Here is a 71,448-nt window from a genome sequence, read left to right as displayed (position 1 = left end):
GGCACCAGTCCATCCAATGTACAAAATACCAAGTAACTGCAATTGAAGGAAAAGGCTCCTTGTGGCAATTGTACAAGTTGCCATTTACTTTAAGGTGCTATGTTTCAGCATTGTAGGCATGTTCAAATGCCCAGTGTCTGTGCTGAGAATTTCTGTTCTCTCTGAAGTCAGGAACTTTGGTGTAGCACCATGGTGAAGTGCCATACTGCAATCACTCCTTTAGTGAACCTTTGGCCCAACATGTACTGTATAGGTACCCACTTGTTGGTCTTGAAATTTGGACACTGGGTCTAAGTGGTATCATCTTGATGACTTCGTTGGAAGACTCTAATCCCACTTCGGGAAGTTCAGAGAGCATACCTAGATTTCCACAGATCACCTCAAAGAAGGTAAGGAAACCTCAATGACCCTCAAATTGACCTTCTCCTTCTCAGGACAGTCTGAGTAATACCTGGACTTACAAGCAATGCAGAAGGCAGTCTAGATCATACCCTCATGTGACTGGGTATTAAGCTGGAGACCTGGAGACTGGTCTAAAGCCAAAGTTCTACTCAGGGGCTACCTCAACTTCCATCCTTTCTTTCAGGGGACATGCTTTGTGGTCTCTGAAGACACTCTTTCACACAATTTTACCAGAGAGTACTCATATTCAGAAGGGCTCATGCATCCGTTGTGTAAGGGAAAGCATTCGATGGTGACTCCTTCCTGATCTCAGGGATCCGAGAACATTTCTTCAGAAGTGATCAGGGAACCACAGAGGAAGAAAGGGCTCACCAGCAAGCTTTAGGAACCTCCTCTCTTCTGCTCAGGCAGACCCTGTAGCACTAATTCATTTCTCAAGAGCCATTAACTGAGCATAGTCCATTTCATAGATTATGAAAAGAGGATGGCCCTCCCTTCCTGATGCCCCACGAGTTAATTGTCACCTTCCTCTCCCCAGAGATTCTTGGGATATGAAGAATTGAATTTAGATGTGTTTTCATATGGGGTCCTTCCAATGCCCCCATACCCTACACATTCATAAAATTATCTTAAACATTCATAAAAAGATTGTAGTCCTGGACAGGAAGATGAGAATAAGTAAGATTGTCTTCATTCCACAAGCATGCCCACCAACACACTCTCCTATCTTAAGACCCTCTCATAGCAGAGGACAGCTTTGACACTGGCCGGGCAACAAGAGAAGTTCAGGTTCACAGCAGTTGGCATCTGAAACAGCAAATGGCTTTCATATCCCAGGAGGACCCCACTTCCATAAGAAATACCCACACACCAGAGGAGCACTTCCAGGAGCCTCAGACGATCTTCCACCTTTAGTGGTTGGAGGGCTCACAGACAGAATCTCACCAGAACTCTTCCTGGCTGTGCACCATACAACTATGGCTGAGTTGTAGAGACTTTCCTTTTAAAAAAAAAAACCTATACCCTCAGATCTAAGCCTCTTCAGTAGCCAGGATTAGAGTCCTGGGCCTGCAACACCAAGCTTATGAGGGCTTCTACGAGGATACACCCTCCTGGAAGCATAAGTAGAATTTGGGGCACTCTGCAAACCTTATGGGCCAAGTGGGAGGCTCTCCCCTCACCTGCAAACCTAAAACCAGTCCAGCACCAGTGCCCCAGGTCTGTAATCCTATCTACTCAGGAGGCTGAGATCTGCAGATTGAGATTCCAAGCCACCCAGGCAGGAAAGCCTGTGAAGATCTGACATCCAATAAATCACTCAGAAAACCGGAAGTGGCACTGTGACTCCAGTGGTAGAGCACTAGACTTCAGCTAAAGAGCTGAGGGACAAGGTCCAGGCCTAGACTTCAGGACCCATGACTGATTAAAAAAAATACAAAACACCAATAATAATTTCATTTTATCCCTTTCCAGAGAAGTCCATTCATCTTGAGAAAATTACCAAGACTAGAAAGGCTAGAATGGTGACAAACCAAGATGTGTCTACATTGATGAAGCTGAGAACTTGAAGAAAGCACAAAAATTCATGAAGATTTTTGTGCAAGTGCTAGGGCTTCAACTCTGGTCCTGGGTACTAAGCTTTTATGCTCAAGGCTTCTTCTCTACTACTTGAGTCTCAGCTCCACTTCTAGTTTTTAGCTGTTTGATTTTGGTATTAAATTGAAGAAAAAGTTTTCTCAGACTTTACTTCTCTAGCTGGCTTGGAACCTACATACTCAGATTTCAGCCTCTGGAGTAGCCAGGATTAAAGGCAGGGGCCAGACAAGACACACCCTGATGCTGAAGTCTGCTGCCAGGGCAAACCCTCCCAGAAAGGGAAGGGTGGGCTCATCATGTCCTGCATATAAAGGAGAGCAGCATGGCCTGAACTTCATTTGCTTGGTCCAGGCTGCTGGAGGAAGGAGGTGAAGAGTGAGCAGAAACAGGACGACAAACAGAGGCTCCAGAAGAGGCTGAGGTGATCAAGACTCCTAGGGCAAACCTCACAGCCAGCAAGAGAGGAAAAACCTCCCAGGAACACGGGCAGTGATAAAGGCTCAGGCTGGTGGATTCAGCCTCTTCTCAGTGGCGGTTGTAAGCAACACTGCAAGTCTCCATCTAACCCAGGTTACTTTCTTACTTCCTTCGGGAGACATTACCTCTACCTTTAATCATGGCAACTTCATTCGCAGGTTTCTTCACGGAAAACAAAAGTGCATCAAGGGGGCCGGTCCAGGACAAGTCAGCCGGACTGATTGGTAAAGTCGTGAGAGTGCCCTTTTGCGGAGACTGGGACTTAGTGAAAACCTTGGGAAAAGGTGCCTATGGAGAAGTTCAGCTTGTTGTGAATAGAGCAACTGAACAGGCAGTTGCAGTGAAGATGTTAGACATGAAGCGGGCTAGGAATTCTCCAGAAAAAATTAAGAAAGAAATCTGCATTAATCAAATGTTAAACCATGAGAATGTTTTGAAATTCTATGGTCACAGAAGAGAAGGCAATATGCGATATCTATTCTTGGAATACTGTAGTGGTGGAGATCTTTTTGATAGAATACAGCCAGATATAGGCATGCCTGAAGAAGATGCTCAGAGGTTCTTCCATCAACTCATGGCAGGGGTGTTTTATCTGCATGGTATTGGGATAGCTCATAGAGATATTAAGCCAGAAAATCTCCTCTTGGACAAAAGGGATAACCTCAAAATCTGTGACTTTGGCTTGGCCACAGTATTTCGGCACAATAATTGTGAGCGTTTATTGAAAAACATGTGTGGTACTTTACCTTATGTGGCTCCAGAACTTCTGAAGCGAGAAGAATGTCATGCAGAACCAGCTGATGTTTGGTCCTGTGGCATAGTTCTTACTGCAATGTTGGCTGGAGATTTACCATGGGAAGAGCCCAGTGACACTTGTCAGGAATATTGTGATTGGAAAGAAAAGAAAACGTACCTCATGCCCTGGAAAAAAATTGATTCAGCTCCTCTGGCTCTGATTCAGAAAATCCTAGTGGAGAATCCAACAGCAAGAATTACCATCCAGGACATCCAAAAGGATAGATGGTACAACAAGTCATTTATGAAAGGGGCAGTAGGGTTGTCAGGGTAGGGAAAATAGGAGAAAGCTGAAGGAAGGTGTAATGAGTTTGACAAAATATATTTAATAAATTACTTGAGTAAAATAACCCCTCTCTACATGACCCGGACAAGTAAAAAGAAAGAGAGAGAGAAACAAGAAGAAAAGGGGCAAAGAGGCCCTGAGTCAATTCAGGTGGTGTCCCAGAAACACCTGGTGTATTTTCTAAGCATATTCATTTGAATGTGGACTTTCTCCAGCATCCTTGGATGAACTAATGACGGTGTAACCAACCCTGCAGCAGAGATCACACACGGATCTTCATCACTCTTCTCCAATCATCCCCTCTTCCATGTTCAATGGGAAGCATTTCTTTGATGGTAATGTCCACGAAAGTATGTGGTTAAAAATCTCAAATAAATCAGGCATCGATTGTTGATACCTGCAATTCTGCTACTCAGGAGGCTGAACTGACCAAGCCAGAAGCCAGGAGTACTGCCTGAAGAGTGGAGGTCACTGGCAGTGCAAAACAGGCAAAAGAGAGGTTTTTTTGACAAATGGCACATTAATCATACTACTGGAATTCTCTATAATCCCATGGACAAGCAATTATACAAAGAAATCACCAATGTCTTAAGGAGCAATTATTACAATAAAAGGGGGAGGTAACCCCCATATACAGTTACAGATAGCTTTGTTTACTGTTAACATTTTAAATTATTCAAAATGGGCACCTGAATCCAGAATTCAGAAGCACTGGGGACAACTAAACCATAAGCTCCAAGTGAAAGTCAGGAGGAAGGACCCACTGACACAACAATGGAGAGGACCTGACGCCCTAGTTACATGGGCAGAGGATTTGGATGCATTTTTCCCATATGGGAGACAGCCCGCATTTGAATCCCTGCCAGGAACCTTAAGTTTTTACCCATTTCCTCTATAGAGGAGGATGCCCAAGGATAAACTAACCATCCCCAAGGGCAACCAGCCCTTGAGAAGCTCTTGTGTACTCTAACAATTGCAGATGGTAATACTCCAGCTGATGGCTGTCCTGATCCTCCCAGTCCTGGCAATGGCTATAGAATTCACATCAACCTAAATGGGTGACCTGGGCAGTGATCGACACTGGCAAGGCAGAAATCATCAATAGCACCACAAGAGAAGCTGTCCCTTCGACGTGGTGTCTTGGCCTTCATTTTGATCACCCCCTATATCATTCTGTATGGACTGTTTAATATAACTGTAGGAGCTAATTATTTTAATGTTATCTGCTCTAATTGTTCTTTTACTACTTGCTTGTACAACTAGCTTTTGTTAAGCTTCCTGTAGACATGTCTAAAACCTGGTCTAGAGGCGCTGGGAAGGTGGCTCAGTCTTAGAGCGCTTGCCTTACATGCATGAGGCCGTGGGTTCGATTCCTCAGCACCACATAGCCAAAAAAAAAGCCGGAAGAGGTGGTGTGGCTCAAGTGGTAGAGCAATAGCCTTGAGCTGAAGAGCTGAGGGATTGTGCCCATGCCCAGAGCTCACGCCCCACAACCGGACCCCATAATAATAATAAGAAAACTAATAATTACCCTGCTCTAGAACAATCCCCACCTCTGGACTGTGAAGTGGCAAAGACTGCTATCCCATCCCTGACTCTTGGCCTGAAAATGCTTTTGATGATGCTTTCTCCATGCCTTCCTTGTATTATACGTGCCCTGCAAAACTCTTATGAGTTTAGCCAGCCAGTTACAGAAGATCAAGCTCCAAGTGAGTAAATTTACCCCGAGTGGAACCGCAGCCAGAGACGGGTAAGAGGGGGTGCCAGTCTGACCAACCTAAGACAGGGCCTTCAGCTTGGCTCTGAAGAAGTTCCCGATGACGGGTAAGGCAGACAAGGCCATCCACCCAACCTAAGACAGGCGGCTTTGCTTCTTTAAACAGAGACGGAGTATTGGGAGCTTACAGTAAAGTTTAAAGGTCATCTTGACCCCTGGGCTTACTTGAAGGCACATACAAGGAACTGGCTTACTGGAAAGACACCAGGTGTCAGGGATGGCTTTGCTATGTCTGCAGTTTGTTTTAAATTTTCCTTGTATTTCTGGCCTATAGTAGAATGGCTGAGTGTTTGGGTGCATGATGATACACCATGCCACATGTATGGAACTCCCAGTAGACAGGCTGCTCCCATATTCTGAAGAGGACAACATACTGACTATTATATATGCCCCAGAATCAATAGATCTGCTTAGGAGATTTCTAACTATGGTGGGGTTAATGTTTATTACTGTGCTAGGTGGGGATGTGAGGTAACTGGGACGGGCTCTTATGCACAAGGGCCCTCCCTATTCTTGTCTGAAGAATCTCGCCTCAAAACCCCTGCATGGCCAATGTTATTCCTACCAATGTAATCCTGTTAAAATAACCTTTACACAGGAGGGGAAAAGGATAACTAACTGGGAGGTGGATCTGCCATTAAAACAAAAAGGGGGAATCTGTGGGGAACACATAGGACATTGCCTCCAGAACAGCTTTTAGTTGTCACTTGTTCTTTACCTACCTCTCACATGTTTGATTACTGTAACTGCTGCACATTTGTTGATTAGGATTCGCTATTCCTCCATACTGACTTAAAGTTAAATTCTCATTGTGTGTGCTTCCATAAAACTGCTTAAGATTACCAGACTGCCCGCTGACTGATGATTTACTTGATATCTCTGTATGTTGTATATAAGCATGTGATTTTCCAATAAACTTTGTCTATCCTGGCATGTTGTAGTCCACTTTTTGCTTCCCTGACGCAGTCTGAATGTGTGAACATCAACAATGGAGTGTGGTCATAATCTGGTGGTCTGCTCTGTAGTTTCACACTATTCAAACATTAGCTCCTTTTTGCTTTGGGCTAGGCCTTATCTAGCCGATGGGTGGAGAAAGGTGTGGCCAAATCAAATTCAGATGAGACCTCCATGGATGCGGATGTGCCCTCTTCCAGATGTCCCAGTTGCCTAGGTAACTAAGGTACTGGGTGGAGACTTTGCTGTGAGGAGGGTGGAGTCTGCTAGCCATCCAGGAGTGGACCTTACATTCCATCCTTTTGATAATCATGAAATAGGGCCTGGATTCTCTCTGACTACTTCCTGCTGACAAGGGGCATCGACAATAGGGGTAAAAGGCTGGAATTTGTCCCCTCCCAGAGAAGGCAGTGAGCAGCAGCTGTCCCTTGGTCGATTGAGTCCTTAGATGAAGTCTCAAGAAGTCTCATGAGCATTGAGGGGCTGGAAAAAAAAATACTAGAGAGCCAATAAATGGCAAGACGAAGGACTTGGGGCTGAAAATGTTGGTAGAAATGTCCCTAGCTACTTCTGACATCTGGCGACTAGGTAGACAAGTCAGGTGACAAAGGCAAGAATATAAATTCCTGTTCAGTTAATAGGTAGACAGGTATAGACATTGGATGGGCAGGCTTCTTACTTCTACTGACTTCCCGGCTCTGGTTAATTTTGAAAGGGCAGGCAAAGTGGCTGATGTGACATCATCCCCTCTTACTCCTCTACATGGTCTCTTGTTCCCTAGACTGGCTGAGTCTAGCTGCTGGTTGCTGGGATGGCTTGTCCCAGTTGGTATTCAAGGAGGTTTGAACTCAAGGTCTGGGCACTGTCCCTGAGCCCTTCTGCTGAAGGCCAGCCGTGAACCACTTTGAGTTATAGTACCATTTGCAGAGTTTGGCTGGTTACAGATAAGAGTTTTGAGCCATACTTCCAACCTGGCTCTTTGCAGGTTAGCGGCGAGATGGAGTCTTAGGGATTTTTCAGCCCAGGCTGGCTTTGAACTGAAATCTTTGCCAAAAAAGCTTTCATTATTTCCAATTAAAGCAACAAGGAGAACAAATAGAATAAGTAGAGCTTACCTGGTCCTTATCAAGAATTGAACGACAAATATTCTGGAATGACAAAACTTCTTAGATGTGAGAATCTTAGCACAGATATGCCCAATATTTTAGAGTCACATAGTCAGTATCAGAATACATAACACAAAACAAAAAAGGCAAAACTCAAAACCTAAAATTTTGACAACAATGTGTAGACGTCTTTGCTAACAAAGCACATCAGAGAGTTGGGCCTCAGTTATCAGGGCCTGTGACAAGAGCAACTTGGTAGCAAAGCACCTTAGAATAGCTGCATGGAGTAGTAATCTTGGTGGAAGGTTAAGGGCCAGATGGAACCAAACCCTTAACCCACCATGTGACCAAGATGGCAAATTCAAGATGGCGAATTTCTGAAAAAAATGCAAAGAAACCCTGAACAAATAGATGAAGCCTATACTGACTAGCATTTGAGAGGGAACCTAGCGGGGGGTTCCCGGGACCCAGCCTGCGTCGCACTCTCCAGGGCACAAGCCAAAATGTAGAAAAGAGAAAGGGAGAGATAGGGAAAGTTGGAACTAAATGGCAGAAAAAAAGCAAGGAGAGCCTGAAAGTAAACAGACTTCTGACCTCATGCATGCAAGACAAGCGCTCTACCACTGAGCCAACTTCCCAGCCCCACCACAAGACTCATCTCTAATAAACTACTGGAAAACCCAATGTGGTGCTGTGGCTCAAGTAATAGAGAGCTCACCTTGAGCTGAACAGCACAGGGACAGAGCCCAGGACCACAGTTCAAGCCCCATGACTTACAAAAAAACAGTACTACCATAATGTGTGTATATTATATACACCTGAATTATATGTTCAAAACTGGTCTGCTTTTCATATGTCTTATGATAGAAACAGTTTTCTCTGCATTTAGAGGTTTTCATCGTATGTGTTTTTGTAATAAAATTTGCAAATATAGCCACCAAAATTAGTTGTAGTCTTTCAAGTATTAGTAGATCAAGAACCACCATCATTAACACTTCTAGCTAAATTCATCCGGCTCCATCCTCCACTTTGGAAACCCCTTTCAAGCCACTATTCTGAAAACAAAACTAAGAACATGATTTATTTTGTCCATGGACAGAAGCCTTTAAGCACAAGCAGCCTGAACTAGGATCTTCATCCAGAAATAGGCTCCATGCTAAGTTTGAGGTATATTAAATAGGTAGGTTTCATTAGGTAGCCAATGAAGAGATCACCACACGGTATTACGGCAAGAAAAGTAGTTGATTTACCAAAATGCTGCCCTGCTGAGCATGGTGGAAAGGCATGGCCAAAAGGGGTGACCCACCCCTGGGCCAGGACTTATTGAGGCCAGGGACAGGAAGGCGTGTGGCCACACTGGATCTGGATGTGGCTTCAGGGCCTGGGACCTTCCCTGGTCTGACAAGAGACAAGAAAGGGCCTGGCCAGGTTGTGACCTCAGAGGGGGAGGTGACTGCTTACAGGTGTGCCAGTTACCTAGGTAACAGATACTGGGCAGAAACTTAGCTAAGAGGTAGGGTGGTGTCTGCACAGGGCCTGCATGACTCTGGGCACAACTTACACTAAGGTGCATGGAGACAAAGTCGCATCCCATACAGTCAGTTTCAACATCCTCTGGCCACACAGTAAGGCACCAGTCCCTCCAAGGTACAAAATACCAAGTAACTGCAATTGAAGGAAAAGGCTCCTTGTGGCAATTGTACAAGTTGCCATTTACTTTTAGTTGCTATGTTTGAGCATTGTAGGTTAAAGATTAAAAATTAGAGTTACATTTTACAATTGCTAACTGCTGGTTTTGCTTCTGTAAACTTGCTTATGCTAACACTGACCCTTCCCCTCCCTAAAAATAAGTAAAAACTTTCAGAGTCCAGATGCCACCCCGAGACAAGGTCTGTGGTTAAAGATAAAGAACAAAAGAGTCAGGTTTTTTAAGTTCTTGTTTAAAAATTCCCCAAATGGGACCCAAGATAAGGACCATCTTGCGAGTCCAGCAAACTAGGTCAAACGTCAACCAATTACAAGCCTGTAACTATGTGAACTCCCCTCCAGGGTGACCGCTCCCCCTAGATTTGCCCTGAGCCAACCATTTTACAAAGAGTGTTACAAAGTTTCCTGCGTAGCAAAATGATTGCTGGAGTACACAGTGACTTGTAAATGGACCAATCCCAGGCTACCTGGTGTCATATGCTAATCCTGTGAGTTTTGTCTTTAAAAATGCCTGTAACCGCTGCTCCGGGCTCTCTCCTGAACCGAGACAGAGAGTCTGTTTGGGCAAATGCTGAATAAACTCCTCTTGCTTGTTGCATCAACTGGTTTGGAGTCTTGCTTTCTGGGGCACCCTCCCGTAGATGAAAGTATCCCAGTAAGTCTGGGGTCTTTCATTTGGGGGCTCGTCCGGGATACAGCGCCCCCAGACCCAAATTCCAAGGCCTGTTGTAGGTAAGACAGAGCTCTAACGTTTTGTGTCCTTTTTGTTTGTCGTTTTTGTTTCACGTTTTGGGATCCAAAAGTGCCTCTACAGGACTTGTATCTGAATTTGTATTTGGATCAGAGGGAAAAGCAGACGTGCCCAGTACCCTGGTCCTGCCCTGGAGTCCTGCTCCTGGGTCGTTTGGAAGAAGGAAGAGATCCGAGTGTCTCTGTGTTCTAGGGAGTTAAGGCGCGGCCCGCCACTCCCATTTGTAATTTCCTTCCTCATTTGTACTCACTCCGTTGCCGCGCAGTGTTTGTCTGGTTTTATCTGTTTTTGTTCAGTGTTAATTGTCTTTGTTGTCTGTTTCGTTGTCCTTAAAGGGATGGGGCAACAACTAACAACCCCCTTAAGTCTGACTTTACATCACTGGAAGGAAGTTGCGGCCCGAACCCACAGCTTGTCCTTGGAGGTCCGGAAAAAGAAATGGATTGCTTTCGGTTCTTCAGAATGGCCCACCCTTAACATAGGGAGGCCTTTTCTCTCCTGCGTTGTTCCTCTCCCTTCAGTCGTCCCCCCCCCAACGTCCCCATCCTCCGTCTACCCCTTAAAAAAAATTGTCAGGTTTAAGGAACTTGCTTGTTTGTCAATTGTAAAATTGCCACTGACCACCTGCGAGTGGCCCCAGTTAGATCTCAGCCTCAGGCCTTGGCTCAGGGGGTCTGAGCATGGGGGAGAACCTGTCAGTCTGAGGGAACGGCCGCTAGGGACTTTTGTCCCTTGCCCCAAGATGACTGGGAATTCTCCTCCACTTTGGAAGGCCCCTGGGTCAACGTCTGCAGGAATCTAAAAACAAAAAAAATCCTCCAGAGGTGAGTAGGGGGTGTTGAGTCCCCTGGTAAGTGAATGGTGGTAAAATGTCGCCCCATTCACTGAGACCTGATTTTGTCTTTGTGGCCACTTGTCTGTCTTGTTTACTTCGGTGTGTTTTCTATTCTGTTCCCAGAGGTAGGGAAGCTTTGGGTGAGCATGGCAGGCTCATTCAGCAGACTCTGGATTCAGCTTGCTGAGTGGGAGCCACACAGAATTCCGGTAGGGATAAAACTGGGGCCCATTAGTCCCCAACTCAGCCTTCAGTCCTTGTCTAGTTCTGTTTTAGAATTGGTACCAGTTTTAAATGTGGATCCTTGGTTTTTATGTTTATCTGTGTTTTTGTTATTTATTTATTTGAACATCTCTGGAGGAATAAAAGTTCCAGCTGGGCTTGGTCACAGACCTGCTATGCCCACCCTCTCTGTGAGGCATGAAAGGTTATTGGGCTAGTTTGGTTCCCTTCAAACCTCAGGCTACATTTTCTCCGAATGGAGGCTGCCAGCAGGGAGGGTGTAGAAGGATGTGTGCCTAGTTTGGACTTTTTCAGCTAGTCCTGACAGTGTAACAATTTGTAAAGTGCTCTTGTCTAAAATCGGATTTAAAAAATCTGGCCAGTTTAGTTTTAGGTGACCCCCTACCCCAGCCCTCCTCCAACAGAAGGGATTCAAAAGACTAATTAGTGAATTGCCTTGCTAGACAAACAAGCACTGGGAAAATAAAGCCCAACAAAGGTACCTAGTTTAAAAAAAAGGTACCTAGTTTAAAACTTTAGTTTAAAAACTTTAAAAGGTGTACGTATGATTGATTTTAATTTTTGCGTGCTTTAAGATCTGTGTGAGTGTTTTGTGTGTGTCTGCGAACATGTTCAAAGGTAAGAATTGTCAATATGCTGTAACAATTGGATGAATTTTAATTTAAAAATTCAAAAGGTCATGAGGTTTGGACATTACCAAAAATTTTTTTTAATATTCACATTGTTTTAAATGGCTTTTTAAAGATTCTTTAACTTGCAAATTAAAAAATCTGGTATTTTAAAAAGTAATATTTTAAAATGCATAAGACTGTTTATACTATAATCGAGTTACCTGGCTTAACAAAAATACATTGGCAGTTTGGGATATAATTCCCTTGGCTAAAATTTGGGGATAAATATTAGAAATTTAAATGTAAAGTTTAGTTTAACACTGTCAAAGATGTTACCTGTTCTGTCTGTCTAAAACTATATTTCATTCGAGAACCAAGAAAAGAGATGGGGAAAAACTTAGAAGCCAACAGAAGACCTATCTTTAGGGGTGAGGGGTGAACAGGCAGAAGTGCACTTCAGCTGGTCATACATGGTGGGACAGACACTGGGAGGAGTCCACGCATGGTGAAAGAGGGCAAGCTGGCACAAACGCAGTTCATCTAACCCTAAAGAGTCGGATTGGGTGTGTGCCCATTCCATAGAAGTGGCCCATCTTTGTTCTCTCTTTTCTCTGCAGACAGACACTGAGAACATGATGGTTAAAATGAGTGATGTGATGATGTGATTAGTATTGCTAAAACGTCCCCTTAGATATGTTAACATTAAAATTAGGAACGTCTTAAAAAGAGGGTTAAAAAGTTATTTGTATAATGTGACTTGCTTTTAATGTTTTACAATTAGGATGTTTTTAAAAGACATAAAGACGCTAAGTCTAGTTTTTTGGTTCAGTTATGATGATTGTTATTTTCACATTAAAAAAATTGTCATTTGAGTTTTAAAATCTTAATGTGTGTCTGTTTTAAAACAAGCAGCCAAGAGGCAACGAGTGACACTTGGTCTCAAGATTTCAAGGGATCTTTTCAAAATGCAAATAAAAATTAAGGTATACAATATTAAAAAGAAGATTAGTAGGAGACTTTAAAAAATAGAGAATGGATTTTTGGATATAAAATTTAAAAGTAAAGTTGTTTTTAACATTGGCTTCAATGTGCACAGAGGAAAAATTAGGATTACCAAAATAATTGCTATTCCAGTTTGCTCTTATAGGGTTTTTTTTTTTTTTAAGTTTCCAGCAAGTCCAGAGCAAAGCACAGAGGATTCTTAAAAGTTTGTCAGATGTAACTTTGACTCTTAATAAGTTTCAGGTAAGAGCATGCTTAAAAGCTACTTCTATGTTGGCCACCTTGTTGCTTTTAATTGGAGTAAGGTGGCCTTTTATAAGACTCATTGATCTGCAAACTGGTTCAAAGCCAGCCCGGGCAGAAAAAGGTTCCTGTGAGACTGTCACCTCTACTCATCCAGCAGAGTGCTGAAAGAGCAAGCAGAGTTGCTTTGGGACTCAAAGTGGCAGAGTGCTAGCCTTGAGCTGTAGAGCTGAGGGACAGTGCTCAGGCCCCGAGTTCAAGTCCAGCAACCAGCTAAAGAGAAATGCCAATGAGGCATTTATCCCAATGTGGAGAAGACACTCCTGGGACAAAAGCAATGGAGGAGCATCCAGAGGCAGTAAGCCACTGCTTGGATGGCAGAAATGTCAGATCCTACAGTCATTTGTGCGTGGCCCTTCAAAACTGGTCAGAGCCGGGAGGTCATGGGAAGAGTTTAAAAGCATGCCTAATGTCCATGACTATCTACTTTGTAAGGGACAGGAACTTGCCAGTCCTCTGTGATAGTAAAAAGCCAATGTTATAAAATGTGGGGGATAGTTTAAATCTCAACCCCTTTATGTGCCAAAAGCTCAAATTGGCAGCTCTAACTGAGCTGACACTAGTTACATAAAGTTCATCTGCTCAGGAAAAAGTTTATAAACCTGAGAGTGTGTTTCTATTGATATCTGTCTAAAGGCCTGCAAAGGTAACTTAGGCATTGTTGGGATCATTAGAGATCACATTCCTAAGCCATCTAGGAAGATGCTTTTGCAAACCAGAGTGCTAAACAGCTACACTGCTGTAGCCGGAGAAAAGGTCTGTGCAGTTGTCAAAAGTTAAAGTATTGTTCTTAATGACATCTAACCCTGATGGCCTCTTTGTAAAATAGGCTAAGGTTATAGGTTCCTGGCTAGGTAAGATCAACGCCCCTAAAGTCAGCTTGAAGAAGTTACAGAAGATGGACCTTCACCCTTCTACCCCCTTTTTAAAATCAAGGGTCCAGAGTCAGTTTTGAAAAAATGAGGCAAAATAGATAAAATAATTTTTTTTAAAAGGCATAAAAAATAGTGCTAACAGTTGTCGGTGTGCAAGGTGTGGAGACTACATCTGTCAGAGATGGTTACAAGACTGAGCCTTCTGAACCTTCTGTGTCTATTTACAAAAATATCTGATTAGTAAAAAAAGTTGTGATTCTGGTAAATTGTCCTGGGCTATTGTTTAAAGATCTTAAAAACCAGCAGGATCAAAGCCTGCCAAGCCTATGCAATGTATCCTTAACCAGTCTGTGTAGGAATTTACAGCCCAGCATGAGGTGTGACAGTCCCTTGGAGCCACTGAGAGACCCTGCTGCTGCTGCTGCTGCTGCATACCCTAATGGGTAAAGTTCAACGACGGCCTGACAGCCACCTGGAGGATGGAGGAACTCCTGCCTGATTCCATCACCTGAGTCTGCTTCCTGGTTGACTGCTGCTAAATCTAAGAACTTGTGGGACATTCTTTTGGGTGATATCCTAAAACCCTCTCTTCCCACAGTGGATATTGGGGACAAAGATATCACTGGCTTGCTTGCCTTAGGCACTTCAGTGCATAGTGACTGAAAATCCACTCTATGGTCACAGCCTAGTTTGGCTCTGGTATGGTAATAACCTGAGTGTGTTATCAATGGAGATAATACTCTTAGCCTTAAAATCTAGCAAGCTTCTACATCACAGTGGTGCTTTAAGGCTGTTCTAAGATAAAGGTTCCGCAAGCCAAGGAAAAATTGGGCAGTTTTAAACTCCAGCCACAAAGATGCTCAAGAAATTGTAAAAAAAAAAAAAAAAAAAAAAAAAAAAAAAAAAGTAGTAAAAAAAGCCTTAAAAATTTTTTTAAAAATTAAAAAGTAAGGATTGTCTTTAAGACAAACCTCAAAAAGTTTAAGTATGTAGCAAATGGTATGAGTATGTCTTAAAATTGGACTTTACAAGTACAGGTGGCATAAAATTAAGTTAACTGTCATACACGGAGTCAGGACTGGTAAAAAAAAATGTAAGGGGCTCTGGTACTGTTACTTTTGTTACAATTGGACCTTGTATACTCAACAGACTGGTGTCTTTTGTAAAAAAAAAAAAAAAAAAAGATCAGCCCAGTCCATCTATTAGTTCTGAGATCCAAATGCCAAGCATTGAGAACAACTGACACCCCACAAGATAATATAGGGACACCCTGAATTTTAAGATTAAAATTAGTCCTAAGAAAAAGGAGGGAATGAAAGATTAAAAATTAGAGTTACATTTTACAATTGCTAACTGCTGATTTTGCTTCTGTAAACTTGCTTACGCTAGCACTGACTCTTCCCCTCCCTAAAAATAAGTAAAAAGTTTCAGAGTCCAGATGCCTTCCCGCAGACTAAAGTATCCCAGGAGTCTGGGGTCTTTCAATGACTATTGCCAGGAGTCTCTATGTAAATTTAATAGATTTTTAAATAATGCTCAGTTACATCAAAACTTTTTATTTTTTTATTTTATTTTGCAAGTTCATTCACTCCCTTGTACATAATAGAATATTTTTGTATACAATCACACATTAATTTAGGTTCTGGACTTATGGGAAATGTACTAGACCAATGTCAAATCTTCATGAATTGATGAACTTATTTTTGTCAGTAGTAGGGTTTGAACTCAGGGTCTCATATTTGCTTGGCTTGGTTGACCGGCACTCTAACACTTGAGCCATGCTTCTAGTCTGGCATTTTACTGGTCACTTAGACATAGAATCACTTCTTTTCCTGCCCTGGCTGGCCTTGACCTGATGATTTAATTGAACATATTAATAGTGACTAATAAACATTCTGAAACTGCAGAGAAGTAGCAGATTTGGACAGGCCCCTCTGGCTTGGGGATTTTGTCCCCTGACTTTGTGTCAGCTCCTCCAGGATCTGCAGAAACACAGAGTGCAGGCACGATGGACTGGTGTTTTCATGACACAGAGAATGATGCAAAGTTATGGGAGAATACCCAACTGGAATGAGAGAAGCTAATGACCAGATGTAAGGTGAAGGAGTGTGGGTAAGGGGACAGGTAATAGAGACAAATACCAGAAAGCCAGTAGTATTCTCCTCTCCTAGAGCCCTCATGACTCTCTCCCTTCCAGCCCTCAGCCCTCAATGTTTCCCAATCACTGAGTTGAATCTGGATCAGAGAGACTGTGTCTGCTTTCCAGTATCAGTGAATAATGACGGGAAACTTCAACTGAATGACAGGAATTCTTTTTTATTTTAATGCCAATGACAAAGAACATAAGGATTACAAAGCTTTCCCATGCCCATTAAAATATACAATATATTATATTTGTACATGGAATAGTTATGGAATAGATATGTAATATATGGAGTAGATATGCAATAGATATGTAATTGACATGTGATAGATATGCAATACGCATGTGTAATATTAAATGTAATATGTGTATATTAACTTATAAATGTGCTTATTGTATTGTATGAAGTCTCTGATGTTCAATAACATGTGAAATTCAAATAAAGGCATTACCCCATTATTTACATGGTTATGGTTTTTCTCCCTTATGAATTATATGAAATTGAGTTTGAGCAACAGTTCTAGCCCTACATGGGTAGGGCTTCTCTCCAATAGAAAACTCCTGGGTTTGAGTAAGGTTCCTACAGAGATAAAAAGTTTTGACTGCCAGGCACAGCTGGCTCACACCTGTTATCCTAGCTACTCAGAGGCTGAGATCTGAGGATCGCAGTTCAAAGCCAGCCTGGGGAAGGAAAGTCCGTGAAACTCTTATCTCCAATACACCACCAGAAAACCGGAAGTGGCGTTGTAGCTCAAGTGGTAGAGCACTAGCCTTGAGCTGAAGACAGCGCTCAGGCCCTGAGTTCAAGCCCCAGGACCAAAAAAAAAAAAAAAAAAAAAAAAAAAAAACTAGCTTTGACACTCAAATATTTCTGGGGAAACTCCAAGATGAATGTTTGCCAATGTTTTCTCCTACTTTCATACTTAGAGAGATTGCACTCTGAGTAGCTGGGGATACCTGCACAAGCCACCAGGGCCCAGCATGGAATGGTCAAACCTTTGAAAACCTGATGTGCTTCAGAAGCCTTATATAACAAAAGGCATCATTATATTAGAAATGTGCTTAGACAAGAGGTTTTATCTTTGTCGCTGTTGTTTTCAATGTACTATGTGACTTTTTTTGTTTCTTTGGTATGTTCTTCCCCCATGGTATAACCCGTTTGCACTGTATTTGATTCCAGTGCTCTGCATCTTGTATATTCATTTTTCTAATTTGAAACAAGAATACACGTTGACCCATTGTAACAATGAGATATACAAGACACTATGTTGAAAACGAACTTTACATTGGGGGGGGGCGGAATTGGGGTAGGAAGGGATGTTAGGGGAAAAACAAAGAAGAGAGTAACAATGCTTGATAGGAAATGTACTCATTACCTTACTCATGTAATGGTAACCCCTCTGTACAATATCTTTACAATTAGAAAACAAAAAGTGTTAGCTGGGCACCAGTGGCTCACACCTGTAATCCTAGCTACTCAGGAGGCTGAAATCTGAGGCTCATGGTTCAAAGCCAGCCCGGGCAGAAAAGTCTGTGAGACTCTTATCTCCAATTAACCACTAGAAAACTGGAAGTGGCGCTGTAGCTCAAGTGGTAGAGTGCTCGCCTTGGGCTGAAGAGCGCAGGGTCAGCGCCCAAGCCCAGAGTTCAAGCCCCACGACTGACCAAAAAAAAAAAAAAAAAGTGCTTGCTTCAGCAGCACATATACTAAAACTGGACTGATACAGAGAAGATTGACATGGCCCCTGCTCAAGAATTTCACGCAAATTCATGAAGTGGTCCATATTTTTACTGAGCAGGAAAAAGAAAGAAACGAAATGTGCTTAGATTTTCCAAGGCTACAGAATCCTTGAAGAGGCCTCATTGAGCCCATGAAATAGTTTATTAGGTTCAGTTCTCTAGTTGTGTTAGCAGAAGCACTCTTGAATTAAATTTAGCAGTTCATTGGAACATTGGAACATAGTTCTCACAAAGGCAGGATAAATCCATGGAAATTGGCCTACCACAGGATGAAGCAGAATTGAAGGATTCCTGTCAAAATAGAGGACTGGGTAAAAAGATAGCTTGGAGTACAAACAGGCATGTAATCTCCTGGCCTTCAGTGGCCACCCACACTTATCCTCAACCATTGGTGGGGATGGAAATGTTTGTTGCAAAGTTGTAACCAAGTGGGCTTTTTGCCTGCTGTTCAAACAATGAGTCAGCCTTCTTCCTACAACCTGGGGTACAGAGAAACCCTTCACAGCTAAACTCGAAACAGTAAGGGAGCCCTGTAACACCACTGTCTTGAAAGCATTCTTTGTGGCATAAAATAATTAGATTGAAAGTACATTTCCTAGCTTAGTGCCTTTCCTCATAGCTACTCAGGAGCTTCACCAATAGAAATACATCTGCATATACACAAAGACATGGAGTTATTGCCTTTTTTATTGGTCCTGGGACTTAAACACTGGGCCTGGGCACTGTCCCTGAGCGCCTTTTGCTCAAGGCTAGTATTCTACCACCTGAGCCACAGCCCCAATTCTAGCTTTTTCTGTGATTCATTGGAAAGTAAGAGTGTCAGAGACTTTCCTACTCCAGGTGGATTTGAACCTGGAATCTTTACTTCTCAGCCTCCTAAGGAACTAAGATTATAGGCAGGAGCCACTGGCACCTGGCTTTTTTGTCTTCTTTTATAATCTTGAAAATCTGAATGCTTTTACCAGTATCATCCCAATGGTTTGAATAAACTACCCAATGTTCTTTACAGCTACTTTCTCTGAGAAGGGTTTTCATTCCTCATCTTTTGCTTTTGTAACAGGTTTCAAGCCAAAAGTAAGAAATGACTGTCATAGGAATTGGGAGCAAATGTCTGTATGACTTGTCAATTCTGTCTCTTAATATTGATTTGCAGCGCAGTTACTGTCTCAAGACAGGAGGACTGAAAGCTGGAGTGATCTTCACTCTGTTTGTATCACTCCTTTTGCCTGTCATCTAATAATTACATGTCATTTGTGTCTCCAGCCTTAAGTATACAGAACATGATAGAAGCATCTTCATGTTTCTGTTTTTTTTTTTTCTAATCCTTGTCAAGATTTAGATGAAAGGTGTGTGCAGAGCAGCTTCTCAGTTAACCCCCTGGGGCAAAAAAGCCACTTTGAGACTCAAAAAGAGTATAGCCTGAAGGCTGTCTTCTTGATGCTCTGTGAGGTCGGTCCATGCTGTTGGTCATTATTGAAGATAGTCACAAAGCTGTCCTTGGTCACACAATCAGGTTACAGAGCTCAGCCAGGGCTTAGCTAACCTCAGAAGACTGCTGGCCCAGAGTCAGTGATATTTCCTTTACACTGCCTTACTCCAACTACCTATTCTGTCTTATCAAATTGCTCTGCCCATTGACCACTGACAGGACAGGTGTCCATTGGTTGTTCTGAATATCCTCTGCTGTCATTCTGGTTTGCCATTTGGATCTTTTGTGTCAGCATGGATGGTGTCAGAGAGTAATAACTTGGCTATTGCAAAAACTAGAGAAATTAGAGCTGTAGCTCAGGGGTAGAGCACTAGCTTTGGGTGAGAAAGCTGAGCAAGACTCGGTATGGTGGGGGAAAGAATATAATTGCATTATTGGAAACATAAAGCCTTTTTCCCTTTCTTTTAAGGTCAGCAGAAAACTAGGTTTAAGGCAAGGAATCCCTTAAATACTGAACTATACACCTTTTTAAAAAGAAATATTCTTTCTTCAGTTAATAAGTTGCCTTCTCAAAAGATTTATAGCTGTTAGGTTGGTCTGGGCAAATGTGATACAACCTAAGATGTAATATAAGATATACTGCAGTAAAGGCATATAATAGCCATTTTAAAAATTTAATGGTACAAAGGTTTGGACTCAGCCTTATGTTTGATCAGCTTATTTGCTTGACTATTACTTTACCCCTTGAGTCATGTCTCCAATCAGCTTATTTTATGTAGCTTATTTTAGAGATGGAATCTTGTGGACTTTTCTGCATTCACTGGCTCTGAACCATAATCCTCTGGATCTTATCTTCCTGAATAGCTAGGATTGCAGGCATGCTGCAATTTTTTAAATTTCTTTTTATATACCAGACTTTGGAAGTAATCCTTATAAGCAAAATTATCAAGCAGTCAGGCGCCTGTGGTGTATGCCTATAATCCTAGTATTCAGGAGGCTGAGATCTGAGGATCAAGGTTTGAAGCCAGCTGGAGTAGAAAGGTCCCCATGAGATTCTTTTTTTTTTTTTTTTTGTCGGTTGTGGGGCCTGAACTCTGTGCCTGGGCACTGTCCCCATCTCTTCAGCTGTAGACCAGTGCTCTACCACTTGAGCCTCAGCTCCACTTCCAGCTTTTTCTGCTTATGTGGTGCTGAAGAATCAAACCCAGGGCCTCATGCATGCAAGGCAAACACTCTACCACTGAGCCACCTTCCCAGCACCATCCCGTGAGATTCTTATCTCCAAAGAACCACTCCAAATCTAGAAGTGGTGCTGTAGCTTAAAGTGGTAGAGCACTAGCCTTGAGCAAAAGAGCTCAGAGACAGTGCTCAGGCCCTGAGTTCAAGCCCCATAACAGACAAAAAAATCAAGCAAATTAGTTAAAGAGGAAGAAATTATTTATTATTTTACTTTGGTATATGTTCAATAATATATGTGTGATAGATATGCAACATATATATAATACATATGTATAATACTAAATGTAATATATATTAATCTATATATGTGCTTATTGTACTGTATGAAGTCTCTGATGTTGAATAACATGTGAAATTCAAATAAAGGCATTACCCCATTATTTACATGGCTATGGTTTTTCTCCCTTATGAATTGTATGAAATTGAATTGGAGTAACAATTCTAGACCTGTTGCTAGAACTTAGCCCAGACCTTGGAGTCAATATTGCATCTCCTTGTCTGAACTTGGTGGAATTTTTGCCCAGTTAGTAGTTAATTGGGTTTTGATCCCTTTACTAGATAGTTGGTACAGGAACAGAGCCCTTCTTCTCATTTAATTTTACTTTGAACCTTACATACCTCTATCAGTAGCATAGATAATGACCAAGTCATCTTGGATATGATCTACTTGTGTTCTGAAACTTGTTTTATGAAGTAAGATATGTCATGTGGATTTCTTTTTTTTTTTTTCTGGTCCTGTGGCTTGAACTCAGGGCCTGGATGCTGTTTCTGAGCTTCTTTTTTTTTTTTAATTTTTTTTGTCGGTCATGGGGCTTGAACTCTGGGCCTGAGCGCTGTCCCTCAGCTCTTCAGCTCAAGGCGAGCGCTCTACCACTTGAGCTACAGCGCCACTTCCTGTTTCTGAGCTTCTTTTGCTCAAGATGAACACTCTACCACTTGAACGATAGTGCCATTTCCATCTTTTTTTTTTGAGTAGTTTGTTGGAGATAAGAGTCTCATGGAGGGCTGGGAAGGTGGCTCAGTGGTAGAGCGCTTGCCTTGCATGCATGAGGCCCTGGGTTCGATTCCCCAGCACCACATAAGCAAAAAGAAAAAAAAAGAGTCTCATGGAATGATCTGCCTAGGCTGGCTTCAAACCACGATCCTCAGATCTCAGCCTCCTGAATAGCTAGGATGACAGGCATGAGCCACTGGTGCTCAGCTGGATTTTTTGTGCCCTTTTTGTTCTTTGGTAGTAGTAGGGTTTGAACTCAGGGCTCATGCTTGCTAGGCTAGTACACTACCACTTCACCCATGTTTTAAGCCCTTTTTCCTTTCCTTCTAGCCCATTAGCTTTCTCCATTCCCATATCCTTTTCAGACATGGTATTGTGCTTTTTGCCTGGACTGACTTGGGTCCATGATCCTACCTACCCCTCCCATGTAGCCTGTGAGAGGTGTTTTCCACCATGCCTAGCTTGTTCTTTGATAATACACAAGTCTCATTAACTTTTTTCTACTTGGTCTGGTAGCAAGCCACAATACTATCATCAGTTCCACGTATTTGTTGAGAATGAAGTATAAAATGTTGGCTGATTGGGCATTTACCCAAATGTATACAAACAAGACCACACTAAAGCTACCAGCACAACTATGTTTATTGCAGCATTATTTACCATAGCTAAGATATGGAACCAACCCAGATGCCCCTCAGTAGATGAATGGATCAAGAAAATGTGGTATATATACACAATGGAATTCTATGCCTCCATCAGAAAGAATGACATTGCCCCATTTGTTAGGAAATGGAAAGGCTTGGAAAAAATTATATTAAGTGAAGTAAGCCAGGCCCAAAGAAGCATAGGTCCCATGGTTTCCCTTATTTGCAATATCTAGTATAGGTATGAGTCAAGCAGAAAAGGTCAGATAATGTGATGTTAGGAAAATGAACCCTTAAATATGTATTTTAATGTTTTCGTTTCTTTCATGCATATGTTTCTAACGCATTTATAAGATTATTTCTTTGTTGCTTTGTATGTCCCTCCCCCACAGTGTAACCCCCGCTTTCACTATATTTGATGTCAGTATAACATGTGGAGGAGATGGGGGCAAACAAGTCGTTTAAGGATTCAGGTGGACCTGTTGCAACAATGAGAAGTACAAAATGTCATGTCAAAACCAGCTTTACAATGTCGGGGGGGGGGGGGTATAATTGGGTGGGGGAGGGGGGAGGCTGGGAAGGGAGGTGAAGGGTAAACAAAGGAGGAGGCTGCAATGCTTGGTAAGAAATGTATGCATTATCCTGCCCATGTAATTGTAGCCCCTCTGTACAGTATGTTCTCAAATAAAATAAAATAATATTAAAAAAAAATGTTGGCTGATTAAGTCCTGGCAGAACATGGTTTTAGTGATAATTTGTAAACATTTTTCAGCAAAGAACACTCTTTCTCTCCAACTTTACTTTTTTAGGGGATGGGGGGAATTAAATTATAGTGCTAGAATTTAAAGATATAATCCTTTGGTAGACCTGAAAGAATTATTTTTGTGTTCAGAATAGAACCTGGCCAGTCAGGAAAACATTATTACTTGAATAATAAACAGGCCTTGAGTTAGGAAAAGTTAAATACTTCATTAAAAATGATTTGAAGCTGGAAAGAGTGGCTCATACCTGTAATCCCAGCTACTCAAGAGACTGATACCTGAGGATCGTGGTTCGAGGCCAGCCTGTGCAGGAAAGCCTTTGAGACTCTCATTTCCAATGAATCACCCTCAAATAAGCCAGAAATGTAGCTGTGTCTCAGGTGATAGAGCATTAGCACTGAGCAAAGAATTCAAAGCACCTAGACCCTGAGTACAAGCCCCAGAACTCAAACACACACACACACACACACACACACACACACACACACACACACACACACACACACACACACACACACACACACACACACACACACACAAAGATTTGAATGCTGTCCATTATAAGCCTAAATATTTAAGTATCTAAAAATTCCCTTGACATTCTGGTTTCTCTTCAGATCATATCAATCTGTTTGCCTTTTATTGAGAATTCAGTTGAGTGAAGGACCTCCCCTTGTATCCAGAACAGGGGCTATTTCTATTTGTGAGTGTGTTCTGGCCAGGAGTTAAGATGGACATCATTCCATTCTGTAGGGAATTTGAGACTGTATTAGTTTTTTACTGATGCTGTTATGAATGACCACAAACTTAAGAGACTCAAAACAGTGCAGACATATTATCTCATAGTCTATGTTGGTCAGACATACTACATGATTTCCCTGGGCAAAAATCTAGTCAGGGGTGTATGTAGCTAATATGGTATTCATTAAGCCCAGTGATAATATTCAAACAGCATATTTGAAGCCTGAGGGCAGAATCCAAGATCAGTCAAGTTGGTCTCTAACCTATTTCCCTGTGGGTGAATGGGAGATGTGTCACAAAGTTCCTCTTTCTTTGCTGGCTTGACGCTTGGGGCTACCCGTGGATCTAAAGGCCTCTCCTGTCCTTGTACATATGATGACTAGTTTGTCAAAACATAGCAAACTGTTCTCAGGGCTGAACTTCTTTCCTTCCTCTTCTGCTACATTTGACTGACTGCTGTTGTCCGCTGCTTTCCAGGTTTCATGTGAACACATCAGGCCACATTGACCATCTAGACTTTTTTGTCCTGGTGATGTCCTGGTGTAAATCAGCATTCATTTTTCCAGAGAATGTTTTCAAAATTAACAAATGCAGAACATACTTCATCCACCCTCACATTTTTATCCATCAATTTCCTATCCCCAAGAAAAGGCTTATCAGTGTAAATCGTCTGGAAAAGCCCTGTAGGAAGGTGTAAAATGACAGACAACAGAAAACTCATACTGGTGAGAAACTCTAAACATATTAAGACTGAGGCAAAGCCTTGAAGCATCCTTCAAACCTTCCTGTACAACATCAAACTCATACTAGAGGGAAAGCCTGCAACTGCAAAGCCTTTTCTAAGTAAGGAAGCATTAGAGAACATAAGCCAAAATTCATCCTGGAGCTGCCCTCCAAATACATATATGTTAAAGCTTTTTTTTTTAATCTCAGTACAAACACTCTTCACCTCAACACAGTTCCTGTGGGAAAGAAGCCCTACACATGCAAAGGACAATGCCCTGAATAGTTATTCAACCTTGATTTAATAGAATTCATAGTGGATAAAAAAACATAGCAATGTAAATAATGTGCTAAAGCCTTTATTCAAATTCCACATTTTATACAACCTCAAAAAATACATACTGTATAATAAACTCCTGCAGGTAAGTAATGTGGAAAATTTTTGCTCAAAAGACAGGCCTTGGCAGGTGCTGGTGGCTTATGCCTGTCATCCTAGCTACTCAGGAGGCTGAAATCTGAGGATAGCAGTTCAACACCAGCTTGGGCAGGAAAGTCCATGAGAATCTTATCTCCAGTAAACCACCAGAAAACTAGAAGTTGCGCTCAAGTGGTAGTGCGCTGAGCTGAAGAGCTCAGGAACAGCACCCAGACCCAGAGTTCAAGCCCCATGCCTGACCAAAAAAAAAAAAAAAAAGACAGGAAGGGATGACAGGAAAAATTGGGAGATAGTAAAGGGTAATACTTTCCAAAAAGAAATGGACTCATGACCTGATTTAGGTAACTATAACCCTTTATGAAACTGTAACCATGTACATCGCCTTTATAATACAGTTAAAAATAAATGTTAAAAAGATATACCTCAGCCGGGCGCTGGTGGCTCACGCCTGTAATCCTAGCTACTCAGGAGGCTGAGATCTGAGGATCGCGGTTCAAAGCCAGCCCGGGCAGGAGAGACCGTGAGACTCCTATCTCCAATAAACCACCAGAAAACCGGAAGTGGCGCTGTAGCTCAAGTGGTAGAGCGCTCGCCTTGAGCTGAAGAGCTGAGGGACAGCGCCCAGGCCCAGAGTTCAAGCCCCACGACCAACAAAAAAAAAAAAAAAAAAAAAGATATACCTCAGAAGACAGAAAAATATAAGGGAAATTGATTATACATATGTAGGATACAATGAAGACTTTGAACATGCTTTAAATATATGTAAAAATATATATATGTAAAATATATATACGAATTAATGGTAAAGTAAAATCCTATAAAAATGTAGCCCAGTGTTCAACTGTTGCCTAAAATGTTCTAGACAGTGCTTGTTTACATATTATATGTAAGAATATCTTTGCATGAACTAGAGTGAATACTGATAAATTATTTCTTTAATACATAAATTTATTCTAGAGGTAGCGTTAAAATTGTCATTCATCTTGGAAACTTAGAGAAAGTACATATAAAATGGGTCATGGACCTCAGGAGGAAAGAAAGGATCACTTCCCAGTGCTGAGGCCTTGGGCAGTGTGGCTGGCTGCCAGCATCACCTTCACACAACCTCTAAGCCTAAGGTACCAGAGCCAAGAAGGCAGAGCCAGGATTCTAATTTAAATACATGGAGACATCAGAGAAAGGGCCCTGCTCCTCTACTTGGAGTGGGGAATTGCATTGAGAATGTTCACCTGGCTCCCTCCCACCAATTCCAATGATTTGGAGAATCAAGGAAGGAACATGTACTTGCCCCATTAGAAGATGGGCCTTCAAATCTGTCTCACAGTAAAACACCAAATCCCAAAGGCCAGAGAGCCAGGCCTTTCTAGGCTTCTGCTCCAGTGAACTAAGTCACCACTGTTAACCTAATGATAACCTGAGGCTTTCCCTGAACCTGAGAGAGGCATTTTAATTAAAGTGATTATTTGAACAGGCTGAGAAAAAGCCTGACTCTGGTGCAACTCTATAACAAACATTTCCATCTCCTGCCAATGCTGGCTGTCCTTGTAACCAATTAATTTGCTTTTACAGCTGGCTTCTGTTTTGAATTTGTAAATTCTGCCCTCTAATCTTGCAGACCTAGATCTCTGCACCTATCCTGCCTTTGTGAAACTTCTCTATTCTTCAAATAAACTGTTACATTGAAGAGTTCTTTCTGCTAACACAGCTAGGGGATTGATCCTAAAAACTTCATTTGAACCCAGGGTTGGTCAATGATGTCTCTTTTATGCTTCTATGTGCTTAAGAACTCTAATAACATTTAAAATACAAGTAACTTCTTATCATATAATGCTCAGGATGCATATTAAGCTTTTGATCATTTGACCTGTCAGGACCCTGCAAGACAGAAGGTTATATAATCATAGAGGCCAAGAGGCTGGGCAGATGGATTTGCTGCACTTAACCTTTGAACTCTGGCTCAAATCCTAGTCAATTTCCTAGCTTGGTGCACTTAATCCTAGCTACTCAGGAGCTGGGTTTTTAATCTGCTTTCTGTTTTGTTTTGTGCCACTGCAGGAGCTTGAACTCAGAGCACTGTCCTTTCCCTTTCTTCTGAAGGCCAGTGCTCTACCATGGAGCCACAACTTCACTTCAGGCCTTTTGGTAGTTCATTGGAGGTAAGAGTCTCATGAACTTTCCTGTCCAGACTGACTCTGAATGGTATTCCTAACTCTCCAATCCCAATCCTGAAGAGCTAAGATGCTGGGTTAGAGGCACTGGCCTGGCTGTCCTGTCTGTGTTCATCAATATGTCCATCTCTTCAAGCCCAAATATCACATAACCACTAACCAAAGTAGCTTTCAAATTCATCTTTACATGTTTCATTTCCTAGATATTTGATAGACTTCATCAAGAAATCAAATGTGGGCCACAGTTGTTCTGTTTTTAAGAGGATACCATGCATTTAGTAATCAAAGTCCCATTTAGATGTTCTGCAATTTCTGAAGTCAGTTTTTATAAGCTGTATTTCTCTAGACATATTCCCACAGTGTTTAATGTTTGGAGCTATTGGTATTGTTTGTGGGATATGCAATGATGGTATGTCATTCTTCATTCTTGTTCTTGGTACTTTCTTTCCTAATGTCTTTCTCCTTTTTGATAACAAGTTTATTTAAATCTTGATGATTATTTGCTCCATCTCTCAATCCCCATCCCCTGCCTTATCCCCCACCTTGTTTTTCGTTTTGTGTTGGTACAAGAGCTTGAACTTAGGACTGCCTTCATTCAGCTTCTTCATTCAAGGGTAGCCCTCTACCACTTGAACCACAGCTACACTTCAAGCTTTCTGGTGGTTAATTAGAGATGAGTCCCACAGATTGTCTTGCCCAGTCTGGTTTCAAACCATGATCCTTACATCTCAGCCTCCCAACTATCTAGGATTACAGGCATGAGCCACTGCCTCCCAGATACAAAATCCCATTCATAGCAGTACCCATCTCCAGATGACTAAGTATGAAATTTCTTCCAGGTATTCAATTGTAAATTGTCCCTCATACAGTAGGCATGAGGGGTCTGGCCCTACTTACTCATTGCCTTAAATCTCATACCCAGTGGGCAGTGAAGGGGCTTGGGAGGTTACCACTGAAGTCACAAGTGTCTGTGGGACAGGCCCTATGTGTTCCTGGTCTGTGAAGTTCCAGAGGAGTGAATGGGAAGTAGACCCAGGTGTAGAAGTTGAGCATCCTGTGGCCAACTCCATGTGGCCAGGCATGTGATTCTGGGATAGACACAGGGTGAGTCAGTCTAGCTGACTGCATGTCCTTAGCATGGCTGTTGGGCATGGTCTGTGGTACCAAACTGACAGCTGACAGCACTGTCCCCTCAGTAGAGTAGCCCAAGGAAGACAACTGGAGATGTGTGGGGATGGAATGGAGCTGTTCCCAGGAAGCCAGGTGGTGTGTCCATGAATCACGGTGGCCACTCAGCTGCCCATGGGCATGCCCTAGCCAAGCAATTGACACTATCCCTCCCCACCGTTACTTCATTTCCCCTATTCTTTTTCCACTTGCAGGGAACCAGCCAGACTCCATAGGAGCTGGAGGTTAGAGACGCATATGCGAGGTGTCTGGGTAGAACACCGAGTTCAGCGCCCCTCTCTCATGCTCCCAGACCTACTTTGCTTTTAGGCCAGACTGTCTGGTCTGAGGCATGGTGCTGGGAAGAACTCTGGTAAAGCTGGCCTCATTTTAGCAGGGAGGCCCAGCATCTTCCAAACAGGACCATTACTAATGCCTGAAGAGGTAAGAGATATAATCTCTGGGACAAGAAAATTGACCACCAGTCCCCCCCATGACTCCTGAGGCCCCATCAGACTATTTCAACAACTTGGTTCTTTTTAGTTTGTGCTGGTCCTGGGGTTGAACTTGGGGCCTGGAGGTGATCCCTAAAGTTTTTTGTTCATGGGTAGCCACACATCCTTTTTCCCCTGGTTCCTTGGAGATCAAAGTCTCATGGACTTTCCTGCTGGGGGTGATTTTGAACCCACTTCTACCTTCAGATCTCAGCCTCCTGAGTAGCTAAAATGACAGGTGTGAGACACCAGCACCCAGTCTTCTATTAGATTTTATTGGGATTGAGTTCCTTCCCTCCTCAAAGGAGAGACCCCCCAAAGTGGAGATGGTCCACCCAAATGTCTACCACAGTATCTGTGGCTCTAATGTCATGGCCCCAGGGACCAAGAGGAGTCACTCAACTATTGTACCTGGTGACATGAGGACACTGGCTTTATTAGCCTTAGGTTCCCTCATTTAAGATTCCACTATGCTTACCTGATTGTCCAAAGCCCCAAGTCCACCTCAGGGAAGAATTTGAAAGGATGATGAACATTGGGGACATACCCATCGGAAGGAAGTGGTGAGTTCCAATGAAAACATTTTTTCTAAGTTATCATTCTGAAGCTGACACCAAATAGCATGTTTATTGGGGAAATAACATGGTGAAGTCTATACATGCATTGTAAAATCCAAAATCCAGCTCATCAATGGCTATATTTCTTAAGACAAGTCATGTGTAAGGAGAACTCAAACTGACAGACAAGCAGAGGGCAGCGAGTGGGGGACAAGGACCCACACACACAAGCTGTAAAGCTGCTTTCTCTAGCTTCCTAAGGCGTGGTTCACATCATGAGCTGGTGCCCTTGGGAGGGTCCTGAGATGGACACATCCCTGCCCACTCTTCCCTGGTGCGCTGCAAGGCCTGGGTCTTCTCCTGGTCTACTAGTGCATACTGCACCTTCTCATCCAAGTGGAGAGAGGTTGTACAGGGCTAGAGAGAGAGAGGGTTGTTAATGTCAGGGAAGGGAAGTAGCTGCTCCTTAACCCAGTTGTAGAGCCTAGGAGAGACTCAATGAGTCTGGATTTGGAGGCCTGACTTCCTCAGGACAGAAAGTTCCTCACCATCTTTGTCTAATCAGGGTTCTGAGGCCTTACCTTCAAGAGAATTATCCAGCTCCTTAATAGTTGTGCCAGCTTCTAAGGTCCCAGCTTGAAGGAGATCCTAGCATATCCCCCCCTTGGTCTGAAGATAGGTTCAGGTCTTTATGTCTGCCCCCACACCACACACACACACAGCACATCCAGGAAAAAAATACCACGCTGGGTGCTGGCCACAGACTAAACATGTCCCCCACGATCCTCCTGACCCCCATGAACAGGAAGTCCTCACCTGCTCTCTCAACTGGATCAGAAAGTGGGATTTTCTTGGTGGCCTCTGAGGTAGCCCCCCCATCTCTGGGAGATCCCTTCCTCAGATAAAAACTCAGAATGAGGGGCAGTCCTCCAGGCTGACTTTCTGTGACAGCACTCAGAGCCACCTTGTACATTCACCCTGTGACTGAAGCCAGAAGACAAGCCTGGAGAGCCAAGGATGGGGACCCCTGACTAAAGCATACTGAGTTGCCAAACAAGCAGGAATGGAATGGGACAGGGTGAGGGCCCTTCCTCCTCAGGCTCAAGAACCCCTCTTAAGTTGAGCTGTAGGTGATCCCCCAGGTACCTTGCAACCACATCTTACAGAGTTTGTCTGGAAGTTCAGGACCACATAGTTGATTTCCCTGGGAGTCTTTCTCAGCGCTGGGCCCTGGACGTCATGGTGGGCAGCAGGTGCTGTCTCCTGGCTTTGCTATTGTGAGTTGGAAAAGTCATCAATGCAGTGCCTGGCCCTGTGACAGCTGTGGAACCCTCCATGTTCTCTAACAGACTTCCCTGAGTGAGGGCCAATACCCACTACCCCAACCAAGACCCACCGCAGGAGACAAAATCATGCAGATGGGGGCAATCTGGGGCAAGTGTACGTAGGTGAGCTGATCATAGGTACCCAAGACTCACAGAAAAGATGTGGGTTCCCTTGCCACCTCCTCGGTCTCTGCTGCGGATGCCATGTGCTGGGCCCAGGCCAAGGTCCTGGGAAGAGCTGCAGGTGGAAGTACCACCTCTGTGGGAGGATCCAGTAAGCCCTGGGAAGCCTCCAGTTGCTGCTCCCACACATGGGGCCAAGGGCTACTGCATTGTCACTTGAGATAGGCCTCAGGGCAGATGCTCTCCGAGGTGAGGAACCCCAACCCCAGGAGGTGAGGAGACATCAGCTAAAGGCAGCATCTGGCCCTCCTGCTGCTCGGGCCCTCACACTCCCAACCCTCCACAGGATGACAGTAACACTCACATGTACCTCTGTGATAGGTTGTGTAGTTGCTCGAGGTGGGCCTTGCAGTCCAGGTTTGGTGTCATCAGCTTTGCTGGAAAGGGAGCAAGGACCTGGCTGAGCAGCAAGAGCCACAGTACTCCACATCCCACATACACACAACCTTTCTGGAGCCCCAGCACCACACACACACACACACCAAAACCTATGCACAGAGTCCTCCTGAGCCCCTAGGGCGTCCCATGCTTCATGTGGGGAAATCGCAGCACAGTGCTCAAAGGCCCTCTCCATGCCTACACTCTTGATACTGTACCTAGGATAGTTGATGGTTCAGAATCCTAACTGGGATTCTGTGGTGCAGACACAGACTTTCCTCTGTGGCTGGATGACCATCCAAAGTAAACAGGCCACGTTTCAAGTGCTCACTGAAGCTCCACTCTACTCCTCAACAGATCATGCAGCCACAGAGAAGGAGGAAAATGCTGTGAAGCCTGAGGCTTCAGCTCCATCTTGGTCTTTAAATCTCCCCTCTCGGAAAGCCCCAAAATACTGTGGCTCTCTTCCTGATTTTGAGCCTGTCAGGAGCCTGTAGCTTGTAGTAAGGAGGCATAGACTTGGACTTGGACTGATTCTTTCTGATCCAGGCAGACACCAGACCCAACTGCCAATAACACCTGCACTGCACCCTCAGCCACCAATGTGGGGAGCTCCCTGGGGCTCTCCTCCCAACCTCTGGGAACAGAAGCTGCTACCCTACTTTGCAGAGGAAAAAACAACAAAAACCTATGTTTGCAGGATTGAATCCTTCATCCAAAGTAGCATTCCTCAATTTTAAGATCTCTCTAATGCAAGACAAATACAAACGCAGACCTCAGACAGCCTGTAGGAGTGGCCAGAAAGCACGGACTTACTTTTCCGTTCTGGCTTGAGGTGGCGGTGGATGGGAGGTGTCTGGATCTTGTCTGCTTGTGCAAAGGAAGGGCCTTGGTGTGGCAACCACAAAGCCCATGACAATGGGGTCGTGGGTTCCCGTGCTACCAGGCCCCATGGCCTGCTTCCTCTGCCGTCTCCTCCCGGTGGGTCCAGCACCCACAGGTTCTGAGACACCCACCCCTTCCTCCTCACCCTTAGACTCTGGCTCCCTGAGCAGTGGGTCTTCCATGTGGAGCAGGTAAAGCTTCAGCTGGTGAGCCAGGTCTGAGGAAGGCAGGAGGAGCTGCACATAGTCCATCAGCCGATGCAGGTTAGACAGATCAGTGGACTGGCAAAAATCCTCAGGATATCTATCCAGCCAGGTCCTCAGGATGGAGCAGAGAGTCCTGGGGAACAGGTAGATGGGCAGCAGTGTCAGGGCCTGGCCTCTCCAAGCATCGCAGAAGAGAGGGCTCCAGTGCAGATCTGGCCTATCTCAAGCACCTGCCCCGTGACAGGCCGATGCATGAGCACGCTGTATGCAAGCTGCTCCCTCAGCCCACCGACCAGGCCCAGATCAAGAATGGTGCTGGGCAAGGTTGGCTGGGATGGACTGTGGGACAGATGGATTTTCATGGGGCTGTCTCTGAGCTTTCAACTTCAACCCACCCGCCATTCTGTTCCCTTCTGCCTGCAGGTAGAAGCCCCAGGCCTCAGCTTTGTAGTGGAATCACATGAGATATGGGACACCGAATCTTTGCATTCTCCAAACCCAGCTCCCCACCTATCCCAGTCCTTAAAGATGGAAGCCCTCTTGGAGACCCAGAGTCCACTCACTTCTTTATTTTCTCATCCTCCTCACAACCAGGGCGAAGGTATCCATGCCTAGAGAAGTCCGGGATGGTGTCACCTCTAATGTCCTCCGTTCCCCACCCTAGGCAGATATCAAGACACTCTGACTGACTCCTAGGTTGGAATATTCACCCAGCCAAAGAGGAAGTCTATCATATGCTATGTCCAATGTCCCCTCACAGTCCACAATTCATGTACACACGTGTGCTGCTAACCTGCCCAGCTGATTCACAGACCTCTCACATGTACACAAGTATCCCTGTTCTGGCCATCAGGTGGGTTCTAGAACATTCCCTTGCAAATTGGAAAGGGGATATTCATCAGGACTGATGTCCATGAAGCCCAGGGCAGAGGAGTTCTTTGAGTGGAAGGGGAGAGTCACACACAGGAGGTTCACAGCTCTGGGCAGCCTTCAGGGCCAGGCCCAAAGCAAGCACTTCAGGGCTCATCCAGTCGGGTTTGATTTCACCCTACAAGGGCACACATGGGCCTAGAGGGTTGCAGAGTGGTCCCTAGTCCCAGCTGGGAAGGTGATGGTCCTCTCTGTGCTCAGATGAAGGGACACTTACGTTTGGAACAGCAGGTCCAGTACCTGCTGGGTAGTCCCAAAATCCCTGTAGAAGTGCAGGAAGGAGGGAAGAAAGAAAGGGTCCCCTCTCAGCATGGTAGGTACCAGTCGGTTCACCAGCTGCTCCAGTCTGCACGCCTTCATGGTCTTTAGAGTGGGGGGCTCATCCAAGGTTGGGACTGGCTCATTTGTCCTTACAGTAGGGGGCACACCAGAGGCTGGAGCTGACTCATTTGTCCTTTCAATGAGGGTCACATCCATGGCTGGGGCTGGATCACTTTTGCTCTGAGTTAGGACAAGAATGGAAGGTTCAAACATGGAAATGGTATCAATGTACAATGACACACTGCCATACAGTGATGTGAACGCTACACAGAAGGAAATTTCCTGAATATCTACATGAAAAGACATATTCTGGGGCGGGGAGAGTTTGGGTCTGGGGAAGACTAAGGGGAAGATTCATCTGGTGTCATCTTTGAATCCCTCTGGGAAAATGGCCTGGAGCTTATGTATGTATGCCTATCTTCTATGAAACTTGAGACCCTGTATGACCCGTTACTATGGCATGCTTATAGATACAGGGAAATTATAAGAAGTGATCAAACACACACACTTCTGGTGACAAAGATGTACACAGGAACATGTATACATGTGCAGACAAACATTCCTGTACACATACACATGGGCATATTGCCAGTCACATGAGCACCTACGTGCACACACACAGGAACACGGTGTGTGGGTTCGGCCAAGTAGGTCTCAGTGATGGGTACTCCCATCTGCTCCCTCCCAGGCCTGACAGGGACAGGGAGCCGGGCTCTGGTGCCTGTCAGGATTGGTGCCATCTGGACAGCTTGCAACTGTATTCCTTGCCTGGGAAGAGGCAAAGGGATGGAGAGTTATTACCAAATAAGACTATGAGGAGGTGAAGGTTTGCACACAAACAAGAAAAGCCGACTGAGTAGGCCACACTGACTGGGTCAGACCAGGGAGAAGAGCAGTAGGAAGGAATAAAGAGAGGGTGCATGGGAGTTCATGGATCATTCTAACCTCCATGACTGGGCACATCTAGAATCTATAACAGACCCAGAGTGGAAAACCTGGGCGGTTGGTCCCTTTGGGTTTCTTGATGCCTGACTAGGCAAAGGTGCTCAAAAGATACACCACACAGGCTGGACACATCTCTAGTTTAAGTACAGACCCAACACAACAGTTCACTAGGCTGGGCCTGTGAAGACCACATGAAATTCTTCACCATGGAGTGGGGTCTGGGGCCTTCCTTACTTTCCACCCAGATTTCAGTGCAGGACCCAGGGTGTGACTCACGTCCACGGAGTTACAGCTCAAGTCCACAGAGGTGCACAGTGCAGTGGCCTGCCCACAGTCCCCTCCCTGCCCCAGGCCCCCGGCCAGACAGCCTGCGCTACTTCTACCTCAGCCAACTTATCTCACTGTCTTCTCAGAGTGCTGGCATGCTTGCAGAAACCTTCAAGCACAACATCACACCCTGCTAGAGGACGACCTTCTAAAGCAGCCTCCCTCTCCCAGGTGATACCAGAGACGAGGGTACTGCTGAAAGACTCAGTACCTCAGACCCTAGGCTGGTTCACAGTAGAGCCTTGGGGCTTGTGGGCCCAAGTACACCTTCTTCCATATTGGGTGCGCCTTCATCCTCAGCCTCACCAAACCCAGGTCCTAAGACAGACACGCCCTCACTCCTCGGGGTTCTGCTAAGAGTTCCATGGGACACGACCTGAGCTGTGGTCAAAACCCTCACCTGCTGACAAGTGGTTCTGAGACTCTCTGACTCCGGGGTGAGACAGGGGACTTCAGAGGTAGAGCTGTGATGGGAGAGGAAAGATTCACACTTGTTCCAGCCATGTGGATGGTCGCCATGCCCTCCCCAGCTGCCTAGAGCATCTTGATAATCAGAGATGTTGCTCTACGCTTCCAGGATGAGATTTATTTCTGCTCTTTCCTGGCCCAGCTCAGAAACCTCTCTTGACAAAGGACATCTAGGAGTACTGTCAGCAGAGTACTGGCTGACCTGATGCTCATTCGTGCTGAAGGCAGGCACATGGTGAATGGGGCGGGGGCTATGCTGTGTACATCTGTGACCATGAAGATGTAAGATGAGTCATGAGTCCCACTGACCCATTCCCCACTCTGGTCCAGCTAGGGTTGGCACTGACCTGGGTGAAACTGGGTATCATCCATCGCAGGGAGGAGGCTGCCTGCAGCCACCGAGTGTAATTTGCTGTTATTCCCAAGGAAAGCTTTCTGCGAAATGCAGTCTCTTTGAGGAATTTCTGCCTCACCTGGCTTCTGGGACAGGAATGTGCGAGCTACAGCTGGGCTCCTTGTATTGGCCACTGCTATGGCCTCATGGTTCTTGTCCCCAGTGAATGTCCCAGGGATTCCAGGGACTGGAACATCTGGCGAGATGTCATCAGCATTCAGATAAAGGGCATGTCTGTGTGCCCGGAACTTGTGCATCATCTGAATGTAGGTCTCAGGGTCGGTGTGTCTGGACTTGGACTTCCCTGGGTCAGTTGGGCTCTGAAGAGCATGATTGGTGTTTTCTTGGAATTCTGTAGTGTGCCAGTGTGGTTTACAGAGTTCACAGGAGTGTTGGGCCATGGTGACACATTGTCTCCTGTCCTGGATAAAGCTCCGCACTGACTTGGTACTTCCAACAAGGACACTGGTCCTGCTGGCCTCTAAGAAGTTGGTATTCCTAACAAAAAGAGAAAGGAGGCATCTAAAGTACCCACTTAGTTAACCACTCATGATTGTGACATAATATCTGATATCAACCAAGCAGGAAAGGTTTCGTTTGACTCATGATTTTACCGCTTTCCATGCAAGAAGGTGGTTCCAGAGCAAAGCCTCTCACAAAAAGGGAGAGTTGCTTCAGTCTGCAAAGCCATCCTCTTGTTTATACCCAGGCTTCTAATCGACTGAGATGGAGTCCCATAATCTTTATTCCCAGCTTGTCTTCAACCACAGACATCCCAATCTCTACCTCTCAAGTAGCTAGGATTACAGATGTGAGTGACCTCTGACGGCTGTCAAGTAGAAGAGTAGAGACATGCCCATGTGTTTCATAAAGCACACTTCTTGCTGTATCTAAGAGCATCTCAAGAGAGCATTAGCGCAGGCTCTCACTTGTAATCCTTATTACTCAGGAGGCTGAGATCTAAGGATCACAGTTCAAAGCCAGCCCAGGCAGGAAAGTCTGTGAGACTCTTATCTCCAATAAACCACCAGAAAACCAGAAGTGGCACTGTGGCTCAAGTGGTAGAGTACTCACACCTTGTGCTGAAGAGCTGAGGGACAGCACCCAGGCCCAGAGTTCAAGCCCCAGGACCCCCCAAAAAAATAAATAGAGCATTAGCTCAGAAAAGGATCAAGGCCTTTCCTGAATTTCCATAGTACCTTTCTATAGACTAAGTGGAAGAAAAATGAAAACAGTAGAAAACAGGGACACACATGTCCCTTTCACTCCCCCGGCCTCTCTTTCCTGACTTCCACAATTCAAGCTGCTCCCCTCCGCTACACACCCCCACCTGTGATTGACTGAATAGCTTTCCTGCTCTCAATTGTCTGTCAGAGACTTTGTGACAGCAACACGTATCTGACTGATGGAGTTGATGGTGGGAGATATTTGGAAATGTTTGGGACATACGCTAGAGAAGGTCCATGATGTCATAAGTGGATATAAATGGGTAATTACAGTTTGAGCTCAAAATGCCAGAATTATGCTTTGATTAGAGACAGGGCATCCAGCTATCCTAGCTTGACTCTTTGGCTTCCCTCCCTCGGGGTTGCCTGGTCAGTCCTGGGATCTCTAAGGACTGTGTGTGAAACTGCACAGAACTTCAGCTTTACAAGAGTAGTTTTGTGCTCCTGTGTCTTGAGGCTGGAAGTCCACGATCCCAGATCATTTTTTCCTTTTTGCTATTTTCTGAATGGAGCCTCTAGGGATGCCTGGAGGGTGAACTGGCTGGAACAGCAGTTCTCTTTACAATTCTCACCTATCTGGGATGTCAGGTGTACACCACCACCAGTCCCAGTATTTTTTTTATTATTGAGATTGTGCCTTGAGAACCTTCCTCAGGCTCTCCTTGACTCCTCTCAGTCTTTTCCTGCCAAGTGTCTCTGCAGGATTACAGGTGTGTATCACCATGCTCCGCCCTTTTCCCCAATTCCTGACAAAAGGAAGTTCATCTGAAACCTTACTCTCACGGGCAACTAGACAGCTGTGCTGACACATAGGAAAGAATCCTGTTCTGGAAAATGCTTCTTATTTTCATCCCTTGCCTTTGAGCATCTAAAACAGAGGCTGAAGCTGGGTGTTGGTGGCTCATGACTATAATCCTAGCTACTCAGGAGGCTGAGATCTGAGGATTGAGATTCAAAGCCAGCCTGAGCAGGCAAGCCTGTGAGACTCTTATCTCCAATAAAAAAAAAAAAACACAAGAAAACTGGAAGTGGCTCTGTGACTCAAGTGGTAGAGCACTAGCCTTGAGCTGAAGAGCTGAGGGATAGCGCCCAGGTCCAGAGTTCAAGCCCCAACACTGATCCAGAATAAATAAATAAAATAAAACAGATTCAAAGCAGAACTCACACCAATACTCCTCCAACTCTTCAATGAAATTGAAAGTGAAAGTTCACTACCAAACTCTTTCTATGAAGCCATCATAACCTTCATCCCAAAACCAGGCAGGGACTCATCAAAGAAAGAACTACAGACCCATTTCTTTGATGAACATCAATGCAAATATTTCTCAACAAAATTTTGGCCAATCGACTTCAACAACTCATCAAAAAAATCATACACATGATCAAACAGGATTCATTTCAGGGGTGCAAAGCTGGCTCAATGTATACAAATCAATAAACATAATTTATCACATCAACAAGAGCAAGGATAAGAACCACATGACTATCTCAATAGATGCAGAAAAGCATTTGACAAGATCTAACACCCCTTTATGATGAAGGCTCTGGAAAAACTAGGAATCCACGGAACATTCCTCAATACAATAAAGGCTGTGTATGACAAACCTACAGCCAGCATTATACTTAATGGGGAAAAGCTAAAGCCACTTCCTCTAAACTCAGTAATGAGACAAGGATGTACACTCTCTCCACTTCTCTTCAATCTAGTATTAGAATGCCTAGCTACAGCAATAAGACAAGATGCAAACATAAAGGGGATCCATATAGGAAAAGCTGAAGTAAAACTCTCCCTCTTTGCAGATGACATGATCTTGTATTTAAAGAATCCCATGGTCTCCATTCCCAAATTACTCCAGCTGATTCGAAACTTTGGCAAAGTAGCAGGGTATAAAATTAACCCTCAAAAATCAATGGCTTTTCTGTATGCCACCAATGAGAAGAGCGCAGCTGAAATCAGGAAAGCAGCTCCTTTTGTAACAGCCCCACAAAAAATAAAATACCTAGGAGTTAATTAAAAAGTGATAAGCCAGGCCCAAAGAAACATAGGTCCCATGGTTTCCCTTATTTGCAATAACTAGTATATGTCTGAGACAAGCAGAAAAGGTCAAATAAGTTGATGTTAGGTGAAATGAACCGCAAGATAAGTATTCAAATGTTTTTTTCTTTCATGCGATTGTTTCTAACATATTTATAAGATGATTTCTTTGTTGCTTTGTATGTCCCTCCTCCACAGCATAACCCCTGCTTTCACTGTATTTGATGTTGGTATAATATGTGGAGGAAAAGGGAAAAACCAAATCGTTTAAATAGGGATATAGGTAGACCCATTGCAACAATGAGATGTACAAGTCGTTATGTCGAAAAACGAACTTTACAACTTTGGCCAGGGGAGTGGTGGGGGTGGGGGAGTGGGGGGGGGTTGGGAGATGGGAAGGGGAAACAAAGGAGGAGGCAACAATACTTAATAAGAAATGTACTCATTATCTTGCCCATGTAATTGTAACAATATTTTCACAATTAAAAAAAAAGTTAAAGACCTCTATGATGAAAACTTTAAAAACCTGAAAAAGGAAATTTAAAGCAGAACTTAGGAAGTGGAAAAACCTCCCATGCTCTTGGATTGGGAGGATTAACATCGTGAAAATGGCAATACTTCCCAAATTCAATGCCATACCTATCAATATCCCAACCTCATTCTTCAATGAAATAGAAGAAGCAATCCAAAATTCATATGGAACAATAAAAGACCCCGAATAGAAAAACAATCCTTAACAGAAAGAACAGTGCTGGAGGAATATCAATACCAAATTTCAAACTCTACTACAAAGCTACAGTAATCAAACCAGCTTGGTACTAGCACAAGAACAGACCTCAGGACCAATGGAATAGAACTGAAAACCCAAAAATGAACCCACAGACCTATAGCCACCTAATCTTTGATAAGGGAACTAAAGGAATAGAATGGAAGAAAGACAGCCTCTTCAGTAAATGGTGCTGGCAAAATTGGTTAAACACCTGTAAAAACTAAAGCTAGATCCTCATATATCATCCTGCACCAGAATCAACTCCAAATGGATCAAAGACCTCAAAGTCAAAGCAGACACCCTGAAAACATTACAGGAAGGAATAGGAGAAATCCTAGGTCTCCTTGGCACAGGCCAAAATATTCTTTATAGAGACCCAGAAACACAACAAATCAAAGAAAGGTTGGACAGATGGGATTGCATGAAACTGCAGAGCTTCTGCGTGGCAAAGGACATAGCTAGCAAGATCAATAGAAAGCCCACAGATTGGGATAAGATCTTCACTAGCCATACAATGGACAAGGGTCTCATATCTAAAATATGCTTAGAATAAAAAAAAATATGCTTAGAGGGCTGGGAAGGTGGCTCAGTGGTAGAGTGCTTGCCTTGCATACATAAGGCCCTGGGTTCGATTCCTCAGCACCACATAAGCAGAAAAAAAAAACCAGAAGTGACACTGTGGCTCAAGTGGTAGAGCGCTAGCCTTGAGCTGAAGAGCTGAGGGACAGTGCCCAGGCCCAGAGTTCAGGCCCCATGACCAGACCCAAAAAAAAATTTCTAAAATATGCTTAGAACTCAAAAAACTAAATCTCCAACAACAAATCCTCAAAGAAACAACTTCCTGATTGATAAGTGAGCTAAAGACTTAAAGAGAAACTTCTCTGAAGAGGAAATAAAAATGACCAATAGACACTTGAAGAAATTCTCAATTTCTTTAGCCATAAAAGAAATTCAAATCAAAACAACATTGAGATTCCACCTCACCCCAGTTAGAATGGCTATAATCAAGAACTCTAGGGCTGGGAAGGTGGCTCAGTGGTAGAGCACTTGCCTTGCAAGCCTGAGGCCCTGGGTTCAATTCCTCAGCACCACATAAGCAAAAAGAAAAAAGCTGTAAGTGGCGCTGTGGCTCAAGTGGTAGAGCGCTAGCCCTGAGCTGAAGAGCTGAGGGACAGCACCCAGGCCCAGAGTTTAAGTCTCATGACCGGACCCCCCCCCAAAAAAAGAACTCTAATAATAACAGATGCTGGATGGGTTGTGGCTAAAAGTGAACCCTACTACGTTGTTGGTGGGAGTGTAAACTTGTTCAACCACTTTGGAAAGTTGTATGGAGGTTCCTCAAGAGACTCCACATAGAGCTCCCTATGACCCAGCAATCCCACTTTTGGGCATTTACCCAAATGGTCACAAACAGACCATATTAAAGTTCCCAGCGTAACTATGTTTATCACAGCATTGTTTATCATAGCTAAGATATGGAACCAACCCAGATGCCCCTCAGTAGATGAATGGATCAAGAAAATTATATATATGTGTGTGTGTGTGTGTGTGTGTGTGTGTGTGTGTGTATGTGTACATGTATAGATATAGATATAGATACAATGGAATGCTATGCCTCCATTAGAAAGAATGACATTGCCCCATTTGCTAGGAAATGGAAAGACTTGGAAAAAAATTAAGTGAAGTAATATAGGCCCAAAGAAACATAGGTCCCATAGTTTCCCTTATTTGCAATAACTAGTAAATGTCTGGGACAAGCAGAAAAGGTCAAAAGCTATGTACATATGACCATATAAGATGATGTTAAGTGAAATGAACACCAAGATAGGAACACATGTGGGGTTTTTTGCTTGCTATTGTCTTTAACATATATATAATACACTATGTGATTTTTTTTGTTTCTTTGGTGTGTTCCTTCCCAATGGTATAACCCCTGTTTTCACTTATTTGATTCCGGTGCCCTGCATCTTGTATATACATTTTTCTAATTTGGGGAAGGGAAAAAACAAAATGCTTAAATAGGGATAGAGGTTGACCCATTGTAACAATGAGATGTACAAGACACTATGATGAAAACAATCTTTACAACTTCAGGGGCAGGTTGCTGGGGTGGGGGGAGGGAGGGAGGAGTTGGGGAGGTTGGGAAGGAAGGGATGGTAGGGGAAATACAAAGGAGGGGGTAACAATGCTCCATAGGAAGTGTACTAGCCGGGCGCTGGTGGCTCACGCCTGTAATCCTAGCTACTCAGGAGGCCGAGATATGAGGATCGCGGTTCAAAGCCAGCCTGGGCAGGAGAGACCGTGAGACTCCTATCTCTAATAAACCACCAGAAAACCGGAAGTGGCGCTGTAGCTCAAGTGGTAGAGCGCTCGCCTTGAGCTGAAGAGCTGAGGGATAGCACTCAGGCCCAGAGTTCAAGCCCCACGACCAACAAAAAAAAAAAAAAAAGGAAGTGTACTCATTATCTTATCATGTAACTGTAACCCTTCTGTACAGTATCTTTACAATAAATATATATATATATATTAAAAAAAGATTAAACCCCAAAATCCAGGAGCCAGTGGCTCACACCCGTAATTGTAGCTGAGGTCTGAAGATCACAGTTCGAAGCCAGTTGGGGCAGGAAAGTCTATGAGACTCTTATCTCCAATGAGCCACCAGAAAACTGGAAGTGGCGCTGTGGCTCAAAGTGGTAGAGTGCTAGCTTTGAGCAAAAAGAGCTCAGGGACAGTGCCCAAGCTCTGAAAAAAAAAATACAAGAAAAAGAAGAGAAAAGAGTCTTGGAAACCATAGACCCCGAGTGTGGTGGCCAGTCAGTGGGTACCATGAGCCTTACCTTACACTCCCGGGCACCCTGCTGGAACACTGATGGCAGGAGAGGAGATCCTGAGACGTGTCAGGGGAGGAGAAGGAGGTGGGCTGCAGGTGAGGAACAGGTGGTGGATGAGATGTGACCAACGGCAGCTGGCCACAGCTGGACAGTGCTGAGGGCTTACGTTCTTGGGGCAGGTGCTGACTGGAGCTACAGAGCTCAGCTGGGAAAGACCTGGAGCCTGGAACTGCCGGGGCCTCGTTTGTCTGGGACTCTGTGACTGCAAAAGAAGAAAGGCAGCCTTCTACTGACGTAGGTGGTCAGACCAGAGCAGATACTAAATGCCAGAAGCTCTTCCTCCTTCTGTCCTCCTCCCCCCACTCTCTGCTCACATACAAGAGCTGGGACCTTGGCTCTCTTGGTCTGGAGAGGGTCTGCTTCTCCTCACCACTCTCTCAGGAGTGGCCTATACAGGATCACTTCTGGTCTGGCCTAGGACACCAACCTGGGCCTGGCGAGCTCAGTTCCTGCAGGTTGTGAGGACTCTTCCCTCCCCAACCCCGAATGTCTCATCCACAAAGTCCTGGACAAGCTTCTGCTGGATGTGCAGCTCCACCAATGCCCCAACTCTCACCTCCCCCAAAGATAACCAAGACAGCTGTGCTCTCCACTGATACCTCCAAACTAACACTGAATTAACTCCACAAGTACTACATCTTGATATTTTCTCTAAACTTCACTTTCTTATTTTGAGCATGAGCCCATGGTCTCTTCTAGAAAAGGTGTCTTCAGGCTGAGCTCAATATTTAGACACAAAGACAGGTGCCAGTGGCTCACGCCTGTAGTCCTACCTACTCAGGAGGCTGAGATCTGAGGATCACGGTTGAAAGCCAGCCCAGGCAGGAAAGTCCATGAGACTCTTATCTCCAATAAACCACCAGAAAACCGGAAGTGGTGCTGTGGCTTAAGTGGTAGAGCGCTCACCTTGAGCTGAACTGAAGAGCTAAGGGACAGCATTCAAGCCCGGAGTTCAAGCCCCACAACCGACAAAAAAAAAAAATTTAGACACAGGGTCACTCCTGATATTCTATTCTACTTTATCTCAGACATTTTTTGCTAGAATATGTGAAGAATAGAAAGGGAGAAGAATATAAGAATCTAGAGGTGGCAAAAAGATTTGAAGACAAAGAGTAAAGGTAAGTGGGTATGGTGGTGCATGCCTGTAGTCCTATCATTTGAGAAGATGAAGCAGAAGGATCAGATGAAGCTAGGACTTCAGGAGAAGCCTGGGCAACAGAGGGAAACATTCCCTAAAAAAAAAAAAAGAAGACAGGGTCGGACACGGGTGGCTCACGCCTGTAATCCTAGCTACTCAGGAGGCTAAGATCTGAGGATCGTGGTTCAAAGCCGGCCTGGGCAAGAAAGTCTGTGACACTCTTATCTCAATAAGCCACTAGAAAGCCGGAAGTGGCGCTGTGGCTCAAGCGGTAGAGTGCTTGCCTTGAGCTGAAGAGTGCAGGGACAGCGCCCAAGCCCAGAGTTCAAGGCCCATGATTGACAAAAAAAAAATTTTAAAGACAGGTTCTATTTCCTATAAAACTTCCAACTGAATGCAAAAAAAGCACAGAAAAAGATAGAGAACATGTTCATAGGTCTGTAGGTCAACAGTGAAATGAAAGGAAAACAATAAAAAATGAGGTAGCTGCTGATGGTCTTTCAACATCAAAGCAAGACTTTCCTGGGATAGGTAAAGGAGAGGTGAAGATGGAGAATGACAGAGGGCTGAGTTAGGAGGTTGCTAAAGCCTTAAAGATACTTTTTTGTTGTTGTTGTTGGTCATAGAGCTTGAAATCTGGGCCTGGGCGCTGTCCCTACACTCTTCAGCTCAAGGCTAGCACTCTACCACTCTGCCACTTCCTGTTTTCTGGTGGTTTATTGGAGATAAGAGTCTCAGGGACTTTCCTGCCCGGGCTGGCTTTGAACTGAGATCTCAGCCTCCTGAGGAGAAAGCATTACAAATGTGAGCCACTGGTGCCCGGCTAGCCTTAAAGATACTTTACAACATCCTTTGCATCACCACCCACATAGGGTGGTTTCCTATCTGATCATAGTTAGATGCAGGAGTCCCTTAATATCTGGCCAGCTTTTTCTCTTTTTCTACTTTTTTTTTTTTTTTTTTTTTTGCCAGTCCTTGGGCTTGAACTCTGGGCCTGGACAATGTCCCTGAGCTTCTTTCCCTCATGGTGAACACTTTACCACTTGAGCCACAGGGCTGCTTCTGGCTTTTTTGAGTAGATTATTGCAGATAAGTGTTTCATAAAGTTTCTTGCCTGGGCTTTAAACCACGATCCTCAGATCTCAACCTCATGAGTAGCCAGGATGACAGACATGGATCACCAGCTCTTTTGCTCCTTTTACCCATTTTTGTTCTCCCTACCACAGCCATGGTGTCTACCTACCTGTGTTCTCCTCCTCCTGCCATAAGCCACAGATCTGAGAGATGCTCTCCACCCATTTATTCATGTCCTCCTGTGTCCTGGCCAACAGGTAAAAAGTGCGCTCTCTGGTCTGGATGCCAAACACAAAGCCATCTGGCTGCCTCTCTCTCTGGAAGGTCACACCAGGATTTACAGCCTCACAGAGACTCAGCTCAATGCTCCTCTGGGGCTTCTTAGAGCTATCGTTCTTGTAATATTCCACAACACCTTCATCGCTGCATGTCTGGCCCCTCCACAGGATAAACCAGCGTTTCCTCCAGACCTAGATACCATTGGGAAAACACACAAGGAGGGAAATTCACACTGTGTATCCCAACTTTTCAATGTCCTGAGAGTATAATGGGTGAAGGTGTTAGGTGTTGAGCCTGCAGGCTGCGTCAGAGCCTGTCACTTTTGGGGGGGATTTCTACACTGTGAGAAATGGAATACAGATTTGGAAATCAGCATTTGTGAAGCGACAATCTCTGGCCAAAGTTCTTATCATATGTGGCACCGCATACTTCCATCTAGGACGTGGGATGATGATCCAACACCACAGATTACGTGACTACCCAGGCCCAACACAAGGGCAGGGACCCTGCACTTTCAAGTAGGATCCATTTTTTGAGGCCATGAGATCTCAGTCTACAAACGGGGAGGCACAGTGAATGGAGCCACCATGAAACTGGGTTAAGCAGCAGCAGATCAAGTTTCCCATCTTCAGTAGGATATGTTTGGAAAGCTTTGCATAGCTAACATCTGAGGTTTGCAGTGTGAAGGCAACCCGTGAAACTCTCATTTCCAATCAACTACCAAGAAAAAGCCAAAAGTAAAGGTGAGGCTCTAGACAGCCATCCAGTAGAGGAATTGCTAAGGGACAGAACATTCATATACATACCTGTAAGGAATGAGTGGTTAAACCCCAGCATCCACAATACCCAGCCATGAAAACAACAATGTGATTCAACCTTTTTACACCGGCAGTGGGCTGTCATCCGGAGGGTGGGCACGCAGAAAGACCCCCCCTCCTCCACACCATAGACAGATGGAGCCACCTGCACCATGACCCCCACTGGGCCTGGTCCCCCCCCCCCGACCCCAGCATCCCTATCCGCGCCCCTCCTGCAGCCTCTGGCCCTTGGGAACCCTCCTGCCCCTTCCTGAACTCACACGGAGTCCAAACTTTTTCTCCTGGGATGACTTCTTCAGCCAGCCAGAGCACACGATGTGCCCACCATCCATGACCAGGGGCAGGGGACTGTGCCAGAGATCGGAACTCAAGAGGCCCAGCACCAGCCCTGTGGTCCAGGATCCCCCCCCCAATGTGTGCACATGCGCGCCCCAACCCCTGGCTTCGCCCCTCCCCGACCCACCCACCAGGCCCACGCCCATGCTGATAACCCTCAGCCGGCTCTGATCGGCCTCCTGGCTCTTGAACACCTGGGCCGAGGTGGGGGCAGGGGGGAGGCAGAAAGGCTCTGGCCGCATCCGGTGAGAGTTACAGAACTTCAACCATGGTGGTCTCCCTGGATCCAGGCAGAAGGAAGAGTAGTTCTCAAAGACATGAGAGAGCCCTTCTGCACACCATCCTTCCCTGGTGGAAACAATGAAGAAACATCTATGTATCAGGAGCAGGGAGGATCCACACCCATCAAGGAGAAACATCTATGTATCAGAAGGTAGGACCCACCCAGCAAGCTTCCCACAGACATTTTAAACAAGAAGGAATTCAGGAAAGAAACTAGGAACTCTTTGACAAGAAGAATGATCCAGCTAATTGATGATGAAGACAAAAAGAGGTGGCTAGAACGCTTAGTTTCAGAGAGTAGACCGTCTGCAAAATCCAAAGGGGAGAGAATGAAATTGACAGAGGCTGAGGGATCTGGGTGTGGGCGGGGGCCGGGGGGCGCATGGGATGGGGAGGGGCGAAGCCATGGGCTGGGGAGTGGGGGGGCGCACAGGGCGGGCGCTGGGCCGCAGCTTCTGAAGCTTGGCCTCTAGCTCGGGTGTCTCTGCTCGCCATGGACGGTGGGCACATCGTGTGCTCTGGCTGGCTGAAGAAAGCGCCCAGGGAAGACAAGTGTGGACCCTTTGTGAGTGTGGGAAGGGCCAGGCGGGATACCCAGATCTAGATTTGCTGAGGGGGTTGCAGAAGGGGAAGCAGTCAGGGTCAAGGCACAGGCCCCGCTGTGTGTTGGGGATGGGTGTCCCTCCCTCACCCCTTCACAGACACTGCAGAGTGAGTGAGGTTCACACTGCAGGTGTTACAGACTGAGAACACAGATCCACAAGGCAGGAGTCCCATCACCCTGATTCTACCTGCTGGGGTACAGGCCAAGAAAGGGTCTTCCCCTGGGCTTGCCCCTCCAGATCAGCAGCCTGTGGAAATTGGCTGAATCACGTTATTGTTTTTATGACTAGGTTGTGTGCATGCTGTAGGGTTTAACTGTTCACTGATTAGTGTTGGGGGTGGAGTGGGGTGGTCGTGCATGCAAGTACTGGAGTTTCAACTCAGGGCCTTGAGCTTTATTGCTGGTCTATGAGCTCTAGACAGTTTAATCTACAGCTATGCCAGAAGTCTGATAGACTTTTCTGTCATGGCTGACATGGAACAACGATCCTCACATCTCAGCCTCCTGAGTAGTTAAAATGAGAAGTGTAAGTCGCTGGAACTGCAGAATTTTTAAAACTTGGTACTCTAATATTCAAGAGTTTGCTTGTTGCAGGAGTGCTTTTGAAAGGAGAATATTCTTTGGGATTTTAGATGGAAACAGAACCTCATTTTCACATAGGAAAAGTGTTTTTTTTTTATCTTTATTATAAAGGTGATGGGGGGGGGCATTGCAGTTACCTAAGTAAGGTGGTAATGAGTACATTTCTTTTTTTTTTTTTTCTGGTCGTGGGGTTTGAACTCTGGGCCTGGGCGCTGTCCCTCAGCCCTTCAGCTCAAGGTGAGCGCTCTACCACTTGAGCCACAGCACCACTTCCAGTTTTCTGGTGGTTTATTGGAGATAGGAGTCTCACGGTCTCTCCTGCCTGAGCTGGCTTTGAACCGTCCATGATCCTCAGATCTCAGCCTCCTGAGTAGCTAGGATTACAGGTGTGAGCCACGGGTGCCCTGCTGAGTACATTTCTTTTTAAACATTGTTACCACCTTCCTCATTTTCTTCTGCTTAACCCTCACTACTCTCCTCCCCCCAAGTTGGAAAGTTCATTTCCAACACAGTGTCTAGTGAGTATCATGGTTGCATTAGTTCATCCTTTGTCCTGCTTTTTCTGTGAATCCCTTTCCCTTCCAGGGATCAAATAAACTTACATACAAGACAAAGGGTACAGAAAACTAAATCAGAAAAAAATAGAAGTTGTATGTTCTATTTCCTTTTCCCATCTCATGATCCTTCTAGATGCTCTGGTGTTTACTTATGTGTTCTAAATTCATATCCTGTGGCAGACACTGCCAAAATCCAAAAGGGAGGTAGAGATTCTGTGCAGCCTTCAGGCCCAATACCTATCATCCTTGTATTCAAATCTTTGAAGTTAAGTCATGTGAATTTTCCCTCTCTTGTGTTTCCTGGTGGTAACTAGGTCTGGAGAAAACACTGGTTTGTCCTCCGGAGTGGCAAGATGAGCGGTGACCCAGATGTTGTGGAATACTATAAGAATGACCGTTCCAAGAAGCCCCTGCGGGGCATCGATCTGAGCCTCTGCCAGTGGGTAGATGCCGAGGTGAACTTCCAAACCATGAGACAGCCAGATGGCTTTGTGTTTTGCATTGAGACTACTGACCGCCCTTTCTACCTATTAGCCGAGACGGAGGAGGATATGAATAAATGGGTAGACAGCATCTGTCAGATCTGTGGCTTTGTGGAGATTGACCAGGGCACAGGTAGGTAGATGTCACAGTGTTGTAGTGAGGAGAGCCATGATATCACTAAGTCTTTCTCCTCACCAGGGAAAATAGCCAAAGAGAAGAAGGATCTGGCTGACTGCCAGAGGGACTCCTGTCCCTGATGATAGTTGGCAACTGAGAAAGGTGGGTTATGATGAAGCAAAGACCTTTTTCAACGTGTCTTTGGGGCTCTAGACACTACCTCCTTGGCCATCTGCCATTCAGCTTTTCATTTTTCATGTATACCAACCGCTTGCTGGCTTGTAAGTTTTCTTTCATGTAGATGTATATCTATGGACCCATGAAAATGTTTGCAGTTTTGTTTTCCAATGGAAGTTTTATAGCAGAGGATTCTATCTTGGTATTTTGTTGTTTTTTTGGGAGGGAGGGGATTGTATGTGTAACAGTCCCGGGGCTTGAACTCAGGACCTAGGCACTGTCCTTGAGCTTTTTTTTTGCTCAAGCTTAGCCTGCTAGCACTTGAGCTGCAGCATCACTTCCAGATTTTTTGCAGTTGACCAGAGAGAAGAGTTCTATGTATTTCCTGCTTGGGGTCAGCCTCACACCATGATCCTCAGATCTCAGCCTCCCCAGTAACTAGGATCACAGGCATAAGCGACTGGTGTCTGGCTCTCCATTTGTTTTTGTCGGGGAATGTTTAGCAAATGGAATTTCACTGTGTCATCCAAGCTACCCCTGAACTCCTGCCTCGGGGTTCTTATTTCTTTTTCTCTTTCATTTTTGACATATTGTAGAGGGGGAAAAATAGTCAGTCATAGATCTGGGGAGACATAGATCTGTCTGGCCCACATAATCCCGTTTTCTATTCTGGACCATAAACTATCAGAGGCAGAATGACTAGAGATGAGGAAGGAAGAAAATCTGAATTGCCTGTGTTTAGGTTTGCCCACACGGAACAGGGTGGACCTGAGGGATCAGTGGGGCTCTGGGGGTCAGAGTATGTCGCCCCAGGGACGCCAGGAACATAGTATGTATGTGCTCTCTGTGAGGACACCATGCTCTAATGAGTCACCCGAGTCCCTGCTCCCATTCCAGGAAGGCCACCATTGCAGAACCTGGACAGCAGGGCTGATCTGGAACAGCCACGCTGCAGATCACAGCAAGCCATGTGAGTGTCATCCTGTGGATGGTTGTAGGTGAGCATGAGGGCCCAAGCATCATGTGCAAGCATCAGGAGAGCTGGATGCTATTCTTGGTTGATATCTCCTCATCTCCTGGGGGGGGCACCTGCCCTGAGGCCTACCTCAACGCAGAGTCCCTCAGCTCAGGTGTACAAGGGCATCTGGGGGCTGTGTGATGCTCACTGGATCCTCCCACAGAGACAGCGCCCTTACCTGCAGCTCCTGCCAGGACCATGGCCCCGGGCCAGGCCCCCTACACAGCATCCCTAGCCCGGACCTACAAGACACCAAGAGGACCCATGTTGTTTCTGTAAGTCTTTTGGTATCTATTCTCAGCTAACCTCACTCTACACCCTCCATGTGTATGTGATTGTGTCTCCTGTGGTAACTCCCTGGGCACAGGTAGTTGTGGTATCCACTTAGGGAAGCATGCTCTAAAGAGACTTTCAAGTGTGGTGCAGGGGGTCCAGGTCAGACACCAGACTGAGCAGAGCAGTTCTTCAAGTGGAGAGCCCATGCATAGTCTGGGGACAGTGGAAAAGAGCCCAGAGGGTCCTCCACCGAAAGTATAGGAAAATCATTGCTGCCCAGTTCACAGTAGTGCCGCGAAAGCATCTAGAGAATGGATCCACTGGCTGTGACAGCAGTGAGAATGCAGAATACAGGACTCCTGCATTCCTCATCAGAATGAGCCTTTGGGATTTGGATTCCCAGACAGTGTTGAGGCTCTGGTGCTGAATGGGGCCAGGATACAACAGAACCTGGATAGGAAGGGGGACCAGATCTCTGGCAAGAGTGGCAGGTGAAGGATGGGTTAGCTGGAGTTCAGGTTTCCTGAGTGCACGTAACACCAGTTGCCCACCAGGTGTATGCCATGGACAGGACCCATGGAGGATTGCAACCAGACTTTTCTACAGACAGCACCCATACCAGGAGCTGTACTTTCCTAATTGGAGGGTTACTCATTTTCCTCCATTCACTGATGACTTTTCCAACTCATAATAGCAATGCTGGGGTCCATCACCTGCCACTCCTCACAGTGCCCTCCGTCCAGAACCTAAGCAGAACCTCATAGATGTCAACTACGTGAACATGGACTCAAGCTCCCCAACCGGGGACCACAAGGTACAGGGTGGGAGGGGTGCTACAGCTCAGCCCCACAGGGGTCCTTGAGTCAGAGGACCTGGGGACCCTAAGCCCATTCCATCAATTCCTATGTTCAGTAACTATCCCATCCCAGCTTCAGTCAGGGGCCCTCTCCCCTAGCTGTGCTATTGGGCTGGTCCAACTAGCCATGGTCCCCGGGTAAACACACGAGCCTGCTCTGAGGGGGTTATAGAAAGTCAGCCTGGGCTACTGCCTCTCATTCTGAGCTCTTAACCAAGGAAGAAGGTTGCTGGGGAAATTGCATCATGGGAGTCCCATCCAAAGTGACTGAGAAAGAGCCACTTCTTCTGTGGGGTCATGGAGATCTCCCAAGACATGCAGAGTCTAGGACGAGCACCCAGTCCTTTTCACCCCCATGGATGAATGAGAGAGGTTGGATGAGCTGGCACCCATTCTCGGATCCAGTAGGGTCTGGGGTCCTCATACTGGCACAAGCTGTTACCTCTAGCAGAAGGATTGGGGGCTGAGGGCGTGGCCTAGATGGTGTACTCACATGTAGGGATGAGCTGACCCACCTTGTGGAGGTCCACAACCACAGGGAAGCAGTCAGGCTACCTCCTGTCCTCCGTGACCAACTTAGGAAGCACCCACATCCCCTCCCTGATGATAATCTGTTCTCTCTTCCCCTCACCCAGGGCCCCTCAACCCCCCTTTCTTGTGATTCCAACGACCCGTTCTATGTTCCTATGGAACCAGAGTATGTCCTGATGGACCCACAGGTGGTACGTGGGTGCCAGGATCTGCAGCACAGCATGGAGGAGGAGCAGGTGGTGATGCAGAAGTTCCAGGTCCTTCCCATGGGCACCAAGTCATGAAGTAGCCTGAGCCCCAGGAGCCCAGAGGCTCCCACATTGGTTGCTGACCAGTCACTCAGCCTGTTTCTAAGGTGATATGGAAGAGTTCTCCTGTCAAGTGACCTGATGATGATGTGGTTGTTAGTTAGGCAAAGTAGTGATTTTAGAATGTATGTATAGACTCTGAGACAGTCTTTGTACAAGAAATGTAAAGTGAAGTGTCCATTTCAAAATAAATGAGAGATCATGTTGTCGTTGCTACCTACAGTTATGTCTCCAGCTCATCCTCTTCTTCTTGAACTCTTCCCCATGGTATCCTTGAGGTAATCACGGAGCTGTTTGGAGCAGAGACAGAGTGGGCCTGATGTCTGACCAGAAGCTCGAGCCACCCAATGAAAGAGCAAAGTAACTGGTCTGGGTTCCCAGATATGTGACAGTCTGGGGCTATGATAATGCCATTGATCTATGGCAGACCATGAGGACCCTGCAATAATCAATAGTCATGGCCTTGACTCTGAGGAGAAAAACAGCTTATCCCTACTAAGCTAATTGAAGATTGGATGTTGGTAACTCATACTTGGCATTCTGGCTAGTCAGGAGGGCTGAGATCCCAGAGGATCACACCTGTCATTCCAGATCCTCAGGAGGACTCAGATCTGAGTAAAAAGATTCAAAGCCAACCCAGGCAGAAAATCCCATGACACTCTAATCTCAAAAAAACTGCAAGTGGAGTTGTGGTTCCAGTGGTAGAATACCAGCCTTGAGTGGTAAAAGGGACAGTAAGTTCAAGTTCCAGTACTAGGAAAAATATAAATAAAGGGTACATTTTGTGGCAAGTACATAAAGCGTAGAGGTGTGAAACATGGTCCCTGATTCTAAGGGATACTCAGCTGAGTGTCTGGCAAAAAGCATGGTGTGAATGGATAATGTTCTGAGGCTTTAGCTTCTACCTGGGATTTGGGGAAGGATAAGAAGCCATTGACAAGTTCATTCACAATCATGCTTTCCAACAATTTTATGTGCCTGTCCCATGCAAACTGTCACAGTGGATTTATAAATATTACATCATCTATGAAGAAATTGGAATGCCTGGAAAAAAATGTTAATTGAAGTAAGTCAGGCCCAGAGAGACAAAAGTTTCATGTTTTACCTTGTGTAGAAAGCAGAATTAGTCCATAAACTTAGACTAAATATGTTGTATTTTCAGTGACTGTGTACAGATGTGTTAACTAAAACACTGCAGAGTCAAAGAAGAATTCAGATGTTGTAATTCCTTAGCAAGACGAAGTCAAAGTTCAACAAAATCAACATCTTCAAAGGAAGATGTGGGCAGGGTCCCAAAGAGAAAGGTAGATGAATGTAAAGAAGGGGTAAGAACAAAGTCAAGAATTTAATATCTGTCCTGCAAAATTAAGAAAAATGGGATGGATGGATGAGGATGTTGATCTTCTGCCAGGAATGAGCAGGTACGTCCTAAGGAGTATGGAAATAACAAGGTACAGAGAGAAGATGTCCACACTTGAGAAATGACTTCATTTTTTTTTTATTTTAAGAGGACCATACAGAGGGGTTACAATTACATGAGCAAGGTAATGAGTACATTTCTTATCAAGCATTGTTGCCTCTTCCTTTGTTTCCCCTTCCCATCCCTTCCCATCTCCCCTCTCCCCCAACACCAACATTTTTTGTACTTTTTTATTGTAAAAATGCTGTACAGAGGGGTTACAGTTACATGAGCAAGGTAATGAGTACATTTCCTATTGAGCATTGTTGCCTCCTCCTTTGTTTTCCCCCTACCATCCCTTCCCTCCCACCTCCACAACTACCCCCCCCATGACTTCATTTTTTTTAACCATTCAAAACATGCCATCCCCTTCCTCTAAGGACAGAATTCTAGAGCTGGTGACAGTGATAGCCTTGAGTTCAAAACCCAGAACCACAAAAAACTGTTCAATGGCAACTCTTTGTACATGATTTAAAGATCATTCAAAACACTTCAAAGATGCCAAATAAATAAAATTTCTAATATACTCACTTAAACATAAGAAATAAGGCTTTTTTGTCAGTCAGGGACTTGAACTCTGGGCCTGAGTGCTGTCCCTCAGCATTTCAGCTCAAGGCTAGAGCTCTACTTCTAGAGCCACAGCACCACTTCTGGTTTTCTGGTAGATTGTTGTAGATAAGAGTTTCCCAGCCCTTCCTGCCCAGGCTGGCTTTGAAATACAATCCTCAGATTGCAGCCTCCTGAGTAGCTAAGATTACAGGTGTGAGCCACCAATGTCCAATGGAAATAAGGCACTTTTATATCTAATGTAAGAATTGCTATTTGAATCCAGATTCTAAGCCTAGTGAGGTTACTTTTCTTAGTGACCCAGTTTTGCTGACCTCACACATGTTCACATGTGCACATATCAGTACACATTCACTGCATCAGATTCCTGTCAAAGAGGAACCACATTCATTAAAGATATATGTATCTTCCATGGTATTACCACACACACACTTTTGTTTTCTTTTCAATATTCAGGTGATTAAAGTCAATTTCACAATTCTGAAACTTATTTTTCTCAATTTTAAACTTGAAGGAAGTACAAAACTAACAGAAAGAAGACAGGATAAAAGGAGAGAAGAGAGAAAAGGACCAAAGGAGAGAGGGAGAGAGAGTTGAAGATTGTGTGGCTTAAGTGGCAGATCAACTACCTAAAAAGCAAAAAGTCCTGACTTCTAACCCCAGTACTTATAAAAAAAAAAAAAAACTCAACATTATGTGTTGCAGAGCAATACACGTACATATGGAACAACTACTACAGTATTGATTTTACAAATGCCTGTGTAGCAAACTGAGCAACTTTTCCTATTGCATGTATTGAAATAAAAGAAAATGGGAAGCTAGGTGCCAGTGGCTCAGGCCTCTGTTCATCATTACTCAGGAGACTGAGATCTGAAGCTCAGAGTTAGAGGCCAGACCAGGCAAGAAAGTCAAGCAGGCCTCAGATTCCCTTCCCAATCCATGTTCTGTGGAAAGTCCACATGCCACGGTGCCACTTCCTTCCCTGCCCTGTGCTCACCGGATGTGCTCTTGGCCCAGGGGGTTGAGGGCCTGGGGGACAGGCCTGGGGCGGGTTGGGGCAGGATGGGGCTGGGGCACAGGTGCACCTGATTTCTGCAAATCGACTTCTGGTCCCTGCCTGCACCAGCCTTGGATGGAGGGCACAGTGATGTGCTATGGTTGGCTGAAGAAATCACCCTGGGTGACAAAATGTGGACTCTTTGTGAGTGATTGGTGCATGTGGGGAAAGGGGAGGTCCTTCCCCATGCCTGCCCCTCCAGATCTCAGCCCACAGCCCCTGTGAAGAGGTTGAGTAGCATTATTGGCTGTATAGTGAGCATGCTGTATTGTTCAACCCCATTCACTTATTAGCATGGGGGTGGGCATGTGTTCATGTTCAGTAGTACTGGGGTTTCAACTCCAGGCTCAGGCACTGTCCTGGAGATTTTTTGCTCATGGCTGGAATCCCTAGGCCACTTGAGCCACAGCTCCACTTCTGGCTTTTTTTTTTTCAGCAATTCCTTGCAGATAAGCCTCTGACAGACTTTTCTGCCTGGGCTGAATTTGAACTGTGATCTGCACATCTCAGCCTGATGGGTAGTTAGGATAACAGGTATGAACAGCCAATGGGAACTGTGGATTGTTTAAAAACTTGTTTCTATAACATTCAAGAATTCACTTGTTGCCAGGTACCAGTGGCTCATGCCTATCATCCTAGCTACTCAGAAGACTGAGATTTGAGGACTGTGGTTCGAGGCCAGCCTAGGCAGGAAAGTCTATGAGGTTCCTATTGCCAATGAACCAGAAGTGGTACTGTGCTTCAACGTAGTAGAGTGCTAGCCTTGAGCTAAAGAGCTCAGGGATGAGCTCTGAGTCTGACCAGACTCAGGGTTCAAGTGACAATGAAGACAATGAGTGACAATATGGGGGAAAAAAAGAATTCACTTGTTGCAGGATTGGGGTGTTTTTTGCCAGTCCTGGGATTTAACTCAGGGTCTGGGCAATGTCCCTGAGGTTCTTTTTATGCTCAGAGCTAGGGAAAAAAGGTCACCTCCATGATCAGACCCCATCTGCTTCCCTATCTCACCTGAACGTTAGGACCAGGTTAAAGCAAACAGATTTTTTGTTTGTTTGTTTGTTTTGGGTCCGGTCGTGGGGCCTGAACTCTGGGCCTGGGCGCTGTCCCTCAGCTCTTCAGCTAAAGGCTATTGCTCTACCACTTGAGCCACAGCACCACTTCCGGCTTTTTCTGCTTATGTGGTGCTGAGGAATCAAACCCAGGGCCTCTTGCATGCAAGGCAAGCGCTCTACCACTGAGCCACCTTCCCAGCCCAGCAAACAGATTATTAATTAGACTAAGAAAGAAGAAACTGAACTGGGATAATTAAGTCCCAGGATCTAAAAAATAAAACTTCAGGGAAAAAAAAAAACACTTCAGAAAGGGGAACAAAACTGTAGCTTGACATTTGCCAACAGCTGCAAAGCAAGTAAAAATAGGGCTGACAGTCTGCAAGGCTAACCACCAATGTCTGGTTTTTGTGATTATGCTTGCTCAGCAAATATACTAAAACATGGAACTTGACCTTTTGTGATTAGCTTTTATTATTAATAAGAATAAGACCAATTTGAAAGGTAGGATCTCCCTTTAGAAGAAGACCTCCAGGTTAGTCAATAACCCTGAGATAAAGGCTTGAGTAAATCAGGGGTTAAACACCGGGTTATTGAGATTCAATAATAGATAAAAACTAGGGAGAGGTTAGAGTATGTTCTTGTCAATATCAGTTTAACCCAATACCAGGAACAAAGGGAAAATCTAGGATGAGAACTTTGCATTAATTGATTACTGAAATTGTAATTGCCATTAAAAATCACTAACTGCTAGACTGCTAGTTTTGCTTTCTTGCTGACTGCAAAATTACCACTGATCACCTGCAAGTGGCCTCTGTGTTTTTGCCTTTATATTTCCTGAGCTGTTTGAGTTTGGGGCCGCTCTTTGACAGCGAGTGGTCCTCTGCAGAGAAATAAAACATCCTAGCTTGATTGTATGTCTGGATCTCATTCTGGTATTTGGGAAGTTTTCTGGATAAAACATTGAAAGTTGCCCATGAAATCTCATCATCTTTGGAGTTTAAAAACAGTCTCATGCATCACTCGGGGATGATAACCAGAGGTAATCCTTCCATGATTATCAAGGTGCAAAATGCGACTGTGGGGGGCTGGGAAGGTGGCTCAGTGGTAGAGTACTTGCCTTGCATGCTCGAAGCCCTGGGTTCGATTCCTCAGCACCACATAAGAAAAAAGCCGGAAGTGGTGCTATGGCTCAAGTGGTAGAGTGCTAGCCTTGAGCTGAAGAGCTGAGGGACAGCGCCCAGGCCCAGAGTTCAGGCCCCACGACCGGACCCAAAAAAAAAAAAAAAATGCGACTGTGGTTATCACCTGTCGTTTGGCAAATTCTTGGGCCTCAATCCAGAAACTTGATGTGGAGTCCAGCCATGTTTGTTTAGCAAGGCCCCCTGATGATCCTGACTGAGCATGAAGACTTCTTTGAACATGAATGAAGACCTGGAGGATTCACGACTACTTCAGAGGAGAGAAGGGTGTGTAAAAGCCATGCCCTGAATGCATATTCATCCAGCCTCTCCATAGGGTCTAGTGCTTTTGCCTATCCTACTGAATGTGGTGGTAGGCACTGGAGATTCAACACATGGTTGTCTCCTTCATCTGCTCACAGCCAATCAGAAGCAGGCAAGTAAATGGATTCATAAAACAACATGTGACAAAAGCAGACATCCTCAATAGAGAACACCAGAATATGGTGTGGACAAATCCCTGAGATTACTCAGTGTTATATTCCTGCTGACAAAAACTCTCCTGGACCAAAAGAGGGTCCTCTGGGCCCTCTTCTCTACAAGGCCTCCATCTTGTCATTGGTCTGCCCAGCTTCATTTTAGCAACGTACCCTACTGTTACCCATCCCCCCTGAGACCTGGTCATCTTTGTTATCTGCTCAAATTCCAAATCCTTTAATACGAATATAAACTCTTTGTTTTTATTTTGCATGTGGTCTGGTCGTGGGCCTGTCCCTGAGCTTTTTTGCTCAAGGCTAGCTCTCTACCACTTGAGCCACAGCTCTACATCTGGCTTTTTGGTGGTTAATTGGAGACGAGTCTCGTGGGCCCTGCATCTTGTATATACATTTTTCTAATTTGGGGAGGGGAAGGGAAATAACAAAATGCTGAAACAAGGATACACATTGATCCATTGGAACAATGAGATGTACAAGACACTGTGTTGAAAATGAACTTTACAACTTGGCAGGGGGAGGGGAGTTAGGGAGGGAAGGTAGGGAAAAAACAGAGGGGGTAACAGTGCTTAAGAAATGTACTCATTACCTTACTCAAGTAACTGTAACCCCTCTGTACAGTATCTTTACTATATATATATATATAGTAAAAAAATATATATACATATACACATATGTATGTATGTATGTATGTATGTATGTATGTATGTATGTATGTATGTGTTTCCTATTGGGGCTGGCTTTGAACAGTGATCCTCAGATCTCAGCATCCTGAGTAGCTAGGATCACAGGTGTGAGCCATCAGTGTCCAGGTGCATCTCTCTTTTGTGCCCCTGTCCAAGCCCACCATACTCCCTACCTTCCTTCCCCAGCTCTTCACTCCCTTGGTATCATTGGTGTTGATGGTCACCCCTTTAGTTTTCAGTTGGGCTTAGAGTCCTGGGGCATTCAGTCTCTGGTCCCATGAATCTAAATGCTGTTATGACATCTAGGCTAAACATAAGACAGATAGTGTGGTGTCCAAGCCTGCTGCCTCTTGTATCTGCCACAGGGCAAATGATCCCGGGGCTTTCCTTAAATGCCACCACTCTCTTGGAGACCTCATAGCCTCCAGCTCACTGCAGGTAAGCTATGTCCTGGGGTGCAGGGCACTAAGGCTCTTCCTGTATTCTGCTGCCACCAGCAGGATTGTCAGAAGTCACTTCTATCTTCTGAACCTTCATTTCCTCTACAGTTTACAGACATTGTCCTTAAACCCTTGCATGCTGAACCTTCCTCCTTCCTCCTGGATCTTTGCCTGTCTAGCAAGTTTGAGCTCTGTCTTCTGGTCACAGGAGTAGCCAGATGTGTATGCCATCCAATTGCGCTGATTCTTCCACATCCAATGACATGGGAGCCCTTTCAGTCCCCCATTGCTGTGAGGCTTGAAATTCTTTCCTACCCAGCATGCATCTTGCTTCCTAGGAACACAGGGCTATGACTTCCCTAAAGAGCCTTAAGAACTTTGATGGAGGGCTGGGAATGTGGCTTAGTGTAGAGTGCTTGCCTAGCATGCATGAAACCCCAGGTTTGATTCCTCAGTACCACATATACAGAAAAATCCAGAAGTGGCACTGTGGCTTAAATAGTAGAACACCTGCCTTGAGCCCATAGAAACTCAGGGATAGAGTCCAGGCCCTGAGTTCAAGCTCCAGGAGTGGCAAAAAAAAAAAAAAAGAATTTTGATGGAGTCAGGCACCAGTGGCTCACACCTGTAATCCTAGCTACTCAAGATCTAAGAATCAAGGTTCAAAGTGAGCCTGAACAGAAACGTCTATGTAACTCCTCTTTACCTCCAATTAACCACCAAAAAAAGCCAGAAGTGAAGATATGGCTCAAATAGTAGCGAACCAGCTTTGAGTGAAAAGGGTAAAAGACAGCAACTAAACCCTGAGTTCAAGCTCCCAGTACTTGCACATACATACTCACACAAAATAAAACTTAGATGGAGCTAGTGTTCTTCTCTAGGGACAAGCAACCAGCCCCCCCCTCCCCCCCCCCCCCCCCCCGCCCTCTAGAAGACTAACCATGAGATTCTTAACAAGGCTGTTAACAGAACAAAGGTGATTGATTGGACCCTATGGAGCTTGGGACAATGAGAATAAGATCAATGTTCACGTTAACAGTTACGGCTTTCAAAAATGTTCACTGCTTCTCACTACTCCCTAACTATAGAGAGTTAGTAATTTATATACACCTAGTGGTAGTCCCAGTGGCTAGCCAAGCCAAGTCTGGCTCTCTGATAAATTCCCTAAGACCGTCAGGCTCCATGCCAGCATCCAGTCACTTATCATCTGGTGACAATGCCTCAGGGCCAGCCAAGACAGAAGCAGCAAAGATTCAACTCCATCTGCCATGGGACAGTTCAGCAAGCCTTTCTCTTTTGCTCCCTCAGCGGCTGGCTTTAATTTTGGTATAATAACACTAACAATTTCTTCCAGTATCACTGCCCCCCAAGGAGTGAACCCCCCCACCAAACAAAAGAGTTAAACCAGCTGGAGGTGTTCTTGTGTAGGGAGACCAGTCTTTCCATGAGCCTATTACTGAAGGCTTCCCTTACCCCAGAAGCCTTGGCAACTGCTCTCTCCAGCAGCAGGTGTATTGACCCTCCAGGACCAGCACTGACCACAGCCTCCAGCCCGCTGGATACTCCGTGTTTATGTTGGGAGAGCTGCTGTCCCCCAAGTTCTCTGGCTGGGGAGATGCTAGGCAACTTCTGGCACCTGTGGGGCCAGACCGAGGACTCTGCTAAGCCATCCAGCAAGACTTTACTCACCAGCCTGTCTAGTGCCCAACCAACAGAGCTTGGAATCTCCTTAGGCTCCAACTTCCCTGGCTCTGCAGTGATAGGGAACCCACAGAGCCCCCTGTGATGTCTGGACCCTCCACTGGCAACACTGAATTGCCAGCCGTGAGCACTATGGTGCTGGTCCCTCCACTGTGGCCCATGGCAGTCTGCCCCTCACCAGCATGGGACCCTCTGGTGTAACCAGTTTTGGGGGAGGGACATTTCTGGGTGGCAGGCAAGTCTAGCTTTTCATTTGGAAGCTGGCAGACCACTAATACAGGCTCATCGCCTGCCCCCCTCCCAACCCTAACAGCTTACCCCTCCCAGCTCCTTTACCCAACCTATGCTTTGAGAAGCTTCTGCTTCCTCACCGGCCCATGTTTTCTGGAAAGAGCCCAGAGGGGCTTTGGGCATCTGTTGTGCCCCAGATGTCAGGGCAAAATGAGGCCTCTGCACCCCAGCCTCGCTCCAAGCACAGCCACCAGCAGTACAGTACCTCCAGGCTTCACCGCAGACCTCTGACTTGGGTAAAAAAGAACGTGTACTTGTGCAGCCAACTGTCAGCAGCCAGCAGTCCTGGCACTGGGGTATCTGCCAGACTACCCCAGCAGCTGTGGGGAACCCTGACATCAGCAGGTACATCTATGCAGGCTGCCTTTGAAGCAGCTCCTCTTCTGGGTACAGGTCTGGTGACCATGACACTGAAAAAGATCACAGCTCACACTGCAAGAGCGTGACAAGCAATGGTCCTGTGCTCAGAGACCTGACAGAGACAGGAAATCAGAAAGACAGTGCGGCTAGCTCTACCTTGTACCTGTTTCAGTATCCTTGCCAACACATGTTTATTTTCACCAAGAAATAAAAAGGAGGGCTGGGAAGGTGGCTCAGTGGTAGAGCGCTTGCCTTGCATGCATGAGGCCCTGGGTTTGATTTCCCAGCACCACATAAGCAAAAAAAAAAAAAAAAAAAGCCAGAAGTGGCGCTGTGGCTCAAGTGGTAGAGTACTAGCCTTGAGCTGAAGAGCTGAGGGACAGCACCCAGGCCAAGAGACCCAAAAAAAAAAAAAGAAAGAAAGAAAGAAAAAGGAAAACTTAACTCTGGAGTAGCTGGTACCAATCTAGACTCTGAACCATAAGCAACCACAAAAGTAGAAGCTATATGAAAAATAAATATATGTGTGTAAATGTACACATAAATATGTAGGTGTATATATGTTTATATTACTATATTCACATATACAATGAATGTGTATATAATGTAAATATGTGTAATGTATAATATACACTGTGAATATGTATATACTTCTATGAACACACACAGAGGTGACTAAAATATGCATTATGAAAGGCCCAGAAGAAGAGAAAAAAAGAAATACATAGTATTTGAAGGGATAATGACCAAAATCTTCCCAATTTTAATTTAAAATATGAACCCTTATGTGCAGGAATTTAGCAGCTCAACAAAAGCCACTTAGGATAATCTCACAGGTCTACACTAAGACACATTCTTATTAAACAGTCAAAGACAGAGAACCTTCAAAATCACAGACACACAACTCATAGCACACACAAGTAATCTTCAATGATTTCATGATCGATTTCTCATCAAAACTAGAATGGGGGGGCTTGGAAGGTGGCTCAGTGGTAGTGCTTGCCTTGCATGCAGGGGGCCCTGGGTTCAATTCCTCAGCATCACATAAGCAGAAAATGCTAGAAGTGGCACTGTGGCTCAAGTGGTAGAACACTAGCCTTGAGCTGAAGAGCTGTGGGACAGTGCCCAGGCCCAGAGTTCAGGCCCCATGACTGACCTTCCCCCCCAAAAAAAAATTACTTGGGGCTGGGAAGGTGGCTCAGTGGTAGAGCACTTGCCTTGCATGCCTGAGGCCCTGGGTTCGATTCCTCAGCACCACATAAGCAAAAAGAAAAAAGCCGGAAGTGGCGCTGTGGCTCAAGTGGTAGAGTGCTAGCCTTGAGCTGAAGAGCTGAGGGACAGCGCCCAGGCCCACAATTCAGGCCCCACAACCAGACCCCCCCCCAAAAAAAATTACTTTTGTCCAGGCACCGGTGGCTCACGGTAACTCACACCTGTAATCCTAGCTACTCAGGAGGCTAAGATCTGAGGATCACGGTTCAAAGCCAGCCCAGGCAGGAAAGTCTGTGAAACTCTTATCTCCAATAAACCACTCAGGAAAACCGGAAGTGGCACTGTAGCTCAAGCAGTAGAGCGCTCGCCTTGAACTGAAGAGCTGAGGGACAGCACCCAAACCCAGAGTTCAAGACCCATGACCAACAAAAACAAAAACAAACCAAAAAAACCCCACTAGAATGGCTATAAGACAGCAAGGGCAACACATTTAAAGTGCTAACAGGACATATCTAAAACCAACCTTTCTAAAACCAACAAAAATAGATTTCCTTCAAAAGTGAGAGATGAGCTGAGTACCAATAGCTCAGGCTTAATAACTCTAGCTACTCAGAAAGCTGCATTTGAGGATTGTGGTTCAAAGCCAGCCTAGACCTTGTCCCCTCAAGAGCAAGTTGTAGGACACAGCTTTCTTGAGAAGGATGGAGGCCTTTGTGCCATGTCATTGCTGGAACAAGACATAGGATAGGGTGGCCATCAAGAATGGAGGCTATTGACTCATGTCTCTGCAGAAGCAATTTATAAGATGTAGGAGTCCTCTAGAAAGTCAGAGGACATTGATCACTGTCCCAGTGGTTGCAGAAATGTCATGATAATGACCATAGGAACCTCAAGTCCACTTGGAGTCTTTAGCAACAGTCTTTGAGACCTAAGAGCTAGAGTGTCAATGGTGGCAGGCTGTGATTGGTCCACTTTTTCTCTGACATCACTGGATCCGACTCTGATTGGTCCATTTCTTCTATGACATTACTAGGTCTGGTTGTGACTGGTCCATTGTGAGAGGTCATGCAGGATATATAGGAATCCACAGTGCTCCAATCTTTGTCAGTTAACAGGGCTGGGAGCTCTTGCTTGGTGACCCTCCAGACTAACTCAAAGCTAGACTGATGATTTTTTTGGTTGGGGGTATTGTTTGGATTTGGGTATATCTTTTTACTTTTTCTGGGTTTTCCATTATTTTAGTTAATTTTAGATAGACTTGCTACCCACCATTGTAGCAGAAGGATGATAGGATACGAAGAACCATCCTTAAGCTCCTTGAAGGAGGAGATCATCAAACAATACCAAATGAAAAAGTTCATTGACCATGGTACCTCTGGACAAGTGAAGCTGGCCCATCACCACCTCACAGACACTAAGATGGCAGTTAAAATACTCCGGAAGGCCGGGTACCAGTGGTTCACACCTGTAATCCTAGCTACTCAGGAGGCTGAGATCTGAGGATTGTGGTTGAAAGCTAGCCCGGGCAGGAAAGTCCATGAGACTCTTATCTCCAATAAACCACTCAGACAACAGGAAGTGGCGAAGTGGCTTAAGTGGTAGATCCTTGAGCTGAAGAGCTGAGGAACAGCTCCCAGGCCCAGAGTTCAAGCCCCATCACTGACAAAAACAAAAAAAAACAACTCTGGAAGGAAGAGTCCTCCAGTCATTGGATAGAGAATGAGGTGGATATTTTTAAGTCTGTGGCACAAAACATATCATCAGGTTATATCAGGTGATGAAAAAGGAAGAGTATGTGTATCTTGTAATGGAACTGGCCACTAGAGCACACCTCCCAAGGTAGATCTGAAAATCCTGCCACCTATATGAAGTGGAAGCCAGGAGGCTCTTCAACCAAATTGTAAGCACTGTACTCTACCTACACCAAAACAGAATTGTACACAGACCTTAAGCCCAACAACATCCTGTTGGCCACCAAAGACAATAATCAAGGTCAGTGATTTTGGTCTGAGAAACCAGTTCACCCTGAGGCAATTGCTGACAAATGTATGTGGTGCTGTGCTTTGTTCCTGCAAGAAAGATACAATGTTTGCAAGGTGGACAACTGGAGCATATGTGTCCTTTTATATTTTAACAGGAAGATTTCTCTTTGAGGGGAGAGATGTGATCCAGGTACAGTCACTAGTCCTGAAGGCCAAGCATTTTGCTCTATATAACCCATCTGCAAAAGGACAAAATGTAATATTCCAACTGTTAAGTGAAGACTCGAAGCAGAGGCCCAATACTGAACAAATACTGGAGTACTCATAGCTCAAACAAGTTGAAGAATGTTCCCTGTGTCCTGATGAGCCACAGCCCAACAAGCTGGAGCCCATCATTCTTAAAGTAATATGTGACATGGAGTACCACTTATGTGAGATTTAGAGATCTATATGGGGCAGAACATTCAGACTGCCAGCCGTGTCCAAGATAAAAGAGTGTCTTCAACTGTGCTACCAGGCCCAACTCCTGCAGATCTTTCCAACATCCCTACCACTATAAAGGAAGGAGAGTCAGCTTAACTGCCCAGCTTAACAATTACAGTTTGTCATCTGAATTCAGTTGCTTTATGACACGTAGTCACCTCTGACGAGAGGCCTAAGTGCCATTCTGCCTGCCATTCCCCTCTGCTTTCAGAAGAGGAACCCTAGTTCTAGCCCAGTTCCAGGCCAGGATTCTATGGTTTCCCTTGGCTGCTCTTTTTTCTTAAGCAGCAGTGAAAGATTTCCCTCTGGGCAGCCACAAGATAAGACCATAAACTCTAACACAGGGCTGGAAGACAGTGTTTAGCAGGATGGCCACTACTTTTCACAGAAAATGCTTCTGTGTGTGATCCCAAAAGTAATGTCCACAGCTTAGGAATAAAATTGTTGCAGAGAACAATTGAAAGCCGCAGGACTCAGGGCTTCTTGGAGACTTTCTTCAGGCGTGGAAGATCAGAGAGGCAGAGGCTTGGATACAAAGAGCTGCAGGAGGGAGTCATGCAGGAAGTTGACATTCCTGTGATCCCAGTGAGTCCTGCAGCGGCCTCAGTCTAGCATAGCTGGGCAATGTGGCAAGAGCTATGGGATTCTCTGGGTGACATTCCAGTCAAAGGACCTCTGACACTGAGCTGCCTTTCCAGAACTAAAAGGTAAACTGAAAGGTGGCCTAAGCTGCCTGTATCTTCTGAGCTGGGAATTCCAGCTCACTACACCACTTCACTTAACAACCCCTAATCATTTTCCTGACTTCTCAAGCATAGGCAGTGGGTTTCGTTAAGTGTTGCATTACTCTAAATCTTGGAGTCAAGGGGCCTAGACTGGGTCTTTTTTTTTTTTTTTGTCAGTCGTGGGGCTCAAACTCTGGGCTTGGGTGCTGTCCCTGTGCTCTTCAGCTTAAAGTGAGTGCTCTACCCCTTGAACCACAGTGCCACTTCTGGTTTTCTGGTGGTTAATTGGAGATAAGAGTCTCAAGGACTTTACTTCCCTGTCTGGTTTTGAACCATGATCATCAGATCTCAGCCTCCTGAGTAGCTAGGATTACAGGTGTGAGCCACTGGCGCCTGACTTGGGTCTTTTTTATTACTCAAAGCAGTGGTGTAACATGTAGAGTATTCCTTCCTACTCATGGATTTATCTTCTCAAACTACCCATTTTGGGAGGTTGCAAGCCACTTAGCATTTAAGGAAAGGAAAGATGATGGGAGGAATATTTGGAGTTTTAGGTTTATTTCCCAGTTCTCTGTCAATAAGAAGAGACAAGAACTGGAAGGAGAGATTTGCTAACGTGGATGTAAATAGCTGCAGAAGGAATTTGTGCAGGAAGTTTATATATAGTTTCTCAGCTCATTCAGTAAAGGCCTCAACTGCTCTTTCTTCCTAGACAGCGATAAAATAGAGACCTGCCCACTGGAGGAAAATGCCCGTCCCTCTGGGTAGCCTTATAATTAGACCAAAGTATAACTTAAGGAGCAGATGGAGCAGGTTGGGGGTGGCTAGCAAGATAGCTACCACTCTTCTCAGAATATGCTGCTGTATGCAGCCCCAGGAACAGAGCAGTTCTAGAGAAAGGGGTGGAGAGCCCTAAAAGACACCAAAGATAATAGTAATTGAGAGCCAGAAGGCCCCTAATCTTTATTTTTTAGATACCCTCAGGGCTGGGAAGGTGGCTCAGTGGTAGAGTGCTTGCCTTACATGCATGAGGCCCTGGGTTCAATTCCTCAGCACCATATAAGCAGGAAAAGCTGGAAGTGGGCGATGTGGCTCAAGCAGTAGAGTGCTAGCCTTGAGCTAAAGAGCTAAGGGACAGCGCCATGCCCAGAGTTCAGGCCCCATGACCAACAAACAAACAAAAAAAAAGATACACTCTCATTATGTAGTGAAGACTGATCCTAACTTAATAATTCTACTTCCTGGTCTCTCCTAGTTGGGATTACAGGTGTGCACCTCCATATGGGCCATTTACTATTATCTGCACTTTTCCTTAAGTTCTAATACATTAAAATATTTTATTCCTTGGCAGTACTGGGGTTTTGATTCCCAGCCTGGTACTTGGCAGGCAAGTGATTTACCATTTGACCCATACCCCCAGCTCATGCTATTCATTTTATTTTAGATAGATTTTTTTTCTTTTTCTTTTTTTTTAATTTTGCTTCATCTAGCCACAGGCTGTGATACTTGTGTATTTGCCTGTTGGGAAGCTGGCATCTTCCTTGGATGGTTCAAAACCTTATTTTTCTTTTTAAGTATATTAATTTTGTTATTACAAAGATACTATTCAGAGGAGTTACAGCTACATGGGTATGTAAAGAGTTAAAACCCTCTGGTTTTCTGAGTGGTTTATTGGAGATAAGAGTCTTAAGGAGTTTCTTGCCCAGGTTGGCTTTGAACCACGATCCTCAGATCTCAGCCTCCTGCGTAGGATTATAGGCATGAGCCACTGGTGCCTGGCTTAAAACCTTATTTTAAAAGATGAAAATGTCAGCATGGATCCTGCCCATGTAATTGTAACCCCTCTGTACAGTATGTTCACAAATAAAATAAAATTAAATTAAAAAAAAAAAAAGAAAAGAAAATGTCAGCATGGGAAGGTAGCTCAATGGTAGAGTGCTTACCTTGCATGCATGAGGCTCTGGGTTCCATTCCTCAGCACCACATAAGCAGAAAAAGCCAGAAGTGGCGCTGTGGCTCAAGTGGTGGAGCACTGGCCTTGAGCTGAAGAGCTGACAGACAGCGCCCAGGCCCAGAGTTCAGGCCCCACAACCAACCAGAAGAAAAAAAAAGATGAAAACGTATATAATCACTAATGTTATCTCTAAGAGAAAAAATGATTATCAGAATAAAAGCATTTGGAGACTGGGGTGGTGGCACACACTATTGCTCTGACTTCACTCTAGCCAGAGTTACACAATTCCAGGTATGCATGAGCTAAATAAAAATGAATAAAAAAGTTAAAAAATGATCCATTACAGCACTGCTGTGGAAGATTTGGAACACTCGTACATATATTGACCATTCATACATTTCTGGTGCTGATAGAAAGCTTTTATGATAGAATCTGACACATTCTTCCACCATAACATAGCACTACCATATGACCCAGCAATTCTGTTGCTCCTTACATACCCAAAAGAACTGAAAACCAGAACTGACACACTTGCATGACAATGATAACATCAGCAATGTTCCCAATGGTCAAGAGTTGGAAAAAGCCAGGCGCTGGTGGCTTACACCTATAATCCTAGCTACTCAGGAGGCTGAGATCTGAGGATCATGGTTTGAAGCCAGCCAGGGCAGGAAAGTCTATGAGACTCTTAATCTCCAATTAACCACCAGAAAACCAAAAGTGGTGCTGTGGCTCAAGTGGTAGGGCATTAGCTTTGAGCTGAAAAGCTGAGGGGTAGTGCTCAGGCCCAGAGTTCAAGCCCCATGACTGGCAAAAGAAAAAAGAAAGAGTTGGAAAGAAACTTAGTGTCTATCAGGTGAACAGGTTTATAAAATATGAGGTATGTATGAAATGGATTATGACTCATCCATAAAAAAGCTGCAACTTATAAATCTATCATGGATAGACACAAAAAGAAAATTGTATACTATCTGTGACATATAGTGAATAAACCATTTCATGAGAGAAAAAAGGTAGATTAAAAGTTTCTGCTTTGGGCTGGGAAAATGGCTCAGTGGTAGAGCGCGTGCCTTGCATGCCTGAGGCCCTGGGTTCGATTCCTCAGCACCACATAAGCAAAAAGAAAAAAGCCAGAAGTGGTGCTGTGGCTCAAGTGGTAGAGTGCTAGCCTTGAGCTGAAGAGCTGAGGGACAGCGCCCAGGCCCAGAGTTCAGGCCCCAGGACGGACCCCCCCCCCCCAAAAAAAAAAAGTTTCTGCTTTTTCCAGCCTCAGCCTCGGACCCTGAAGCCATAATGTTGATGCCCAAGAAAAACCGGATTGCCATTTATGAACTCCTTTTTAAGGAAGGGGCTATATTGGCCAAGAAGGATGTCCACATGCCCAAGCACCCAGAACTGGCAGACAAGAATGTGCCCAACCTTCACGTCATGAAAGCCATGCAGTCTCTCAAGTCTCAGGACTACATGAAGGAACATTTTGCCTGGAGGCATTTTTATTGGTACCTAACCAACGAGGGTATCCAGTATCTCCGTGATTACCTCCACTTGCCTCCTGAGATTGTGTCTGCTACCTTGCACGGCAGTTGACCTGAGACTGGAAGGCCTTGGCCCAAAAGAGGCAAGTGGCAAGCAAGACTCAAAAGAGGTGAAGCTGACAGGCACCTACAGATGCTGGCAAGCAAGCCAAGGCTGGAGCTGGGTCAGCAACTGAATTTCAGTTTAGAAGTGGATTTGGTCGTGGATGTGGTCAGCCACCCCAGTAAAGATGGAGAGGATTATTTTGTGTTGAATAAACTTGTAGCCAGAAAAAAAATAAAGTTTCTGGGGCAGATCATTGGGGTGATTATTACTCTGATTGTGTGGATTCCATCAGTATTGAAAAGGAAGTTGGAAAATAGAGGTAATGGCAGTGTGGATATAATTAATGTCACTGAATTATATAACTGCCTGGTAAGCATGAGGCACATCCAAAAAATGTGAAATCTGCCCTCTGTCATCCACCTTGAATGGTAGCTGCTCTCCTACTGTTTTAATTGTATTCCTTAAAGAAAATGAAAATGCTGGTGCTTTTAGTCTGCATCATGGATCTCTGGTGTTTATTCATGTTTTTACTTCTAATTCATTATTTGAATATCTGCTGTTGAATTTTAAAGGAAATCTTGGTTTTTTTTTGTTTTTTTGGTTTTTTTTTTTTGGTACAGTTGTGAGACCTGAACTCTGGGCCTGGGCACTGTCCCTCAGCTCTTCAGCTCAAGGCTAGCGCTCTACCACTTGAGCCACAGCACCACTTCCGGCTTTTTTCTTTTTTCTTATGTGGTGCTGAGGAATTGAACCCAGGGCCTCAGGCATACAAGGCAAGCGCTCTACCACTGAGCCACCTTCCCAGCCCTTAAAGAAAATCTTGTATATTTTGTTTGCCACTCCTGGGGCTTGAACTCAGGTCCTAGACACTGTCCTTGAGCTTCTTTTGCTCAAGGCTATCACTATACCACTTGAGTCACAGTGCCACTTCCAGCTTCTTCTGTTTAGGTGGTACTGAGGAATCAAACCCAGGGTTCTACACATGCTATGCAAACACTATACCATTAAGCCACATTCTTAGCCCAAAATCTTGTATATTCTAATGAGGGCAATGCCTGCAGTTCTAATTCAGGAGGCTAAAGCAGGAAGATCCCTACACAGTCCAGGCTGCATAGTGAGATCATATCTTAATCCCCATGCTGGCTACTGGTGTGCACTGGTGCTATAGCACAATCTGCTGTGAATGCTCATGGACACCTGAAGTAATATGACAACTGCAGATGTTTGCTTCCGAAGTGAGACCCCAATTCCTGAAGACTAACTTGCATGAGACATTTTTCCATTACTGCCCTCAGTGAATTTTAGTGTGGCCCTGCAGAAGGTCTGTGACTTGTGTAAACACAGCTCTTCATTGTTAGAAGAGACTGATCATACTCCTGTGGTTGTTTATAAGCAGACTATTCAGTTCGACTTGCAAGCCAGCTAGGAGATATTCTGTGCTGCCCCCTAGTGTTGCAACTGTAGGTCATTTAAAATGCTTTTCTCAAGCGGTCTTTTTTTAGCCTACTTTTGATTTTCATCATTAGTTTTTCAGCTAAGCAAGTAACAGGAAGAAAACAGACAAGCAGTGACAGATGCAAAAGCGGTTATGGGGTAGCCAGAACTTTCCACCAGGTGAAGGGCTGACAACTGCTCATCAGAGCAAGCAGCAGGAACAGCACTGGGATTGACACCACCCGACCACCCAGAGTTGTAGTGGTCACAGTGACCAAGGTAAAAGCAACAAGAAGTGATAGAGGGGCTGGGAAGGTGGCTCAGTGGTAGAGTGCTTGCCTTGCATGCATGAGGCCCTGGGTTTGATTCCTCAGCACCACATAAGCAGAAAAAGCCAGAAGTGGCACTGTGGCTCACGCGGTAGAGCGCTCGCCTTGAGCTGAAGAGCTGAGGGACAGCACCCAGGCCCAGAGTTCAGGCCCCATGACCAACAATAAAAAAAGAAGTGATAGATACAGTCTGGGAAAACAAAGATGGGACACAGAGCTTGAGGTTCAAGAAAGAATTCTGAAAAGCCAGAAAGAAAAAGCTTGTGGGTTCTAATTGTGAGAAAAGAGTTGTCCCATTTTCCACTGCCAATCCTATGAAGCACCCAAAGTCCCAACCCCAAAGGGTACAGGACTTCTAACACTTAACCTCATTGAGGAAACACCTGTATGTAACCCTTGAGGCACAGCTCTTGCCACATTGAAGCTATCAAGTGTCCTGGCCCTAAACCCTGAGGTGGGATAGTTACAGCACAATGCTATCTTCCAAGTACTGTGAATCTCAATACCCAAGATGTAAGAACTGTAATATTTTTGGGGGGGAGATAAGGATCCTGGTGACTAGGGCATCACTTGCTACGGCCCCTGCATATTTACTGTTGTTTAGGATTTCAAATCCCTTCTAACACCCTAGAAAATCCCAGCCAGATGGTTTATAACAACAGAATATGCAAAAGAATATAAACTTGGATCTCTGAATACTGTTAGATCCACTAGAAGACTGTTCTGTGTGTCACAAATTGTACTTCCTAAAAACACTCAAAGCTTTTTTTTTTTAAGGTGAATGTCCT

General features: G+C 45.0%; 2 protein-coding genes, 1 non-coding gene and 1 pseudogene across 3 annotated transcripts in view; 3 read left to right on the top strand and 1 right to left on the bottom strand.

The window, feature by feature from the left end:
- Nucleotides 1-3,544, top strand: part of LOC138827165 (serine/threonine-protein kinase Chk1-like) — an 8,014-nt gene extending 4,470 nt beyond the window's left edge. The window contains exons 2-3 of the mRNA XM_070022645.1: nucleotides 2,634-2,921; nucleotides 3,057-3,544. Coding sequence (XP_069878746.1) covers nucleotides 2,634-2,921; nucleotides 3,057-3,544 — 776 coding nt within the window. The remainder of the gene's footprint in view (nucleotides 1-2,633; nucleotides 2,922-3,056) is intronic.
- A 14,002-nt stretch (nucleotides 3,545-17,546) lies between these two features.
- On the top strand, nucleotides 17,547-17,653 carry LOC138827207 (U6 spliceosomal RNA). The gene has a single exon (XR_011372009.1). It is a non-coding gene; the product is annotated as a U6 spliceosomal RNA (small nuclear RNA).
- An 11,576-nt stretch (nucleotides 17,654-29,229) lies between these two features.
- Nucleotides 29,230-46,126, bottom strand: LOC138827164 (GRB2-associated-binding protein 2-like). Its single transcript, XM_070022644.1, has 10 exons — nucleotides 46,016-46,126; nucleotides 44,621-44,921; nucleotides 35,398-35,670; nucleotides 35,127-35,190; nucleotides 33,081-33,272; nucleotides 31,873-32,066; nucleotides 31,659-31,709; nucleotides 30,769-30,841; nucleotides 30,435-30,540; nucleotides 29,230-29,373 (listed from the first exon to the last, which is right to left on the bottom strand). Exons 1-10 carry the CDS (start codon nucleotides 46,124-46,126, stop codon nucleotides 29,230-29,232), a joined length of 1,509 nt encoding a protein of 502 aa, XP_069878745.1.
- Nucleotides 46,127-65,283: 19,157 nt separating this feature from the next.
- On the top strand, nucleotides 65,284-69,079 carry LOC138827141 (small ribosomal subunit protein eS10-like; annotated as a pseudogene).
- The last annotated feature ends 2,369 nt before the right edge of the window (nucleotides 69,080-71,448 follow it).

The sequence above is a fragment of the Dipodomys merriami genome, unplaced genomic scaffold, assembly GCF_024711535.1.
Source record: "Dipodomys merriami isolate MVZ:Mamm:240054 unplaced genomic scaffold, mDipMer1.0.p SCAF_151, whole genome shotgun sequence".
NCBI classification, from domain to species: domain Eukaryota; kingdom Metazoa; phylum Chordata; class Mammalia; order Rodentia; family Heteromyidae; genus Dipodomys; species Dipodomys merriami.
The sequence above is the reverse complement of the archived record's forward strand: the minus strand, read 5'-3'. Positions and strand labels throughout refer to the sequence as shown.

What these genes read in the sequence shown, in the direction of transcription:
- LOC138827164 (XM_070022644.1), bottom strand. Translation starts at nt 46,126, where the DNA reads ATGCGGCCAGAGCCTTTCTGCCTCCCCCCTGCCCCCACCTCGGCCCAG. An exon ending in GCAGGAGGAGGAGAACACAG is followed by an intron (nt 35,671 to 44,620) that starts GTAGGTAGACAC and finishes GGCACACTACAG; the next exon opens with AATTCCAAGAAAACACCAAT. An exon ending in ATTCCTGTCCCAGAAGCCAG is followed by an intron (nt 35,191 to 35,397) that starts GTGAGGCAGAAA and finishes TCATGGTCACAG; the next exon opens with ATGTACACAGCATAGCCCCC.